A 53242-nucleotide genomic window follows, 5' to 3' on the forward strand; every position below is an offset into this window, starting at 1 on the left:
CGCGTGTAAGCTGGGAGAACCAGACCGCAGTTAATTTCCTCATATTCCAAACGAGAAATTACGGTAACAAATCACCCGGTTCTTTACGACCAGAACTATTAACGGGATACAAACCGGAGGAACCAGGCATGGAGGGAGGTGGCAGAGATAGTGGGTGAAACTGGTAGGTTTTCGCCTGTTTGGGGAGTTTATATATTGCTCGCATAAAATCCCCGGGGTTTTTTGCTTTGTATGTCGGGGGCGGGAGATTCATGTGATTGGTTGTTGGTCACATTGCTCGCAAAAAATCCCCAAGCTGTCAGACACGCCCAGCTCCAAGATTTTCGAAAAGCTGCTGTGTGGACGTAACGTTAGAGTACTCCACGGATTCAGCAATGCACTAATATAACATTGTCAGAATTGTGCTGGATACAGAGATATAATATGTTGTATTCAATGCATTATTCTTGTAAAAACCTGGGCCAACATAATGCAGTTCATAATTCACAGAGTAGATAATTTAGGGGCAGGTATTGTTTTCATTCTATTCTGTTGTTAATCAATTTCTTGCGTTTCAGCTTTATCAGAGCTGGCTGTCGCTCTGGAGATGGGTAAACTTGTTATCACCAACGATATATGTTATCGCCTACACTGTAGAGCTTTACCCAACAGTGCTCAGGAACACAGTGACAGGCGTTTGCATTACTGTTTCCAGAATAGGAAGCTGCCTTGCTCCTTTTTTGTTAAGCTGAGTGAGTCAATTTGTCTTCAATATCAGGTACTACATTACATGTCACTTGTTAGACGCTTTTATCCAAAGCGACTTACATACTCAATACTGTGGGCAATCCCCACAGGAGAGATTTGGGGTGAACCTGTGACCCCCTGATCCGAACACCAGCGCACTATTCCACTGCGCCACATGCCTCCCATTACTCCCATACTATGTAGTTTAACCTGAATTTGTGTAAGCACATCGACACATTTATGTGGATAATCAGCACCTATTTGTTGTTTGGATGCTCTGTACACACTTTTATTTTCCCCTTCTCCTTGTACAGGTAAATATTTTGAATACCTGCCTTATATCACACTGGGGACTCTGGCTGTTGTTTCTACCTTTACTATTATTTTCCTGGCAGAGAGTTTTGGTGGACAACCTCAAACTATTCAACAGATGCAAAAAAGAGAAAGTAGCTTATGGGGTAAAACATACAGTCACCGTAGCAGAAAAAAACAACAAGGTAATGTACCCAAACAACCACAGAACTTCCTGATACTGGATGTTCAGAACAGATAATGCGGCAAACAAACAAAACATCTCATATCATTCTTTAATATAGCCACCAAAACCAACCCCTCCTTATCCTCATCACCTACATGACTCTTAAGAGGATATGATGATGGTGGCATCACTTTTAATAGGTTACATACATGTTTATGAGGTTAAAAATAAAAATAACTTTCAAGCTCCATGGTGCAGTCGAAGTCAAATGCTTTCACAAATCTAGTGACATCAATTGTTATTATTCTCAGGTATTATAAGTGTAAGGAGATAAGATGGTTATCCAGTTTTTGCTTCAGGCAGATAACAGTGAGGCTCCTTGTTCAAGGGAAAACGTCCCTTCTGCAACCTTATCCTTTTCTTCTGTGTTTGTGAGATTATACGGTGTCTTCTTACAACATCTAGGGTTAATAAAGAAAACATTGATTCAGATGCGGTAATGGTTCACAGATACTGAACAGTGCTGTTGAGGCCTGAATGCACTGAGTGAATTACCACACACGTTTAATGTAATGTGTTAAGTCAGTGTGACTGGCTAGAGATGCAATTTAGTTTCTAATTAAACTGTATACGTGCAGTTAAGTCAAGCACTGTTAATCACTGACAGACACTTAATGACTATGTGACACAAAGTTAAAAATATCATTAAAAAAAACACAATCACTGCCAAGATGTTTGTTTATTTAAAGGGATAGTGGAAATCCGCGAATTTTGGGTTTAACTTATGTATTTTTATTAAACATAAGCATAATAAACCATTTTTTTTTATTTCATGAGCCTAGTTTCATTTTATTTTCAATTGTACTGCTCCCGACCACGCCCTCTCAATGAAACGAAATACTTCGGGTGATGACGAAAACAAAGGAAGACGGGCACAAACATTGGACGAGGCACGAGTATTTTATTATGTTTTCTGGCTGATTTAATGCATCATTAGCCTGTACCATTGTGTACAACGCCATTTATTGCCTGTCGATTAGGCGACCGGAGGCCTCGTCATCCGATAATCCGGTACACAGTGTCGAATGTGTACACGACAGTCATCATATAGACATGATAGACTAACAGTACTGTGAGTACAGCCTACACTTGACAGGCAGCCTGGCTAGCCTAGGATTAGGACCATACTACGTCAAAAGACCGATTGACTCTAGCTGTATATCATGCTAGTATACAATTCATTTAAATGTATTCATGTAATTAATGCCCATAAGGCTGTTACATATACAATAATAAATGTGACAAGATAATTTATGTGAACCTGACCCTGGTATGTTATGAAATGTACCCTACATGCAGTCATCCTCGGGCATAGCCATAGGCCTACAGTACATGCATGCCAACTTTTGCAATATATAGCGCCTAGCGTGAGCTATGCTTAGGGACCTACCAGTCAAGATTATTTGTGCGTAGGGGTGCATCACCTGGCTCCTGGTCATCCTCGCCATTGCCCATGCCGTGAACTAACTCCATCACCTCGGGCTCGAACAAATAAGGACGTAATGGTCCATCGTCTGGCTCAATATTCTCACCATCGTCGCTTACTGAACCGGATTCAGATTCAGTTCCTAAAACAAAATTTTTCACAGGAAAGCCGAGAGGATGTTTCCGACTTGCTATCATCACTGGATACCTCGTACAATCCTTCTTCTTTGTCTGGTATATTTGCCCTTCCACGTTCATTCTGCATAGACGCCATGGTTTGTTATTGTTTCGTCTTCCTGAGTTTTCCTCACTTCCGGTTTGGCTGACTCGATCATTTCGTTTCTAAAAAAGTTCGGGGAAGCTGCAATAAAGTGCTTCTAACATGCGTAAGGCAATTATTATATTTTTTTAATCAGGTGTGATTGTTTTGGTACGTAATTATGCTTGTATATAAGTTAAAACGAAACTATTTGGGGTTCAATTTCCACTATCCCTTTAAATCAATCTGAATGTCCATTTTAATAAGACTAATTTGCTAAGTCTGAGCAATATAATTATAACTATAATATCTATATTATTTGGAAATACATTTGCCTTCTGGTATTGATCTTCTCATCAGACTGTCAGAAAATAAAGAAGCGTATTTCATAAAATGATTATTCATGTTAAGCTGGCTTTGCTATAGTGTGTTGTTTGCCTTCATCTGGTTACACATAATTATGGCTGTGGTGAGTATATAATTTTTAGTTTCTGTAATAAATGTCCCTGGTGGGTTGAAGCAGAGTGCAGGAATATAGCAGGGACAATTATAATTTTGCTAGAATACAGACCTAGACTATTCTGCCTTTTTTCTTTTTTATAAAAGCAATTGATAACGTGAAAAGATCATTCTTGAAGGCACTAGAAAAGGAAATTACCAAGTGGAAGTTATATGGTGGCAATATAAGGACATATCCTAGGCCACTTTTTAATAATGTTAGCCATCAACTTTTAATCCGACTTAATATGTTAATATATAATCGTCTTTATTATGAATATGATGAATTTGTATAATATTTGTAGAAAATTGGTTATTTGGACTGTTTTTATTATTTATTTATGGAGGCCATATTTTTTTGTTTTTATTTTCTGTCTTTAATTCACATACAAATATATATTTCAGATTTAAAGCATACAGTTAGCCATGTTCTCATTCATAACACTCCGTTCGATGTCTCACTATGGGATGCGCCTCATCGCGGAGCAAACAGAAGCATCAATCTCATTACGCCAATCCTGATTGGCTGGTGATCTTGACGTCAGAGTCAGGGGAAATCACCCCCTATAAGTAGCTTGCGCCACAACGCATGCGTCATTCAAACACCTCTTCTCGCTTCAGAGCACATCTCTACAGTAGCCGGGCAAGCTTCACTGTCCACAGACTGAACCCAAATACTTTTTCGGTCGACGGGCGCTCGCCGGCTACTCCTTCTGCTTCGCAGGAAGACGGTAGTACTAACGCTGTTAGTACTTGGAAATAAATCGACCTCGCCCTTCTCTACGAGAAAGTAAGGTAGGTCCGATTTTTTCAAGCTAGCAACACACCCGTTGCTAGCTCCCTCTCTACTGCCACCACGGTAGCGAGGACGTTTTTTCTTTTCTCTTCCCCACAGAGGGGAAAAGGATTAAAAGAGGAGCATACTGCCACACCAGTCAGTATTCTCCGGGATTAAAAGACCCACACCGTCCTCTTTCCCAGGATTAAGGACAAGGTGGTAATACCTTTTTTTTTCGTCCCACCTGTCGAGAGCGGGCCCTCTCCACGCCACGAGGCGACAAAGATGGACGCCCCTCTCCCTCACACCAGAGGAGTCAGGGACTCTGTGGCTCGACTCTGTGGCTCGACTCTGTGGCTCGACTCTGCGGCTGCGGGTTGAAGATCTCGGGCACAGACACACACCAGGTCTGTTCGTCCTGCCTCGGGCTGGAACACGCCCGAGGCGCTATCGACAACCCCGGCTCATGCGGACATTGTGTCCGCTTCACCGTCAAGAGCCTCCGCCGACGGCTAGCGAGACAAGCTAGCCTGTCTGAACAGGACCCCCCCATGTCCATGGACCCGCCGGCCGGCAGTCAAGACTAGGGTTGGGTATCGTTTGAATTTCCACGATATCGATTCCGATTCCGATTCTACTTTTCGATTCCGGTTCTTAACGGTTCTCGATTCCGATTCTTTGAGGGGCAGGGTAAAAAAATGATACATGCTTCTTCCACCAAAAAAAATTACATTTATTTGAGAAACTTTTACACAGGTTAGTTTAAAGTAATATTCACATTAATCAGTCTGTTTATATTCACTGCTATGTAACTTTAACCTGAGAACCACTGAAGCTGCAACAGTCCAACTTTTAAAAACAGTTCTTGTTGAGAAAAACAAGCATATCTGCCTCTCAGGCATACCGGGAAGAAATGTTTGAACATTTTGAAGTAAAATGCTTCAATCTGGTGCACACGCAGAATTACTAGAGACTAGATCTAGGGGGTACAACTCTAAACACCCATATGAAAAAGATCAGTTTACATTTTAATAATTAAATAACAAATAGCCTACATGTAATGCATTTTATTTTTGTTGTTCATTCATATCTTATTTTACTATTTTATTTATGCATATCTTTTTATCTCCAGTTTAAAACGATATGTCTGGTTTACTGTCCTATAGTATACATTGGAATGATTTCAAACCTGTTTTATCCCAATAATTATAAAGGAGAGCCTTGGAAATATGTGTTTACATAAATTGTGATCAAAACGTTTGAGACCCACTGAGATAACTTAGACTAAAGTGAACTATCTAAACCCTCAGAGTCCTTTACCTCACTGAGCTGTAGTTATCAGCCTCTCAGTCTGACTGGAGAGGACTCTCCCTCCACATCATTGTAGAAACATCTTCTTCTTCCGTCAGAGCAGCTAGCACCAGATGCTAATAACAACAGCGCCGGTTCCAGTGCACCCTCCCCTTCTCCCTCGCTCACGCGCACTTTGGCTGTGAGCTGCGGTTGCCAGATAAGCCAACATCCCCCATTTTCATCACTTGCAGCGCCCATCGTACAGGGCAAATGAAAAGTGTAGCCGGGGTGAAAAGGATGTTACATTTACTTAATTATGAATGTTGTTACATCAAGGCCGAAAATTAGGATGAGCACCAACGGTCAAAACATTTATTTTTTCTCCCAGAGCTGTCAGCGCAGCGCCTCCACAGATCTGGCGCCCTAGGCGAACATTTATAATGCCAGTGCGACGGGCCGGCCCTGGTCTCAGGTTACACTGTAGGAAATGTAGATACAACGCTACATTTCCCGCCCCGCCGCAGTCATGCAGCAGGCTACGGAGAGCGGCGAGAAACATTTCCTCAGGAATCGAAAAGCGGAACCGAAATTCACATTTCTAAATGATGCCGTTGGAATCGAAATGTTGGAACCGGTTCCGAACCGGAACCGGTTCTCGGTACCCAACCCTAGTCAAGACACGGGGGCGTCTGCCACAGAGAGTGCACCCTCTCCGTGTCGGTCTGGGGCTCATCGTCAGCGATGGCCTCAGAACCGGGATCTCGCGCCCTGACAGGCCGGGACCCGGTGACGACAAGACACAAGCTGGGGCTCCCGGTTGGACCTCACCATGGTCTCACCCGCGGAGGATGTCCTCGAGTTGGACTATGAGGAGGACGAAGAAGAGGACGCCCTGGCGTTCCTCCTGTCCGAGTCGGATGACCAAGAAGAGGACACCTTCATGTCATCGGCCCAGGCTGCAAAGCCTGGAGCGAGGGCTGCTCTCCCGGGCGACAGCACACCAGCTTCACCCGGTCTGAGCATGGACCTGCAGGCCGTGTGCAAACGCGCTGCGGTCAGACTCAACGTTCCGTGGCCTGAAATGGCCAAGGAGACCTCCAGGCAGGCTTGGAATTTCGTCATTTTAGGGGCAAGGCCATTTGGCCTTCCCGTTCACATTTTTTTCAAGGACACAAAGGCCACATGACAGGGCACAAAGGCCGTTTGGTTAAATTACGCTGGTTTTACCTTTCAGATTAATACCGTGACATTCTCATTCACCAAGAAACATTAATGATGTATTAAGCAAGAGTTACAGAATACAGAATACATGCTCTAAAATGTCATTTGTAACATATTCCGTTACATTACTCCATCTAATTACCGTATTCTAAATACTTGGATTACATCAGCGCTGTTTTACATTTGATCAAGTGTGAATCAAGCTGCTATTTCAGAGTTTGAATCACCCACATGATGCCAGCAAAAACCCACAACTTAACTATAGGATAAACTGAAACATTATGCATCATCTCACAGAAATGTCAGAATTTTAGTTCAAAAAGCCCAGAAAATCATATGAGAAGGATTCCAAAAGTAACCCCGACAATTCCTTCAAAGAGAGACGTATCCTCCTAACTAGTGATGATAGCTCACCAGCTATCGCTAGTCAATCAACATGACGGAAAAGTGTAGCACTAACGTCAACGCCAGTCGTTTTACAAATGGCTGAATGAATAGCAATAGTGTTTCTTAAACGTATACGTTAAGTTCAGCCATAAACCACATAAGTCAGTCATGTATTATATCAAAACCGCTTAGCAAGAAAAATACTAGATTCAAAGGTGACAGCTATCTGCTAGCTTGTAGAAGCAACACTAGATGTAGACCCCTTGAAGGGAAGATGTTAGCACTATCCAAACTAGCTAGCTAGCTATCGCTAGTTTTCATGACAAAATGTACTAACGAGTCGACTTTAAATAGGCTAATACAATGGTAATTACCTATCAATAGTACTTTCTATAAACACGTAAATGTTAAGTCCTTTCAAATACTACCACATCATATCAAAACAGCTTGGTCCGCTTGCTTACCTGTGCTTCTCTTGCTCCCGCGGCTGAGGAGGAGGCTGTCGGGCACCGACAGGCATGTCTGACGGAACAATAACAGCGGGACTGCGCGCACTAATATGACTTCACTCGCGTTGTTTACACGGCATGTCTGACGGAACAATCACAGCAGAGCAATCGCTCTGATCCACAGGCACGGGGACTATACTACTGCGCGCACTAGTCTAACTTCACTGGCGTTATTTACACTGGAATTTTTGACAGGGGCACAAAAGGCCACTTTGGCCGTGAATTGCATTTTTTTTCACAGGGCATCACGGCCAAAGGCCACGGCCGTCGTGGCCGTCCCACCCTGCCTCCAGGTCCCGCTACGAGGGGAAGCATCTTCCCCAAACAGCGGGCAAAGGGAGGCAACTCCTCCCGGTCCTGAAAAGTCCTATAAAGCTGCAGCGCTGTTCGCCAGGGCCCTGAACGTGTCCTCGCTGCTAACTGCCTACCAAGCGGAGCTCTGCAAGGACCTGTTGGGTAGCCCGGGAGCAGCCACTCTGGACGAGATGGCAGCGGTCACGGACATTTGCCTCCGTGTCCAGCGCTGCGCCGTCCAGGCCACGGGCAAGGTCATGGGGATCATGGTGGTGCAGGAAAGAGCGAGATGGCTCAACCTCACCAACCTCCCGGACCGAGAAAGGGAAGATGTCCTGGATATGCCCATCGTTCCCGAGGGAATTTTCGGCTCCGCTCTCGCTTCCATGCAAAGGAGGTGCGAGAGGAAGAAGAAGGAGGACGAGGCACTCCACCTCTGCCTCCCTCGAAGGGTCCAGCCGCTGCCCTCGCAGCAGCAGTCCTTCACCCAAGCGAACTCTGCCCGGTTCAAAGCACCGGTCAAGCAGAGGTCGCAGCCCACCCCGAGTCCCCAGCCCAGGCTGGAGACAAGGGCAAGTTGGCCGAGAAAATCTCCGGGTCCGGCTGCAGCTCAGGCTCAGCCAACCCAGAATTTCTGCCAGCAGTCGAGGAAGAAGAAGCGAGCGGCGTGACAGCCCCTCCTTCCCCCCTCCGTGACTGTGTTCCCGCCGCCTCGAGAGATGCCTAAACACCATCCTCAAGTCCGCACAGACACATGTCACATGCTGATTGATTCCTCTGTCATAAAACATTTGCCGCTGACGCATCCAGGCTTCAGGCCGAGGGCGCAGCTCAAAAAAATGAAAAGAAAATCAATAAAACCAATAAACAGCCCGCCAATTCTTCCCCTTTTGAGAGCAGCTACGGCATCTCTCAAAAGGCGGATTATTGACGGGTCTGTGAAGGCACCACCGCCTAGGCTTTAAGGGCACCACCGTCACGCGCATGCGCAGTGCCGGCTGGGGTCGTAAGGGCTCCACCGTCACACGCATGCCAGCTGGAGCTGTAAAGGCACCACCGACACGCGCAGGCGCAGTGCCGGCTGGAGCCGTAAGTGTGACATCTCAGCTGGCTCTAAGGAGCATACAGCAGGAGATACTCACGACATCTACCTGGGCTTCTCAAAACAGTTATACTTTATCTGTTCTCACAAGCCCAGAGAGAGTCAACCCATATTCTGGAGAGAGAGGCTCTCTCTCTCCTAGAAAGAAGGGTTTTATCTATAATGCCCGCCGAGCAGAGTCAGATTACGCAGATAAATGTCCTCGTAAAGCACCCACTCAACATGGGTCTCATAATAAAACTAAATTATTGGTTATTATGTAATGCGTAGTGGCACTACACCCGACTTTTCTAGTGTGGGACGCGCCTACGGGTGCTGTCCTTTCACGGAAGGTGGTCACCATGGACGCAGGTCAGACAGGCTGATAGGGTATTTACGAGGGTCGCCCGGTGAGAGGCCTCTAGAGCAGAGACCTCCAGCGGGCACACGTAAATTACCCAGAGCTTTTAGCGGTGTTCCCCACCCTAAAACGCTTCCTGCCTTCTCTCAGAGGACACCATGTCCTCGTGAGGACAGACAACACGATATCGTGTATGAACCGCCAAGGGAGGTTGCGTTGTCTCCAGTCACACACACTGGCACACAAACTGATCCCTTGGAGCGGCAGACGTCTCCTCTCACTGAGAACGACACAGGTACCGAGAGTGGTGCACCTCTGGACAGAACTACTGTCCAGAGGTGCACCACTCTATGCAGACTGGACTCCACATCCAAGGATCGTGAGTCCGCTGTGGGTGCGTTACGGCGGAGCCGCGTTAAATCTGTTCGCATAAAGAAAAAATGCTCAATGACAGCTGTTCTCTTTAATGCACGATTTAAACGCACTGTTAGGCGGGGACGCACTCGTACACGATTGACCTCCGGGTCCTCTGTACGCGTTCCCACCCCTGGCTCTGTTACCCCCAACTCTGGCCAGAGTGAAGGAGCAACGCCACACACTTACTCTGATGTTTCCGCCCTAGCCCGCAACGTACGGGCTGGCGGAGATATATCAGCTGTTGTGCGGGCAGCCATGGCAGCCCCCACCACGCAGGGACAGATTGTCTCAGGCGGGGGGGGGGGGGGCGATCCTTCACCCACGCCCAGAGCACGGGGCAGTATGGGCCTGACCCGTGAGTGGTACAATCTGAATACAGTGGGACTCCCTTAGAAGGTGATAAACACTATTCAGAGTGCGAGAGCTTCCTCCACCAGGTCTCTTTACGACTGTAAGTGGAGGGTGTTTGAGGAGTGGTGCCTTCAAGAAGGACACATCTCTTTTCAATGTCCTGTCGGGGTGATTTTATCATTTCTACAGGACTTGATCGATAAACACAGAGCTTTCTCCACGATCAAAGTGTACCTGGCTGCTATTGCTGCATGCCATGTGGGCTTTGAGGGTAAGACGGCTAGCCAACATCCTTTGGTTTGCCGTTTTATGAAGGGAACTCGCAGGCTCCTCCCTGTCTCCAGGTCGCTGGTGCCCTTATGGGACCTGGCAGTGGTTTTAAATGGGCTCAAAATGACCCCATTTGAACCCCTGGAGGGAGCTGACATGAAACATCTGTCACTCAAGACAGTGCTGTTACTGGCCCTGGCATCCGCTAAACGGGTCAGTGATATTCATGCACTGTCTGTACATCCCTCATGCACTCAGTTCGCCCCAGGGCAAACGAGAGAGTTGTTGAAGCCCAACCCTGACTTTACACCAAAGGTGGTTGGTTGGTGTACCCCAATTGACATTGAGGCATTTCCTCCGTCGCTGGTTTCCTCCGGGGAGCAGCAGCAGGATCTGTTGTGTCCAGTCCGGGCTTTACACACATATATGGACAGATCAAAGGAGCTTCGTCTTAATGACCAACTCTTCGTGTCCTGGGCTAACCCTCACAAGGGTAAGCCTGTTACTAAGCAACGGCTCTCCCACTGGATTGTGGAGGCAATTGCTGTGGGGCCCGTACAAGTCAGAGCTCGCAGGCACCCTCGGGTTCGTGAGTTTTCTCTTGACTCAGGGTCTGGCGGCATCCTGGGCTCTGTTCAGGATGTCTCCCTTTCAAGACATTGGTGCAAGCGGCGAGCTGTTACTCGCTGCTCACTTGTGTCCGCCTTTTAACAGTCTGGGCGTTCTACTCCCAGGTTGACTCAAGCAGTGCTGGGCACCTGGTTGAGTCGGAGTCCTACCTGTTAAAATTCTGATCGGTTGGCGATTTTTGAGATAAGCTCGTCTGGCAATACGGGAGCTACAATATCCCATAGTGAGACATCGAACGAAGTGTTATGAATGAGAACTATAGGTTACTTACGTAACCCCAGTCTCAGAGTAACATGAAGTGAGATGTCTCACCAGACGGCCCTCCTTGCTATGGTGAAGCGAGAAGAGGTGCTTATTTTGAATGACGCATGCGTTGTTGCGCAAGCTACTTATAGGGGGTGATTTCCCCTGACGCTGACGTCAAGATCACCAGCCAATCAGGATTGGCGTAATGAGATTGATGCTTCTGTTTGCTCCGCGATGGGGCGCATCCCATAGTGAGACATCTCACTTGATGTTACTCTGAGACTGGGGTTACGTAAGTAACCTATAGTTTCTTTCTTTTGATTTACTTGTAATGCCAGTAGACAAATGAGTTTTGAGCCAAGTACATATTTGCTTTTAAAAAAAGAAAATTGGAAAACCAAATCCAGTAAATGTTTATGTTAATTGTAATTAAAATACAAATGATTATGTTTAATAAATAATATCAATGATTTCTGGAAAATTTGGTGACAGGAAGGTGCAGTTTTACCCGGGGAAGTGTTGCATGTGACTGATGGTGTCAGGCAGAGGCATTCCATAGCTCTCGGGCAGCAGGAGGCTCAGCAACCCCGACGCAACTGTAATGCTTCCCATCAGGATGTAAGGCAGTGAAACGGAATAGCTTCCTGTGGCAGCACATCAAAGGAGGAGACAGTGAAAAACAACCATGGCCACAGCAATTAAAAACAACAAAAAGACAAAAGGTATAGAGACTGTAAGATTTGATGTGGCTGCATCAGTACTTTAAATCAAATCCAATACATCTTTAAATAGAAGCCTCTAAATTTGAAGTGAAAGAGTTAGTCTATCCGATGTGGTTGCTAATCAAGCCTGTTTTTAGATTCTTTGTTCTTGTGACTTTTGTTCTGTTTTGTTTCAGTGGAGGCACCAGCTTGTTCTAACAAGAGGTCAGTTGGGTAAGAAACAGCTTTGTGCATCCAAATAATGATATGCTTGGGAGAATGTAAGAAGTGTAAAATAAGGCAGAGGTGAGAGCATCCTTACTTAAGTAAATGAAGTATGGGGCAATGATGCTGCCTATTCTGGAGGCCATGGAGCAGGCCCCCAAGGCCGTATTCCTCAACACTGTTGGGTAGAGTTCAGCTGTGTATGCGTACACAATAGTAAATGCTGTCGTCACCGCACACTTCCCCATCATCTCCAGTGTTATGGAGAGATAAACCAGGTCTAGAGCGGGTAAAGCATTCAGAGGTTACATGTAAGTTGAGTTATATAAAATGCAAATTCAATTATCCGCAATTATGTTTGCTTGCAATTGAGAAATCAGACACATTTTACATCTAAAAATACTATATAATGAGTGATCCTACATAGACAAACAAATGACAAAAGGCACAAAGCTTTATTAATCTACTGTGAAAATGCTTCCTCGAAGGTGCATACTTGCTGGCATGAGCTGTACGAAGAGTAGAAACACTCCTCCCATGAAGAGGGTTGATGAGAGACTCAGTCGTCTGGACCACCAGCGAAACATTACCCAAGACAAAGTGTAGGCTGGTATCTCAACCAAAGCCGATACGAAACAGTTGAAGTAAGCGTTACCATGAAGGTTTGCCGTGTTTAGGGAAAGAGCAAAGTAAGCAATGGTCAAGGTGTTCCTGTGGGGATACATTTTAAACATTAATATCAATTTAGAATAAGTTTTTAGTTAGTAGATCTCAGGCATGACACAACAGCGTAGTCAGAAAACAAATTAAACTCATATTATTGTTATTCCTTTTCTAGAAACTCTCATAGTGTTTCACAAATGTACCACAGCAAATTGGGGCCACTAAATATTACCAACCTATTCCCAGCTTTGATTTATTTTTCAAACGTAATTACAATGGCCCTTATAAGCCACTTGAGGTGTGATACAGTCTATGGTGATGACTGATACAACAACTGAAATGTTAGTGTTTCTTTCAGAAAGAATGTCCATGCAGCTTTTAACTTATCAACCTGCTATGATGAAGGATATGGAGGTGACTACTTATTTCCCGTCAGACTAAGTTAAACTGTTTCTAAATCAAACTGCATCGGTTTTCAGTAAGGAAGTGAGCACAGGATTAATACAGGCATACTGTGCAGTTATGAAACCTGATTTTGATCTGAGTTGCAGGCTTCACAGCACCTGACAGGTCATTATTTGTTGTTAGTTCAGTGGACTGTCATTGGGCCTGAACAGTGTGCGTATGTGCGTTTGGAACAGCGTGTGTTCAGTATATATCTGCGTGTGTATATTTGTGCATGCAGGGTCACTGTACTGAATGTGGGGGTCAGCAGGGACTCACCAGACCAGCCACAGCGTGAGGGAGATCCAGCGGATGTTTGGGGAACGGAGCAGGTCACAGATGTTGAGGGCCTTACTCGTCTCGCATTGAAGTTCTTTCTGTGGGGCAGCAGAGCCCTCAGAATAACAAACACTTAGCAAGCAGAGCCATCACTCTAGAAATAATTTCATTAGAGAGATGCTTGTGTATGAATGGCCACTTGCTGAGTGACCACATGCATGTGCACGTGTTCACACATGTAGTACCCAAATGTCTGGATCAGGATTAAAGGCAAAAGTTCAATGTGCAATGAAGACTGGGGGGGGGGGGAGATTCTTGTAGTAATTAGGAGTAGAGGTAAAGGAAACAGATTTATCCAGTTTATGTTTAAATTGTAACCTGTCTTATTTGTTATCTCCCCTTAGTCATAATTCTCAAAAAATACAAATCAAATAGGTAATGTGATCATATCAATGTGAGTGTTGTAGTTTTGACAGTTTTTTCTTCGGTTGTCCAGTTCCTAAATTGTTGATAATTCACAACCCAACACAACATATTTTGAATACATTTTTACAAAAGTTTTAAGTATTCCAAAAAAGAAAAGTGAAACAATCTTTGGGTTCATACTGGCAAACGTTTTTGCTCCATAATGTTTACCGGAACACTGTAAATGATTACATCACAGGCAGTGAACCATTAACACTAACACTTTTAAGTAAATTCTGCAAGAGTAAGACAAGTAAGAGTAAAAAAATATGATACTGGCTTATCATATTAGGAAAATGCCCTATGCCCAGTTTTTATACATTTACATGAACAGTTTTTTTTCAGTGAGATCTCACCTGCAAAGGACTAAAGATGACCGACGGTGGCTGGATTTTGTTCTTTTTAGCAGCATCTCTCACTATGGCCTCTGCCTCCTCCACTCTGCCCCGAGACAGCAGCCAGCGAGGAGACTCTGGGATGAACCTGCCACAGTACACAACAGAGAGAGAGACAGATGTTCAATCCCCCAGAAGAGAGAAATTATTACTGTACGGTAAAGGTATTTTCTTTTACCTTATTCCGAGTCCTTTGACTGCTCAAATGATCCTCCATAAAAGTAAAACATACCTAACAAAGCCTTGATTAAGATGAAAAAGGCTGATGCTGTTGCAATGATGTTACTGTTATTACATTGTGAATATAGTTACCATATATATGTATGACACTTTTTCTTAAATGTATAGCTAATCCGATAATTATGCATGCATTTTAATATGATAGAGTAGATCAAAAAAATACATTAAAAAGTAACTGTCATAATGTCATAGCCACAAGTTTCATGTCACAACACCACAGCCCTATAACATTTATATTTTACTATCAAAGAAGGACTGTATGTATTATGTTTATCAACTACGTGATTAATTGGGAAATTTTTTCAGCTTTAAAAAACAATCTTTTTAGCTTTTGACAGGAACTATGTTGATTAATTGATTGACCTTCATGAACATAATACTTAAAGCAACGCTGTACACTATACACCACTCAACACTGTAGAAAATAAAACACTTGAAATGAAACACAGCCAGAGATGAAATCAACTAGAAAAATAAGAACCCCACACATTCAATCAAACACACCTATACTGTACCTACCACCAGAGAGGCACATATAGGAAGCCAGGCAGGGTGAGGCCTAGGAGAAGCATTCTCCAGTCTCTCAAGAAGTAAGCTAACAGTGGCAGGAACATGTAGCCTGCAGCAAAGAAAAGACTCACACCTGCGGTGGAATAAATTGTCCGAACTTTTGGGCTCAATATCTCTGATCCTGAAGCACAGGAGAAAAGGGGGGAGATTCAAAGCACAGGCAATGAATGACAAATTATTTTTCATGGACAAGTTAGCAACTAAATACAGCTGAAATCATCGAATAGAGGCAAACAAAAGTACCTAGCACAAACGCAGCTACATAATTAGAGATGTGTCCCATCCCGACAATAAAGAACAGGGCGCAGAACACGGGCCAGGATGGAGCGAAGACCATGATGAATGTGAACACTGTCTGGACTGCCATGGTTACAAACAACACTATTTTTCTCCCATACCTAAAAATGATACAAAGCACAGGTAAATGACCATGTAAGTAGATGCAAAGGTCAATCAATGCAACTCTCAAATGTACTAGTATGATTCACTGAAGTCGACAAAACACTGACAAATCGAGTAAGTACAACACAGTGTAAATTGTTTACCAGAGTTTGCATAGCTGTTGAAGTTAAACATTTAGCCGAGAGTCAGCATTTGTGAGAAGGTCAACACATGACAGTTGGGAAAATGCTTTACTGATGCAGCTTCATTTTTACTGGCACATGCTCTTTTTTTCCATTTAGTGAACTGTCAGACTTTGATCGGCACTGACGGCTAAAAAAAAAGAGAAATAGGTTCATTCATTCATTGACAGTGGGGCACACTTGTTGCTGTTGGAAATTTGACTTGGCAGATCATTTGGTACAATAAGTGCTTACTTAGTGATTAACGTTTTGAAAAACTAAAATTAATCTTTCACCACCTGTCAGAGAGCTGCCCCGAAACGAAGGAGCCAGTGAGAACACCACAGAAGAAGATGGAAGAAGTTAGCGGGTTCTTCCACCTGTCGTCACACACCAGGTCCCACTGAAAACACACACGCACACACAGGCAGTATTTAAGTCTTCACAAAAAGTAGCAATTTCTTAACAAAAAACGGTCTAAAAAAGTACCACAGGAGTGCATTTGTATGTGTATAATCATAACAATTATCATAGTTATATCAAAATAAACTTACTTTGCAGAAATTTGAAATGTTGGCTTTTTTAACAATTATAACCTAATGGCTTATTTATTTGTTATTACTGGAAATAAAAAGTGTTTTATTTATTATGTCAAAAATATGCACCTAACGAGAGTGGAACACATATTAGACACATCTTTGAAAATGTAATACATTATTGTTTTAGTTTCCAACGATTGATAACTTGGTGGCTGAACAATTAATGTTATATGTGAGGCAATTTCTGGTAAAATATCTCTGAATCTATTGCATTTATTTAATACCTTTAGTTACTACCAGGGGCAGCGGGTGCTGTAGGCTAGGGAAGGCTAAGCCTTCCCAAATATTTGTGTCACTGCATCCTGGTAAAATAAAAATATAATGTATAATGTTTGTGTCTTTGACATTAGCACTGCTATGCAGCCGCCTGTGCCCTGCACTACGAAGCCAGTTCAAACCCTGGATATGTTTAGTTTTAGTTATCTAAACTAACCCTAACAAACGAGATCTCGATGCTGGTTAATATCAACTCGGTAAATCAAGCCAGGGCTTCTCTCACCAGCTGAGAGCGCATTCACGTGAAAGGGGTGGGGTTAGCAACATTTGACCAATCACAAACAGGGACAAGTGCACTGACAGCGCAGCGTCATACTTCATTAATGAAAAGTAAACTAATATTAGACAAATATGAACTTTAAAGTTCATATTTGTCAGGCACCGACTGGCCATCGGGAGGACCGGGAGGGTGTGTGTGTGTGTGTGTGTGTGTGTGTGTGTGTGTGTGTGTGTGTGTGTGTGTGTGTGTGTGTGTGTGTGTGTGTGTGTGTGTGTGTGTGTGTGTGTGTGTGTGTGTGTGTGTGTGTGTGTGGCCCGAGCGAGAGAGAGACCTTACGTGCATTGTTGTTGTTGTTAGCATCTGGTGCTAGCTAGCTGCGCTAACGGATAGAAGGAGCTGTTCAAATGAAAACAGAGGAGCGACATTTCGTCACAACTGCGCCGAGCACTTGACTTGATGCAGGAAGCAGACAGCGGGACATTGTAGGAGAAGTCAGCCACGCTCATGATTGCAGCAACATGATTGCAGCGTCCAGGCAGCTCCCGTTCGAGCATATGCCTTGAGTTGCACATAGCTCCAACGATCCAACACACACACACGCACACACCCCATTTGTATTGTATGAGAGGTTCCAGGTTGTTGTGTTTAATATTCATGAGAATATTGCAGGATGTTCAAATGATAATAAACATTAGCATAAAGCATATTTGTCCACTCATATGTTGATAAGAGTATTAAAAACTTGAAAAATATTCCTCTAAGGTACATTTAGAACAGATACAAAATGTGCGATTAATCGCGATTAACTATGGACAATCATGCGATTAATCGCGATTAAATATTTTAATCGACTGACAGCCCTAATATATATTAAAAAAACACACACACCCAAGTACTTTTTCGGCTGTAATTGCATTATTGCATACTTTTTATTGACAGTTTTTCATTTGGAGAGGCAGGGTGAAAACGGAAAGCTTGGTAGCCTATTACTTATTAAGAACAGTGTATGGAAAAAGTGATGTGTGTTAGAACAAAACAAAGTCAAATGAATGAGAATGAGAACAAAGAGGGTTAGGGTTCAACAGAAAAAGATTAATTCAGCCAAAAAACACAATTTTGATTAATCTAAAGTGTAAAACAATCTTCAACACAGACCAAATGAGTGCCCTTGGACAACAAAATATATGGTGGGGCAAAGAAACGATAAATTAAATTGAGAGAGTGGGAGACTGAAAATGATTACTATGATAAATATTCAAACTATTTACAGAAGCTCCTGTTGAACCATGGTTCAACAGAGCAACACAAACAGGTTTGTCAACAATAACAATTAAAATGACGAGGCCACTTTGCCAGGGGGAGGTGATCCAGCGACGAGACAATAAAGCAATTCATATTAAGTTCTGTTGAGACACCACAGGATATAAAAGCTTCCAAGCGATGACCTCTCCTCACCTTTCACCTGTATTTCCTCAGGAGACTCAGGTCCTTCAACGTCTGCAGCACAATAAGCACCCACCCACAATTGTTGTTCGCACAAGCATAATTGTGCGAACAACAATTGTGGGTGGGGGGGGGGCATTTTACAAATATTTACAAACAACTATTTACAAAAAAGCAACTATTTACAAAAAAGCAATACAGAACTCTAGTCTAGGGCATCCAGGGGCCTAATCATTTTGAAAAAAACAAGAAGGTTCCTTTGTGAAAGGGACATCCTCTTCATCTGTTTCCTGGGCCCTAAAAAGCAGAGCAAGAATAGGAACAGTGTGAATAAGGGGAGAGAATACAGTTGGGAGCAGACTGAACAGAGGACATAGCAATATTCATGTTAAAATGTTTGCACAATAAATATTATGGCACTTTCGTTTATATTGCATTTTAATAGATCAGTTGTCATACATAGCATTTGGGTGCTCTAATCGATCCGAGAAGGGGTTCCGGATGTATGGCTTCCCTAAGGACGCAGAGCGAAGGAAGAGATGGATGGCAATGGTCAACAGACAAAACCTGTGTCTGAAAGAGGACAACAACAGCAGAAAACTCTGTCATGTATGTAAGTAATGTTCACAGAGGTGACATGACTTATTAACATTTTAAAGGGCATCATATTTCCAAGTGTAGAGAAATATGACTCTTCAATGACATTTGAAGTGTGCAGGGGAAACTGATCAAACCTACCTACCCACAGGTACACTTTGAAGACGACCAATATATTGGCAACAAATCAGGAGGAAATTTGAGGTTGAGGCCAGATGCTGTTCCAACAGTATGTATACATCCGCCTAAACCGAAAAGGAGACAATTCACGTCAAGGAGTATGCCTCCAGCTGTCAGGAATAATGACCACACCTATTACTGCACATCAAACATTGGTATGATATATGAAGCTAACAATGTTTCCCATGTTATATAATTCAAGGATAGACTACACTCCTAATGCAACCTTCAGATTATACAGCTTCAAAACTACCAGGGTTCAGGGATTCTCTGAAGACTCAAATACCACATTTAGATCATCTACAGATGTCTTCATACTGTAACATTGCCAATAGACGAACTTAGATGAATGTCACTATACTGTAGGAGTATAGTGTACCCTTAAATGACAATAGGTGCACATGTAAAGGCAGCATACACATATAACAGCAATTGCCTTGTTATTGTTACAGAGATTCAGGGAGATATTGAGGTGCAGTTCCAAGGGAATGAAACGGACATCACAGACAGAGAGAGTGAGACAGATGTCAGCAGACTGCCAGGGGCCAGTATGTCAGGGGCCGACAATCAAGAGGCCACCTTACCAGAGATCAGTGTGCCAGGAGCCAGTCAGTCAGGGGTCAGCTATGAAGAGGCCAGTTTGCCAGGGTCAGGTGCTCCAGGGACCAGACTACCAAGGGCCAGTTGTGACCGGGCTCACGTGGAGGATCTAATGAGGCAACTGAGAAGGGAGAGATTACTAAGAAAGAGAGCCGAGAGGGCTCTGGTAAACCAGAAGAGGATTCATTCGGCATTAAAAAACAAAACACAATTTGATTAATCTAAAGTTTAAAAAATCTTCAACACAGACCAAATTAGAGCACTTGGGCAATCAAAAAAAGGTGGGATACGGTGGGGGAAAGACACCGTGAAAAAAGCAATACAACTAAGGTTCTGTTGTGGCACTACAGGATATAAATGAGAGAGCTGGTCTGCTGGTATTAAAATAATTTAAAAGGGGTGCACTTTACCGTCCATCAGATGAGGTTTTCACCCTTGTTCAGAACGTGGAGCAGCTGTTCCGTGTGAGGACGAGCGATTCCCTCATGGAGTCCTCAAATGCAGTGTCACAGCTGGAACAAGAAGCCATGTTGCTGGACAGCAACCTTCCCTCATGCCATGACCTGAAGAAAAAAATCCTCTCAACATACATCAGGCTGAGGTTAAGGATTGCATCAAAGTGCATCAGGGCTGAGAGGAAGGATAAACATAAAGGGTATCTTGGCAGCAAGAGTCAGAGTAAGAAGGCAAAGAAGACCCAACAGACCTCTGCACCGAAGGTCATAACATCTAGGCCACTGCCAAACACCTTACTCGTTGCCATCGATGTACTTGGCATCTCCATTCCCGGTCCTCCGTCAGCAGCCTCCAGCCTCCTCATCATCCAGTAGCAGCAGCACCCTCCTTCAGCAGCAGCAACAGCCATATGAGGCTGACATATGAGGCTGAATAAAAAAAGTGCTAATTATTTTTTTTAAAGTGTTTATTTTGTTTAAAAATAAACATTTTGGATGCATGACCATGTTTTAGGCTCATCCTTCATTCACTGCTGTAGAGTAGCCTAATCAGTAGGCTATTATTTTTTTAAGACTGAATAATACCTTTGAAGAACAATCATTAAATTAGTGTGTATATTACAATACAAATGAATCTATCCTAGCATGCCATCAAGCATTAAAAAGTAGCGCTAGTTGTACAGTACAGATAAGTTAACACGGAACAGTACAAAAAAAAACTAAGTACAGTCAACATGTCACATAATGAAATGTTAGTATATCCCAAAATGCAATGAAATATTTATCACAAACGCCACCTCATTTCTACTAGTGCTAGCAGTTAAGTCATATCATACAGAAAAAGCCGACTAAGGATGGCTGACACGGTCAGGTTCAGCAGATGAAAACCAAAATAACAATAAAAACACATAATCAATCTAAATCCTGCTTGTTAGTTACCCAGCATCATTGATATATAAGCTGTTAGCGATTCATTACTGAAATCTTACCTTCAAATCAAAGCTGACGAAGTCGCGCTAGCTAACTAGCAGGCAATGCTAGCGAAATTGGTTGTAACAACCAAGATAAAATATAGATAATTACGCTGTGCATATACAAATGAAGACCAGTATAAGCATCATAAAGGGCCTCTGATACAATATAGACAGTTGACAATTCAAAAGAGTTCGATATTTCAGCAACTGGAACTAATCGACGCGCCGTAATGTAAGTGAATGAGGTCCAACGCCCAAATGACAATATTTTGAACTATTTCGATGTCCATACCCCGGAAGTAGGCGCCGCCATTTTTTACAACGGAGGTCTATGGGAGTGTCGTAACTCTTAGTATCTCTAGGGCTCTGACTTGTCCCTGTTTGTGATTGGTCAAATGTTGCTAACCCCACCCCTTTCACGTGAACGCGCTCTCAGCTGGTGAGAGAAGCCCTGGCTTGATTTACCGACTTGATATTAACCAGCGTCGAGATCTCGTTTGTTAGGGTTAGTTTAGATAACTCAAACATATCCAGGGTTTGAACTGGCTTCGTAGTACAGGGCACAGGTGGCTGCATAGCAGTGCTAATGTCAAAGACACAAACATTATACATTATATTTTTATTTTACCAGGATGCAGTGACACAAATATTTGGGAAGGCTTAGCCTTCCCTAGTCTACAGCACCCGCCGCCCCTGAGTGTTACTAAGCTTATTTCAAGATGCAGAAGAGCTTGATGAAGAGAATGAAATAATCCAGGATTCAAAGTCAATGCTGAATGAAAAAGGAAACTTAGTTTCTACAGATCCATCTTCAACAGAGAATTAAACTCATCAGAGATCAGCACGCATGTTCCAGTATCTGTCAACTCTTTCAGGTACTGAGCATGTGGTGCTGTACTCTGACACATGTGGTGGACAGAACAGGAATGCTGGTTTTAGTGCCATGTGTCTCCATGCAGTCAACAACTTGCCCATCTCCATTCATGGAGTCTGGACACAGCAAGATGGAATGTGACAGTATTCATGCAGCCATTGAGACCGACAGAAAAAAAGGGCCTGTGTACAGTTCGGAGGGGTACTATACTGTTGTGAGGATGGCAAGGAGGAACATGCCATAGAAGGTGATTGAGCTTGGGCACAGTGACTTTCTGGATTTCAAGTCCTTCTCACAACACGCTGCTTGATTATGGCAAAAATCATAATCACGATTATTTTGGTCAATATTGATATCACGATTATTAAATACGATTATTCATTGATTTTGAAAACATATTGAACTTAAAAAAAAAATAATAATAATTTGAACAGTATCTTTTTAACAGTTGATTACCCTGAACTTTATGTATAACTCAACTGCAAAGTATTCAGCTGAAGCCACATCTTTTTTAAATTCCCCACGGCATTTGTCATATAGGGCAGGCAGTGCAGATCTGGTGAAATGATGCCGAGATGGCATGGCGTAACGCTTGTCCATAGTGTTAGCCACTAGCCAGTTGCTTAAACCCCTGGTTGCTAACCGTGCTAACTGGGCACATGACTTTAGCTATGTAGAATGTGATGGCATGTGTTATATCTTTGTGTCCTTGCGAGCTAGTTGAGTAGGCCGTGGCACTGTAAAGCGCGTCCTTAATTGATGACTGTGATATGGTGGATGAAGTCGAGGGGGCACGCTCGTGAACTGTCAACAGGGGGGCGGGGGGGCCTCGCTGCGGGGAAATTGTGGACCTCGTTGCAAGCCAAAATCGTAATCGAGATTAAAATACGATTAATTGCACAGCCCTACAACACACGGTCCGAAACAGAACCAAAGACACAGAGGGACAAACAGTTAGTTGGCAGAAAATGAAATGGCTGTGCCTGTGCTACACAAAAGAGGATCCGAAAAGGACTCAGTTCAAATATGAGCTGTCCGACCAAGCTGCAAGTTGGAAAGCAGGAGACCAGAGGTGCTCATGCAATTGAACCAAAGAAGATGCACACAGCTCCACCTGGGATCACTGCTGTGAAAAAGAAAGACGTACTCACACAAATGGGAGTATCCCTCACTCCTAACCCCCTAAACGCACCAGGAGCGTCTGCGCCGCGTTACGGCCGCGCCGCGGCGGTCGTAAGGATCGCGGCCACTCTAGTCAATGGGTGCTGTTCCACCACACGCGCCGCGTTACGGCTCAGACGCGTTCCCAGAAGCGGCTCGGCGCAGCGCTTCTCTAAAATTAGGATGAATCCTATTTTTGCCGTGGAGTGGAAGGTAACAACTACATATTAATGTTTTAAAGTTAATTAATACTTGTAGGTACAGTACAGAGCCATTCAGTAGTTTCACATCTTGTGAAAGTCGTTAAAAAACTGTTCAGTAAACTTGCATTTCACAATAAAGTAAGATCTTATTTCCTATATCAAGATTATAATATTATTATTATTTTGTATTTATATTTTTATAAATATTGGTTTTTTAACTATACTTTATCTTGTGAATTTCGCCCAGGGATCAATACAGTTGTGTTTAACTCTTTATAATGATATTATATTTTTGTATTATAGTTTGTTTTTATTCATGTGTTATAACAACTACCCAAAATACTCTCAATAATGTTTAAATACAGTATGCTGTGGTGGAAAATCTTGCATTTATAGTCAGATAAATTGTGAGGACAGACAAGAATAATTTGGCAGTCATTTGTCAGACAAAACCATTTATTATAAATTGTATTACATACACAGTAGCGCATCCTAGGCTATAGCTGAATGCTAGGCTGACCAATGAGTCCCTGGAAGCCAAGTATATGAAGGGTAAAAAAAAGCAAAGAAAAATATGTGAAATCATGTTATTAATCTGAATCTATTCTTTGTTTCAGTCGACATTTGCAAGGCACGATGGAAGTCACTCCGGGATGCTTTTGTTAAAAACAGGAAGAAATCTCTCCCAAGTGGATCTGCAGGCGGCACGCAAAAGGGCTGGAAGTATACAGACATAATGTCCTTCCTTTTGCCCTATGTACAGCAAAGGAGGTATGTATGCACATATTTTAATTTATATAATTTTGTAATTTGTGATGATGTATTGCAAAGGGTATGAAAGACTTTATTTTAAATTACATAAATATGTTCCTATTGCATAAATTAATCTCCAGAAAAAAGGTTTTAATTGTTTTCATGTTGTTTCTTTTCATATAGTTCAAAAAGCAGCTTGAGCAATCCTTCCCCTGTAGAAGACATGGAGAGAGCATCTACACCCCTGTCATTGGAAACAGAGGAACATGCCAGGACAGCATGTGGATCTCCAGCTCCACCACCTACAGCCCCACCACCTCTGGTACCCGCAACCTCTGCAGAGAGGCAAAGGCCCTCTAGTGCCCCTTTCACACCAGCGCCTTTTCAGCTCCGGCTCGGAGCTAGAGCCTGAAAAGCGCCGGGTTTTCCAGTTCACACCGGAGCTGCGCCGGCTCTTAGCTCCGGAATCCGCTTCATTTCCAGCTCCAAAAAATTGTCGGTCCAGAGGCAAGAGCTTTGGAGCTAAGAGGTGACGTCGCTTACGTCTCTCTTACGTCGAGGCGTGCAGGAAACTAAACCCACCTCCCATGGGTCGACTGTTATGCCTGCCTACAAGCAGTAGTGCCTATTGTTGGAGTCTACCGGACCAGGTCCGTCCTCCGCGCAGATCGTTTGGATATGGCCAGAGCGGGGTCGCCGTCCGGATCTGCCGATGACCTTTCTTAGTTCTGAGGGAAAAGGAATTGTGTCCTAGACACTATTCTCTGTTAGCTGTACAAAAACTAGACTTTGCACTCCAATGAATTGTTTCTTCAAATAAGCACTTTATTACACAGTTCAACAAAGATATATCAATCCGTACTATACCACAAAGCGCTTTGGACTCCTTCTTGAGTTCCCACCGTGACAGGCTCGTCAGTGTGAGATCCCAGTTGAAATGAGTGCCGAATTCTGAATATATCTTTTTCTTTATAGTGTTTGCTGTGAAGCCCCCACCTTTGGTGCTCTCTGTGCTGCAGTCTGCCTTTTCTGCCCAGCAACACACAGTTTTAGCCAAGGTCAGGCCAGGGCCATACTCCCTTTTTCTAATTACCTGTTTTAACTGGTTTTCTCACAAGACAGTTGCGTCTGGTGAGGATCAGGGCCCCACATCTCGTCCTTGAAGATAACAGGATGTAGCCGGCCAGCAGTAAACTTTAACAGCAGTAAACTTTAACACGTTATTTTTCCACTCAGACAGCTCAATGTTTCCTATAACAGGATTTACTATATCTTATTCACAGTTACTTTTTCCTTATCCTTCACTATAAACACACTTTATAAAGTCAGGCAACACTAACCAGGCTTCGTGTGATTCTGTTTATTTGTACCTTACTTTGACCATCCGTTCACTGTTATCGATCATTGTGGAGAGAGGCAGACGTGTTGTTTTGTATTATTGCAGCTATCGGATGCAAGTAGTCAGTTTAGCTTCGGTTGCTATGCTAACATCACCCGTTTTATACCAGAGAAACTTTCATAACAGCGTTGTGATACCAAACAGTGTCAATTCAGACTGACACACATTCACTTAGGCTAAGGGGAACTGGGGATATGCATCAGCTGCTTGTGTGAGTCGGACAGTGAATACTTTAGAGCGGCCGCTGCAGTGTGAGCTAACCAGGAACTAACGGGAGAATAAACTCCTGTGGAAGAGCAGCACTGCAGCGGTCGGTAAATGCTGCAGAAACACATTAATAAAAAATGAACCACGGCACTCACAAGTATAAGGTTGGAGAAGTCGTTATTCAATTTATTCTGGCTTCGTGTGATTAAAAGCAACACGATCATCGACCCGACGCAGTTGTTGTTGTTGTTGTGAGCTGCCGTTGGGGGGCAAATCAGCGATGTAAACGGTGACGTCATGACGCAGCAAGGGCAGCTCTGGGGCGCCAGTGGGCGGTGTGCACAGAGCGGGAGCTGAAAAGGGAAACCGGAGCTGAACCAGAAAAGCTCCCGCTCGGAGCTAGAAACTGAAAAGCGCTGGTGTGAAAGCCGCATAGGTCCCGTAGCCCCAGGGATCCCATTTCCACACCAGCAGCGGCCCAGCGTTCCACACGGGACACAAGGAGGAGGCCACAGAGCACAGACCTTGGAGAGCAGCTGATATCTCTACTGCAGGAACCTCCAACTGCACCACACATGCCAGACTCATAATTAGAGGAGTCATACTACTTTGCTCTCAGTCTTGTGCCCATGTTGCAAAGACTGGACAAAGACAGAAAACATCAGGCAAAAGTCTGTATTTTAAACACCTTCCACAACTTGGAAAGAGATACCCAACACCAGCAACATTGGCAGCCCATTGACCATCCCCCCGCCACTCAACATTCCATTCACACCTCCAGGCCAGTAGCCTTTCGGCCAAGTGTACCCCAACCCCCACGCGCCCAATCAACACCTACAAGGCCATCAGACATGCTGTCCTCCAGCAGTAGCTCAGCTTGGCAGGAGTCTTTTTACGAACAATAGTTGAGCAATTGAGTTCATTGTTTTTTTTACTGTAAATAGTTACTTTTTTTGTGTTGATTGTTTATATTTGATGTTTCTGTTTAAAGTGTTGTTTGGGGTGAAATTGTTAAAAAATAAAACGTTTATTAAATTTGTGGTCAGTGATGTATTGTCTGTGAAATGGGCATTTGACCTAAGTGCAACAGCCAGTCTCTGCTTGGGTTCAATGGCAGCTCTGTAATTTGTGGATTGTCTGGTCAGTTCAGAGCCCAGGAGGGACAGCAGTTCATCCATCTGCTCTGCACTCATCCGAAAATATTGGTGATGTCGTTGGCTGTCCAGCCTCAGCTCAGCCACGAGGTGATGAAAATCACCTTGTTGTCTCCTTTGCTGGTTGAGGGGGTGCACCCAAAACCGGCTCCCCCTCCTCCCCCCATCCCCCCGTAGTCTTTCAAGTAGGAGAATACATGCCAGCGTTCTCCTCTGGTTTACAGGCACTGTAAATTATATATATATAGAATAATTATGATGATGAATGCATATTTTTTTACCACTAAAATACAGCAACACATCTTTGATTCATGTCGTTTATAACTGGAATATTACAATTATTATTAACTGTGTCTGTAGTCAGAGATGGGGTCGTTACTAAAAAAAAGTAATATATTACATATTACATATTACTTTAAAAAAAAGTAATATATTACACTACTTCGTTACTATCTACATAAAGTAATTCGTTACTTTACTCGTTACTTTACTCGCAGGGCCGGCCCGCCCCTCCCTACAGGCAGATCACGCAGACTGCTAAAGTTTCAAATGTTCTCTTTAGTTCAGTTTCCATTGTCGCATAAGACTGATCCAGATAGCTCCTGAATGTTTTCCTATCTGACCGTGGCTGTCCTCTGTCTCCTGCTATCTGGCCGTGGCTGTCCTCTGTCTCCTGCTATCTGTATATTTTGCGCAGTCTCTCTGCTCACGCTGTTGCGTCAGCGTGTTCTCCTGCGTGTTGGCCATGTGTTGCACTGGAGCCAGACTTCAGCCGAGCACGTACGAACTGCGCATGCGTGAGTGGCAATAACTCTCCTTACCAGCAGGCAGCGGTAGTGTGTATTCGTCATTCAAAACAAGCAACAACCGGAAAACAGAGAAGAAAACTACGTGTGTGTGATATAAATAAACAACAGCTATGTGCGTTAGCTTCACCTAGCATGTGTTCTTTGCAGGTGTTTGTTGAGGTTTGATTATGACTGATTTTAGAAAGTAACGAAGTAACGCGTGTCGGGGCAATGTTAGTAACTGTAGTGTGATTACTGGATTATAAAAGTAGCGCGTTACACTACCCCGTTACCGACAAAGTAATATTATTACAGTAACGCGTTACACCCAACTCTGTCTGTAGTCTACAACACAACAACATAGGAAATAACAACAATAAACCCGATTTAAACAGACACAAACATAAACCATTTAACTACGTAGCCTACTACTTGTAGAAGTACAAATGTCCAGGAAATATTCCAAAATCAACAACAACTGTGAGGCTAACATCAAAGACATTTATACCAGATACAAAGGGAAGTGGGAACAGGAAGCACTCGGGGAGTAGTAGAAGAGAACAGAGCATCAACAGCAGGATAACATTGGGTCACTCTGGATTAAACTCATCACTGCATCTGATTGGAAAACATCCAAATGGCAATTGTGATGGTTGCCAACAACCAGAGACAATACATCATGTATTTGTTAGCTGCCCGGAATATACAAGGCAAAGACTCATTCTGAAAACTGCACTGGAACAACTCAACATCAAGGACATGGATTTCAAGTCAATATATGTAAATTAAGAAATGAAGCAAACAAGCTGATCTTCAAATTCCTCAAAAGCACTAGTTTGAGGATAAGGATTTAATATGAACATTTAATAACTCAACAGTAGGTGGCGATATATGCTCCAAGTGGAAGCGATTCGCCATTAAAGAGAAGAAGAAGAAGAAGAAGAACTGCAGGCTGCACACACGACGCTCCGCTTCCGCAACGTTTTGAAACGCGCCTGGTGTGATAGGTCGCAGGAGGAGGTCGCAGCGCGGCGCAGACGCTCCTGGTGCGTTTAGGGGGTTAGACTATACCAGCCTGTGCAAGTCATTCAGGCAGCGTAGGCTATATGTCCTTTCAAATCAATCTGAAACGTACATGATCTGCATGAAATATGCTGTTGTCATATATAATTATATTGCTATACAATGTTCTAAAGTAGTTTTTGATTTGCCAAACAGTTATTAGGCCAGGTTTAATGTAATGTATTGTTATTCAGTGAACTAATGTGATATTGATATTTGATATGATCACAATGGACTATGTAGCAGAGATGTTCACAAGTCTTTTTTTGCAAGTCCAAGTCAAGTCTCAAGTCTTTGGTCACGAGTCCAAGTCAAGTCTCAAGTCTTTGTGGGGTGAGACTTGATCAAGTCTCAAGTCTTTGGTCACGAGTCCAAGTCAAGTCTCAAGTCTCTAAAAAAAATACACACAGCTGATGCTGAGCTAAACATGTTTGCTAACCGTCCATGCGTTAATGTGACTGACCTCTCCGGGTGAGTTTTCAAGTGCCTGATGAAATCCGACGTTGTTGCGCCAGCATCCTTGATTTTGATATTGCAGACTTTGCAGTGTGCGCTCCTTTTGTTGGTGCCGCCGGCGTTTTGTTCGAAGTTTTTGTAGTTGAACCTAATTACAAGCGGTACAGCCGCAGGTGTGCAGTAACACAGGCGCGCACGTCTGCGTAATGAGCCCGGCTAAAATAACTGGATGGCCTACCTGCCTGTCAGCCTTCCATCTGGGCACAAACTTATCTCGTGCCCTCATTGGTCATGTGCGCGTTCGTGTGTGTTGGAGGAGGCGGGCTCTATAAGGAAGTAGCAGCCTCGAGCAGATTATCTCCGGTTGTGTATTTTCAAATTCTAGCGATCTCGAGCCGGTTTCTCTCAAATGTACCTACCCCACCTTTAATACGCCAAAAATAGAAAACACAATGATTGTTCACGAGTCCCAACCATAGACTGTATATATAAATGGACGTAGGGTCCGTGACGTCACCCATAGGATTCTGCAGAGTTGCCGTGAAGCCCTTAGTAGGCGGAGTCGGCCACTAACGGCTCGACAGTGACGCCAGAGTCTAACTCCCGCCTTCTCCCGCCTGCTCCAAATAAGGGCAAAGAGGCGGTGCCGAGGCGGAGCCGAGGCGGGACAGGGCGGGACCTGCTGCCAACGAGCGTGACGTTCCAGACCTAGCTCAGGCTAAGAAGCTAAGCTAACATGCTCTCAGTAATAAGCTAACAACCTATGCTAACAACCCAGCTTGCGGTCACTGCTCCTCGTTCCCGGCATATTCTGAAGGTAAGATACCCTGTAACTTTACAAAACTTGTCCTTTTGATTTAAATGTTCTTGAACCTACACAATACAATTGTTTTTTAAGTGCTTCACCGTTTTTCAAATATAAATGTCATTTAACTAAACTTTGTAAACTAGCAGAGATATGGCTAGTGTTACGTGAATTAAATGTGATTAATGAAATATGACTGTAGAAAAAGAAAGGTGCTTTTATATTGATTAAACCATTTGTATTTATTTCAGCATTAAGCAAAAAGAAGATTGCAACCTCCTCCACGCCAAACTGCACAACCTGTAAGTTGATGGTCCTGGCTTACTTTACATGACTTCAGATGGTTGACATTACACACAAACATACTATACATATACATGTGTGCACAATTGTAGATAAACAGCACACAGTATATAAATATATATATATATATAAACTGTTTGCTGTTAATCTGTTTTTTGAGGTTTTGCTCTCTTGTTACTTTTAACCATACAGGTGTGATTTCATAGTTATTTTGCATGTTATTGTCAAAGGAACAAAATGAGCAACCCTTTATACTTAATTTGATATTCCTCATTATCTGAAGCATTTGTTGCTCTCATTTATTTTCCTCCCATAGTGACTGTATGGATAATCGGAGACAGCTATGTCCGGCATGGAGCCCAGAGAGCTACAGAGACCATCGGCAGCAACCTTGGCCTCGACCTGAGGGTGTGCTGGTTCGGTTGGGGTGGACTGCGCTGGAGAGGTGTCCTCCCTTTCTTTTCCTACTCCCTGCGAGGAAGAGCAGTCCCGGATGTCCTCCTCATCCACTGTGGCGGCAATGACTTGGGGGATGTGCCCAGTGTTCAGTTGCTGAACCAGATGAAGGAGGACCTGCACCAGCTTCACCATCGGCACCCTGGCATGAAGATCATGCTCTCCCAGAGGCGCCGGTGGAGGGCTGGTGCAAATCCTGTCAAAATTGACAAGGCCCGGAAGTTTGTTAACAGTGTTATGGCTACTTTTGTTCATAGCCTAAATGGTGCCATTGTTGACCACTCCAACATTAGACATGACAGTCCTGGGCTGTTTTTGCGAGATGGAGTTCATTTCACCCCTAGGGGAAATGATATTTTTTTAAAGTCACTAGCCAATTGCCTGAAAGACCACCTCCAAAGACTGTGAACTGCTAAAATGTCAGTATCACTGTCTTTGGATTTGGCCTTTAGAGTATGTATTATAAGGCCCTTGCTAAGCCCAGACTGTCATGGCTAATGTTGAGTTAGACATTACATCTGTAGCCATAACACTGTTAACATGGCTGCTCTTCCTCTTACATCTTGCATTTTATGAAAAGTAAAGGTTTCGAATCATTTTATGACTTAAGTACACTAGAACATAAATTAAAGATGTGCAACAACTGTATCAGTAATTAAAATGATATAACTTATGTACAGGGTTGGGAGGGCTACTTGCCAAAAACACAACCAGTAACTTCATGTGAGTATCAAGATATAAAAGTAATGTAACCTGATAACTTTATTTTTCTTTTGGATTACCTCAATATCAAATGCAATGCAAATAAACACAGGAGAGAAGAAATATGAATATGATGTGTTTACTGAAATGTATAATATAATACCATAAAGCAGATTCAGGCAGTAGGTGTCGGATTCACAATGAAAGTATTATCCTACAGAACAGTACGGCTTCAGAGAAGAGATACCATTTGATAATTTTACAACAAGCACTATCTGCTCTTTTTAGGTTTTGAATAAGATTGTAATCCTGAGTTTCCCTATTATTAGAAAAGTCAAACTAATGAGATTACATCTTTTCCTATGTATCTAAGGATTACACTTCCCTTTTTTTCTATACGATCTTGATTCGTGTTCGATGTAATCCATTACTGCCTAAGCCAATACAAGTCATCACTTTTGGAAAATGGTCTCAAGTTATAAATGATGCCTTCAATGTCTTTCACGTGGAGAAGACATCCCATTGGCCGAGGCGTTGCAACTTCCCTCAAGCGTCCTACATGAAAGAAAGATCACATGTTAGAAATGTGTGCACAAACTATTCAGTATGACTCGTCTTGGTTTAAAGCCCAAGTGTAAGAGTGAACAGAGGCGGAGTCTGTGTGTTGGCTGCTGCTCCCCAAACCAACATCCTCACAAGCATTGGCTGTTGGAATGTCATTACGCTCCACATGTGGAACAACAAAGGTTTCTTCAGGCGTGCCTTGTATCATAATGATATTGCTCTGATCAGCAGCAAGACTGTTTTCACCACTACCATGGTCGACATCTGCAACCTCCTCCTTGCTGTTAACAGTCGAACTAGGAGTGTCACTGACCTCGTCATTGTTACTCACCTGCTTCTCCTTCCAGACTGTTGTTCTTTGGTGAAATAGAAAATGGTGGGCACTGCAGTGTTTTTCAGGCATCTCCTTCCCTAATAAAAATAATAAACAAAAACACATAAAATAACTTTTTGAGGTCTGTAGATATTCAACTTTCTTTTGAATAATGTTGTTTTAAATGTAAGAGTGCATTATAAAAGACAATAGAGGGCCAACATGTTAACTATTCAGTTAATCTATTCAATAATTACGTGTTTCCAAGATTCAGATTCAAAGGATTGATGTCATAGCACATAGGCTACAGTGTGGGAATGGCAATGCAAATCATCTGTCCCGAGCTCCCCCAACAATGCAACATAGTTATATAAGACATAAAACAATAAAAGAAATTCAAAATTAAATTAAGAATAATAAATTAGTGCAGGCAGAAATCTATATACACGTAAATATAATAAGACATATGCAAGAACAGAATGTAAAGATAAATATTGTATAGTAAAATTAAATCTTTTTTACAGTGAGAGCTGTTAAGATAAATAAGTTATAAGATGACAACAGATGAATGAATGTTGCTATTAAAATAACGTAAAAAAGGTAATATAATTCATCTGTTTTTAACATAGAGTATGTGGGGGAAATGGCAATTCTCTATCTATGATAAAGAGTCTTTGCATAAATTGAAGAGAAATGTCGATTTTTATGTTTCTATACTTAACTGGCAAAATCTTAATTTGGCCTTTAATCAAAAGAACATTACTCATCACTGATGTGCAAGCTGTGCCATAGCAATTATTTAGCATTGTATGATGTATAACATGTATTTAATTAGTAACAACAATTTACACTCACAAATGGAACCAAGTTATTATTATTTTTAAAAAGGTTCTGTACCCATGAGTCCGTGCTGAAGGGATGACTCTCAAAGTGTTCACTGCACAGGCGAGAAGAAACGTTGGGGGTCCATGTATTCCTCCGGATGTTCAGCACCCACTGGTCCAGCCTGTCTGGATCACCTAAAGGAAACCTTTATTCAAAAATACATGAAAACCGACCCAAAGACAACAGGAGGGTTAATGCTATATTCACTTAATAACGCATGAACAACTTTTACAGATATTTCTATATAGTCTGTGTTGGTAAATGTAATCTGGGTTGCACATTTCCTGCTGAAATACATGCCTGCCAAGTTACTGCGTGGCACTTTGGTTTTGATAAAACAGTGTAGTTCCACTATATAAGCGTTACATTCATAATCAAACGAGACAATATGCAAGATAAATAGCTATTTGTTGTTATTCTTAATGCTTGTCATTCACACGTTAAGAAAATAAAATAAGTACCGATACATAGCAGAACAATTGTGGCGATGTTTAGCTTAATAAGCCTTGTTCAACATCATTTCTTTAGCTAATACTATAGCAGGCTGCAGACGAACCAATTCCGCGTTTCGCTGCATTCCTTGATCTCCAGTTATAACGCCGGGCTCCGCCGCTGGCCGAAGCTAACGGAGCCGCAAAGGGCTAGCTACGGCTCCGGTTAGCTTCGGCGGCGGACTCCGGCGGCCACCACTGGGATAATTGGGTCCTCTTTTAACATTTGCTCCCATTTAGCATTATGGGTGTCATAGCCATAGACTATAAAAGTCTTACCCAAGGCTGAATCATAAACTAAACTGTATATATATATACACATGTATAAAGGGGTACGTCCTTAGCTGGCTAATAAGCTGCATAACAAGCTAAGCTAACAAGCACACAAACACCTGCTAACGGGGTTAACATGTATAATATTATCATTTTACTCACCGAAAAAAGCTGAGAGTAGACCTCTTGGAAGTTCTGTTAGTACATTCAAGCGCACAGCACGACATCTTAATTGTCTGGTATATCACCACGAACACGGCTAAAGCTAAAGGGTCAAGTACAGTACTATGACTAACTAACGTTGTAGCCTCTATGGTTGTAGCCTAGCAGAGTGGACAAGTTGCTGTTAGCGGACAGTGAGGCATGTGCGTGTCCATCAACGTGACCACGCCCTAATTAATGCAAAAACTTTAAGACCTAATATAAATAAAAGGGTCGTGTTAGAAAACAATTCACTCACAGATCCATAATCATGAAGGTGGAATCTAACTATATCGATAATAAAAATGTATGGAGCCAGAGACAGAAACATGTTTTTTTCTGCTGTAAAGTTGGGCATTTTAACATGGGGGTCTATGGAAATTGCTCCTTTCTGCAGCCATCGCCTATCGGCCAATATATGAACTGCAGTGTGTGGCACTTCCGTATTGGCTTCCCGGCTGTTCCCCAGAGTTTGCCGCTTGGTCCCAACACACGAGTCCAAGTTGAGTCTGAAGTCTTTTGGTCACGAGTCCAAGTCAAGTCTGAAGTCTCTGTGTGTGCGACTTAAGTGCGACTCGAGTCCGAGTCGCAGACTCGAGTCCCCATCAGGCCCGGTTCCAGAACAAAATGACTAAGGGTGCATCTGAGATTAGAGAGGGTGCAGTGGTAAAGTGCTATTTTTATAAGTGGGGAGTGGACCTAACACCCTCTATGGAGGTCCTCAACTCCTCTGGAGGGGTCCGGGGGTATGCTCCCCCGGGAAGATTTGTTTTTAAATATTGAAGTTAAAAGCATCAATCTGGTGCACTTTGAGAGCAACATGAAGAGATCTATGGATCTATGTGCTCTTTGCTTGATCATGGCTTCCCAGTCCCTTATCACGTAGCCTATAAGAGCATGGCGCCAGTTGTTGTAGCCAGTTGTGTTGAAGGCATCTGACTTACTTGAACCGAAATGTCTACATGCATAGCAGAAGATGGCATCTTTTTTTACATGAATATTCCAGCCAATCTCTGTTTTGAGACCATGAGCTGAAAAATGAGCGCCTTACCCCACTGTACAGGCGAGTTGGGTACTTTTAAATATACCTGGGCAGGCTCGGTTTTGCAGAGGTCCTCTGGCACTTGCGGGCCGCCGAGGGGTGGCAGTGTTTGGGGTAACGAAGACGGCTGTGGCTGCTCCGCCTCTGTGGGCGAGGCGGGCAAAGCCGGTGAGTCGGGCAGGAGGACGTTAGTGTCCACGACAGTAACGTAATGTCCCCATGATCTGAACTGGTATTACCTGCAGTATATGCAGTGTATGCTGGCAATAAGGGCTGGTTGTTTTAACCATTTTCTGATCCATCACTGACTGCTGTGTAAGCACCTTGCAGATGATGAATGTGCAGGCGCACCTGACGTTACTTACCGTTTAAATTGATCAAATAAATGCAGCAGACAATGTTATTCAACCACAATTACAATTTATTTTATTTCAGCTATATTCTTATTCTTATTATTATTATTACTACTACTATTGTCAGTAATAGTAGGCAAAATGTAATATTTTTCACTTTTCATTTTTTTCACTTTTCATTTTTTTTTTTTTTACTTTTCATTTTTCAAATGAGGGTGCATAACGACTCAACTGAGGGTGCAATGCACCCTTATGCACCCCCGTAGAACCGGGCCTGGTCCCCATCTCTGCTATGTAGCATATTTTCAATTGGTTATTTGGGGAAATGGCTAAAAAATTAACTATTTGGCAAAATGGTTATTAATGTTTTTTTTTTATTAAAATAATTACATTCAATGAACTAATATGATAAGGATATTTTCATATAATATTGTTATTATAACAATTGATTACTGAACTCATAAATGTAAAGCCTTTTTCCTATTTTGATCAGATACGCCCTTTTTCTTAGTTTATATGAGATAAAATCTTAGTTCCAAAAAGGCGCATGTGACTTTCTTCCGAATAAAAAAAAGATAGAAGAATATTTTTTTCAATGAAAGTCAAAATATTGTTCATTAAGTATATTGTCATCCACATGTTTATGAGGTTTTCATATTAAAGATTGAATTTAATAAACAAAGTCAAGACAAAGTATGGTAGTTTTTTGTTTTGGCTCTCCTGTAAAGTTGGTCAAATGTCACTTACGCCCCTCTGGTTCTCACCCCTCGCCTTGCAGTATACAGAGTAATTACAACTAGCTGTAACTGTACTACTTTTGATAACACATTAATGTATCAATAATTATAATCAAAACATATGATAAATATTATTCTGGGATGGGCTAATCTGCATAATGAGTATGGTACCACCTTAAGTATATTTTGAAGCTTATTATTTTGTACTTTTACTTCAGTTACAACTTACATTTCAAATGAAGGAATGTTCTTGTAGTTATCCTACACACTCCGGTTCTTTCACTCAAGTACAAGATCTGAGAACCTTTTCCGCCTATGCCATATACATTCCTCATGCGTCATCTCAGTGTCAGCTGCATCCCAGAAGCTACGAAAGACCTGTGCACAAACCTCCGTTATGATGGTAGAAATGTACACGCTTTGGTCATACTCCCACCCATCCAAGCAGCTCTCAGTCGGCACATTAGACATGTTAACGTCGACCACGGGCAGAAAGCCTCTGTCCGATAAACTCAGCACATCTCCCAGCCTGTATCTGGAGCACTTGCTGGGCACCATCGCGCCGCTGTTGCTGTCAAGCTCCAGCGGGATGCTGTGGTTCCTCCACGCCGCCGTCAGGTTCACGTTTGCGGGAATGACGCAGCGGTGGGGCGGCGTGTCGGCGACGAAGACGATGAACATGCCGCTGAAACCGTTAGGGATGACGGTGAGACAGAGTAGGAAAAACACCTGCTGCTGGAAATGTCCCCATTCCCCGAGAAAGGCAGTTGCAACCTCATAGTCAGTCATGTTGTTTGTGTTGGCTTTTTGCTCCTTGCACACTAAGTGGAAGGATTTTGAAGTGGGCTTTTCAGAAGGAGTGGTTTTGTTACTGCTTCTAAACCATCCCACCCACCACTGCTGTATTCAGTGTTGGCTGAGATGTTCCTAATTAACCGATATTGAGAACATTAACAGGCCACATACAGTTCCTGGATAAAAAAAAGAGTTACATAATGAAACTACTGTATAGTGTTATGCTGTGTTCGTTATTCTTAATGGTTATGAACAGGACCTGTAAAATCCCATTTGTTGTTATTTCTTGTAATTGTAAAAAGTAATTTCTTTCTGATTGTTTTGTAAAAAAGAAAAGAAAAAAAGATTAACAAGACAAACATGTCGCTGATGACGATGACCTAATGTTTTATAAGAAAAATATATGTTAGAGGGGGTAGGACCAGAAAAGTTTTTGTAAGCTTCTTCTTGCCCCTGTTGAACATGAACAGAGACTATCTGAAAATTATTATTATTATTATTTTTTTTTTTTGGTTTGTTATTATTTTTTTTGTTGGTACTTTGTTATAATTATTAATCTGAGTGAAAAAAAGATAATATATATAAATATATTATTGTTATATTTTTTTGTTTCTGACATGTTCAATAAATTGACTAAAAAAAAAACTCGCGTACAGGTAAGAAGCTTAAAAAGGAGACTAAATGGAGTCTCTGAGAAGGTTCAAAATTGGTACTTTAATTAATAAAAAGCGCGGTAATGTTACAAACAGGATATTGTTCAGTCAGGAGAGAAAGTCTGCAGCTTCCTCTCCCAGGTGCTGGCCGTGCAGAAGAGAGCTTACAAGCATTCGTCCTTCCCGCTTGCTGGCTGTTCGCTCCTCCTCTCTGGGAGCTGTAGTGACGTAGGGGACTTCCCCCTCGTTCTCCTGTGTCCGATATCGCGTTAAACAGAGGATTTCGACATTTTACATTCATTGCTTACTTCCACATGCCTTTTCTCCTCCTTATATCTTTCATAACTTTATATGTAATACATGTTAACTAGTGATGGGTCGTTCGCGAACGATTCGTTCTTTTTGAACGAATCTTTGAAGTGAACGAGATGAACTGATTCCTCCCACAAAACGATTCGTTTGTTTGAGTCGCCGCTAAAGAGAAGCTGTTCGCGAACGACGAACTTAAAGAACTGGCGGAAACAGTTCAGAACTGTTTTCTACAGTGTACTGTAATCAGAGACCTCTCATCTGAGCTCCGACACACACACACACACACACACACACACACACACACACACACACACACACACACACACCAACCTGCCCGCAATAAAGAGGACGGATACCTGAACCGTAGCGTCCAGCTAGCTTAGCGATAAATACACACATCGTTGTATTCTCCTCCCCCTGTCGGCCCTAAAAGCTTCAGATGGTGGATACCTGAGCTCCATAGCGTCCCGCTAATGTGAAACACACACACACAGCGTTAGCGAGACATTCTCCTCCCCTGTCGGCACTAAAAGCTTCAGAGGGCGGATAGCTGGGCTCCGTAGCGTCGCGCTAATGTGAAACACACACAGCGTTAGCGGGACATTCTCCTCTCCCTGTCGGCCCTAAAAGCTTCAGAGGGCGGATAGCTGGGCTCCGTAGCGTCCCACTAGCTTACCCGCTAACTAAAGGTAAACATACAGTAGATGGGTACATACTATAGAATATGAATAAATCGTCACCGATGTAGAGGATATATTTTTGTATTCACTTTGAACTCGGCCAAATGGAGTTTAATGTTTTGGGATTTAAGCACATAGTACATGCATGGGTTTGCAAGTATAACGTGCTAGCCTGCTGTAATACATTGTATAGTCAGGCACACATTTATGAGAGATTTAACAATGGCCAATTATATTTCTTAAATAATATGTAGCCTATTCCCAGAGCATAATTCATGGGGCAACAAGGTGAGGTGTAACATGTGTTTTAATATCATAAATGTTACGCCAGCAAACTTCTTGTACGGACTTCGGCAGTAGTGAAGACTCACTGAATGAATTAAGTACAAAGACGAATCGTTCGCGAACGTGCAAATCACCAGAAGTCGTTCGCGAACCGGTGAACGAATCAGTGAACGAATCTTTCAAGTGAACTGAATCAAAAGATTCGTGTCCCCGAAGGGAATCGGAATTCCCATCACTAATGTTAACGGCGTCAATAGCCACTTTAATGATACTAATGGGCGGTAGTCCCGGATGTCGTCATGAAGGATTTTCAGAATAAAAGCTTGGTATTGAGAACTTCCGTTTTTTTCCAGAATAAAATAGCATTTAAACTGACGGTATGTTTAAGGTACATTATGCCATAAAACATTGATTTTAATTTCTAACAATAGCCTACTGTCCACTTTGCACCAAATAAACATAAAGTACGATCTACATCTATGTCAACATGTTAGGTTAGATTACGTTTGACAAAATATAGCTTTGTTCAGTTTAAACATAATAGCGTAACTTAGCTCTGTCTCAGAATTTATAACGACGACCTATTGACCTGAGTGTGTGTCTGCACCTTTACAGTCTATGGCCTGCACCAGCGCCATATAGATAGAAGAGTTACGACAACGGAAGTCCAAAAACGGTTATCGTCACGTGGTTCATGTAGACGAGGATCGTTCCCCGGAAGTTCATGGCGGGCAATGTGAATGCATTGATAACAGGAGATAGAACTACGATGTTTGGTAATTATTAGTGAATAAAGGTTTTGATTTGCAATATTTATACAACAAATAGATATGTGTATGTATTTACATCAATGTTTTAAAAAATAAAATGGAATTTGCTAATATTAAGTAATAATATTAGGATTAGTGTGAACAACTAGTTTACATGTTAGGCTAACAGTGCCTTGGTTAAAGAGCCTGTTGCTGTTTATTTATAGCTTTGAATTCTTTAAAACCAATATTATCTTCTTAAACTTGTATGGTAGTCAGGAGCATCACTTTCTAATGTTTATTGATATATTTAGAGGGAGGGTATCTAAAGTAATGCTTTAAAAATCAGATTAGATTAATTTCTACCATTTTCTTAAATTCATGGTAGTTTCAGTAATCCCCTGGTAATTGAGGACACAAGTTATCTAAATGACTAATGTCATCTTTATGGCTTTCAGAAAGGACAGGTGACAGCAGCAGCAGCAGCATGATGATGATGATGATGATGATGATGATGATGATGATGATGTTAAATGTGTTGTTTTAGGAACATCCATTGCAAATACATGGAATTCAATAAACATTGAATAGCATATCATGCAGTTTGTCTGTGCCTTTTCCTCCGTGTTGTCCTGGTTTGCTGTGCTGCCTCCTAGTAGCCACCATGGTTTGCTGTACTGCCTGGGGATGCTCAAATCGCTCCAAGAAAGGAGTACGAATGTACGGCTTCCCCACTGACACAGAGCGGAGGAAAAAATGTCTGGCTCAAGTCAGCAGGAGCAATTTCACGACCAACAGCAAAAAAATATGTGAGGTAATTATATACAAACACTGCATTTGCACTTTTTCACAAACAGTACAGTACAGGTACAGTTTTTGAACACACACACAAGGAGCACACACGGAGAACACACACGGAGAACACACACACACACAGAATACACACACAAGGAGCACACACGGAGAACACACACACACAAACACAGGATTACAAGCAAAGCAAAGGTATTGTGTAAACGGTAATATCGTGTGGTGAATATGGAAAGAAGCAAGTAAATGGAAACCAGTAAAATGGAAATAAATGGACTGTTTCAAACTGGAAACTGTGTTTCTGACCTTTATTCGGCAGCAAACTTGTGTGCGTCAATTACACCCACCAAGCGGATCCTCAGAGGCTTAAAGCGTTGGCTTAGCCCAGGGGTGGGGAACCTTTTTCCTCCCAAGGGCCATTTCAATTTTTTCAACATCCTCCGATGGCCGTACAAATTATTGACCTCTGCTTAAAAAAACTAAAATCATAGCCCATTCATTTGGCCTTTCTTTCATGCTGTGCAAAGAAAAAGCAACCTCTTAATCCAGATATTTTACCATGATGATGCATGCACGTGCACGGTTGTGGCAGGAACACCAAAACAGAAAGATATGGACACAAGATGTGCGCAAATGTATTTAGTTTCCTATCCATGTGGACATGATTTAAGTGGGGGGGGGGGGCCTAACCTCCTCTAGGGGGGTCCGTGGGGTATGCTCCCCCGGGAAGATTTTTTTTTTAAATGTTGAAGTTAAAAGCATCGATCTGGTGCACTTTGAGAGCAAAATTAGGAGCTCTATGGATACATCTCTCAACACCCATATGAAACAGAACTGTAAACAGATTTACTTTTTCTTTATGGACATTTTACAAATCACTCCCCTTTCAAACTGTATTCTTGTTTATTAATAACAACTTTTTTTTACTGATAGTATTTTATATCTGTTTACTTTATTATCTTATTTTTTTATAATAATGATCATATAAAGATGTGCCTTTACCTCACTGGTTGGAGAAAAAGCTTCTTATATTCGTTAGCATAGCTAGCTAACCAGATGCTAATAACAACAAAGTTATTGACTGTATGATCAGTATGACAGATGAACAGATCGCCACTGGGCTTTCAACTAAAGACACAGCCACGCAACAACTGCGGCATGTGTACGGCTCCTTATGGGTAGGCTACTGCAATTTTTGGAAGTGCCGGAGCGTGTTCTGGTGCTCTCTGTCAGCACGACACTCCTGTCAGACGAGACATATACCACGTGATGACACGTTAGGCTTGTGTTGTGTTCAAGGAACCTGACCTTGGCCAGGAAAAACAGGCACTCGCTTGTTTAATTTTTTTGCGGTCTAGATTTCTTTCATTTTTTTCTTTTTTGCGTGTGTTTATAAATTACCTAGAGGGCCGTACCAAATGGTCTCGCGGGCCGTATACGGCCCGGGGGCCGGCGGTTCCCCACCCCTGGCTTAGCCTCTACAACAGCTATAGTGTGAAAGGTGACACAGGTATAATAAGTATGAACTCTTAGTAACAAAAGTAATATTTCTTATTTTTAAGTGGTATAATATTTTAAATGTTCGAAAATGTACAGTGCCATGTCTTCTACTTACATTAGTCTCAAAGATTGAGGGAAAAGGGAAGGGATCACTGCCCTCCACCTGCCAGCACCCAGCCAGAGGAGCGCAAACAATCCAAAACAAGCAAGGTGTCCCGTCATGTACCTGAAAGTTTGGGTTGGCAAAATGGAGTAAGAGAGGGACTTGAAAAACCTTGGTGGCTCTCTACTCATGTTGTTACAGTTGTCGTGGTTACAGCTCGCAAGTTTTTTTTTGTGCCATTTCCAGATCTTTAGAAAATATGAAATAAAAAATGTAAGTGAAATCAACCTCTTCTCTGGAGAACAAACTTTGATTTCTCTGTCTTGTGAGTTTGCAGTCTTGCAGTTTTGCTCCTCCACCTGTAACATCACTGCCCCTCCACCTGCCATACAGTAGGTTACTAACAAGATTACTTATATAATACAGTGATATAATACATGTTTAGTATGCTTACTACAGTAGTATTAAACTTACCTTGTGTTTTCACTCTCACTTAAGTCCCTCTCCCTTTGCCATCAATCCAAAATCAGCTGAGCTGCAACATTATACAGACAGGTAATAATCAACATAATCACAAGGACACAATATGGCTCTGCTAAAAACACTCACTCTTACACGCACCAAAGTTATATTTATCTAATATTTAACTCCCTCCACCCCCGCATACAATCCCGTTTAGAAGCCCCTCTTCTCTAATTCAACAACGTTGGACGAAATGACATTAAGAGAACGGAATTTACAATTAAAAGGCTGTTCAACGTGTGTTGCTAACTTGATCCGGTAGCTTAATCTGTTATCTGTAAACGTTCCCTAAATCTACTAATTTAGGGATAATCCACTGACATCCTTTAATACACATGTTCATTTGAATCAGATGTACTGATAATACCCACAATATAAATCTTTAAACTTCTTCTTACCTTTAAAAGTCCGTCACGAACGGTCTATTATGCTGCAACTCTACAGCTCTGCTAGCCTTGGTGCTAACTTCCGGGGAACGATTGAGAGGCTCCACGATCCGCCATTGCTGTAAAAAAGTGGTCCATTGGAGTGAACGGAGATGACGTAACTCTCAGTCTATATGGCGCTGGCCTGCACCTACTCCATAAAATATTAGAGTGAGCGGTCATCTTATATTTTTCCTGAGGGGTATTTTTATTGCTTATATCAAATCCGCTAAATGTGTCCCTGGAATTATAAATAATAAGATCGTATGTTGCATTGATCTAATTAGAATTTGTATGAGATCATTTGGTCAATCACACTAAATTAGAAGCTCCAGTTGATCCATACAGGTGTATCAAAGAGCAAATATCAAATCTAGTAATTAATGATGATTTCCACTTTGTCCGCACAAGACTCTGCAGGAACCAGACAAAATATCTGCACATATTTAATCTCCCAGCAACTGTAACTGTTCACATTTGATCTATCAGATACCTTTGTCTGGCATTTAAATCTCTGTTGGATTGAAATGTTGCACAGTAAAAATAGCTGGAAGCTTTTAATGAAGTGTGCTGATCTTTAGTTTGATTCCTGATTTTTTTATTTGTTCCTGAAAAGTTTTAAAGATGTCAAGACAACTCTATACCCTATTTTCTCTATAATGGCATATCTATTTGGTTTTTTCCTTGTACGATGTGAGGGTCTAAGGATAGAGGGTGTCGTTTTTCTCATACTGATATTCTGAACAATCTGTGCTGTTGTATTTGCTGTAAAGTGTCTCTACTGTAGGCTATTTTTATTATATGTACAGCACTTTGGCTCGACCAAAAATCGTTTATAAATGTGCTCTATAAATAAAACTTGATTTGATTTGATAAAGTCCAAATATAAAGCACGGTCCAATCCTTTGTTACAACTACTTTAAGGTACAGTATGTCCTCTGCTTTCCAAGAATAGCAGACCCGTTTGTCAAGGATGTGACAATAACCTGAAACATTCTTGATCATGGTTAAACATTATCTCAAAGGCTGATTATATGTTACAATAAATATTCTGAGGAAAATTGTTTTGCCAACAGTAACACAATCCACCCACCAGTGGCTCACTAATTGACATGTTAAATCCTGTTTGTCAATTTTTGACACTGTGTGCTGATGGAACCATATGCTCCTCTAACATGTCATGTGCAGCTTAATTCGACGCCACTGACACTTTTAAATTGGTATATATTTCTATTTTATATAAGACTGTTACAACCTCATGTTGAGAGCAAGCTGTGAAAACACCATGTTAACGATTACACACGCTTGTTTCCCCACTTTGTTACAAAATGGATGTTCTGTCATTGATTGCTTTACTCCTACCATGACAAATGAAGCTCAGCGCAAGTTCAGGCAGGAAGACCTATCACTCCGTATTGCTCGTCATGGCAATACTCGCTCCCTCCACTAGATGACAGGGAGCGCCACTCCTTAGCTAAACCTATCACTTCCCTCCATTCACAAGTGTAATTATCGCACCTGTTAATCCCTCTATATATGCTCTCCCTTTTTCTATCAGCTGTCTTCCAGGTGTCAACGCGCAAGCAGCAGCAGGGCTTCGTCCCAGCTCCAGGCATTATTCATCAGCTCCGCAGTCTTGCGGATTAAGCTACAGATGGCGTTCCCCAGTCGGCTAGCGGGTCCAGCCGGCCGCCCCGCAAACCCGGACGCGGGAGGAAAAGACAAGGAAATCGGGCTCCACGCAAGTTCCTCCGGGCTTAATGGAAATGGGCTACTTCACGCAAACAATTGACGCACGCCTTCAGTCTCTCCCGCGCCTCACCTCTAAAACAGGCGTCAGGGTAGCGCTGGCAAAAGGCAGTTGCAACAAATTCACGAGATGTTTCGTTATTGTTATGACATTTGGGTCATGCAGAACAAGATCACTACCCCTTTAAGAGAGGTGCGTGACGCGTGCATGTGTGTGTGGGTATGGTAGAGCGAGCGAGCGGGATACATGTTTTCTAGAAGTAAACAAGGCAGCAGAAAAAGGAAGGTCTGTGATCTTGCGAATCTATCTCGCGAAACAGAAGAGCTAAATAAATGCAACGACCTCCCAAGAAGAGCTCGCTCTCTCCAGTCTTTCCGATAAATGGGTTATTGAACCCGAAGCGTGTTGCTTCTGCCCTGGGAGACGACAGAGAGTCAACCCCCCCCCCCCGTTTCCACGACTACGGTCTGGGAGCCGACAGGAAATTCAACACTATGCATTTCTACCTTTAGTTCAGGGTTAAGGTGAGTTCCAGGCAGTGTTGGGTGTAATGTGTTACAGTATGGAGTTTCAGTAACGTATTTCTTGCGTACGAAGAACGTAATGCATTACGAATGCAGTTCGGGTAATTACTACCCATTACAATGTTCAGTAACTAACGCAGTTTCAAGCTTCAACACAATATTACCTGAAATGAATGGTGTTTCCTAGCTTCTTCTCCTCAATGACAAGTCGCTGCACATTATCCTGTTTATGACACGACCAGATACTAAATAAATTAGGAATTCACTCCCAATATTAATTTAATGATTATTGACTAAATGATCGTATTTTTCTCTTTTTTCTTCCCCACTAAGAAATGTTCCGTTTCTCGGTGCACCAACGGCTGAATCTGCAACAACAACATCTCCTCGGCAGTAGGGGTGCAACAACTAATCGACTTAATCGTTCAAAATTGATTACCAAATTAGTTGCCAACTTATTCAGTCGTCGATTCATTGGTGATGTCATCACGTGTGTTTTACGCGCCGTTAAGCTCCAACGTATTGGTCTTTTTATCGGTACCGGAGACATCTATAATAGGCTATATGTCATGTATTATTGCTATAAAAAAGAAAAAAACCTTATATCGCAGTCTTAGTGTTGCAACTCGTTTCTAATATACAAAAGACAAACAAATGCGCCTATGATGTATTTTCGATCAGACGAGATCCCTCTCCTGATTTGTACACACACGCAGCTGCTACATGCAGCAGAGCACACTGCGGAGGTGGCGGAGTGAACGCGCTCCGAGGTGTGGGTAAAACTTTACCCGTCTCGATGTGGAGATGCTCGTTGCAAAGTGCAATAAGTGTTTAGCATGTAAGGGCGGTAACACGAGCAATTTGTCTAAACATTTAGCAAAAGCGCTCCACATCCAGACGGAGGATTGCACCGGGTTCGACTGTCTTTCTAGCAGCTCTGTAGCCCCATCCACGAGTAATATTTCCACGTCAGGTGTTATGTATGCTTGCAGCAACACACGGAGTAACTATATTATACAAACATGGGTTAATGATTAGAGGTAACAGAGTTATTTATTTGTTACATTTTCAGCTATTCTGTTTACAGTTCTGTTATCACATTATTTAATACGATTTGTTAAATGCTCAGGGCAATCTCGATGACAAAGGTCAATGTTCCCCCTTTCTACGCACGGAGATAATGTAATCTTAATAGCGTGCAGGCCAAGGCTGGCTCTTCAAAGCAGATATTAACGACGCGCTTTAAAGTTCCCATCATCCGTTTAGCGGAACTCTTTCAGCCTCAAGCGGCAGTCAAGTAAGGAGAAACTACGTGTGCACCGGCTATTCGGGTAAATAATATTAATAGCTGTCTCTCCCCAGTTCAAATCACCCACTGCTCAGGGAGATCTCCTCATGCGTTGCCTTTACGCCATCTAGTGTTCAAATACAACATTACTAACTATAACTCCGCTCAACTGGGAAAGAGAAGAAGAAAAAAGAGGAAAATCCTCCAGGAGCACAGCGTTCCTAATCATGAGGAAATATAGGTCCAGTCACACACCTGAGTTCCTAGGCATCACATCAAGCTCATGGTATTAACTAGGGATGCACGATAATTATCGGCCCGATAATTATCGGCCCGATATTAGGAATTATGACGTCATCCCGATAAACCCGATACCATTATTAATAGCCCCGATAATTTACAATATATTTTTTGGGTAAAAAAATACTGCTGTGTGGGTGGATTGGGATGAGGGGCGCTTGTTTTTCACTCGGCTCCTCCCGTTTTGCCAGTACTGTGGTATTAGTGGTTTAGGAAGAGGGGAGTTCTTCACAAATCCAGCGCTCCCTAATACTTCGAACCTGATCAGTCACCTGAAACATCGCCATCGAAGCGTACGAAGACAATAATACAATACAAAGTGTGTGTGTGTGTGTGTGCGCGTTGGAGCTATGTGCAACTGAAGGCATATGCTCGAACTGGAGCTGCCTGGAAGCTGCAATCATGTTCATGTATCCGAGCTGAGTGTGCTGACTTCTCGTACAATGTCCCACTGTCTGCTTCCTGCATAAAGTCAAGTGCTCGGTGCAGTTGTGGCGAAATGTCGCTCCTCTGTTTTCATTTAAACAGCTCCTTATATCCGTTAGCGCAGCTAGCTAGCACCAGATGCTAACAACAACAATGCACGTAAGGTCTCTCTCTCGCTCGCTCGGGCCACACACACACACACACACACACACACACACACACACACACACACACACACACACACACACACACACACACACACACACACACGCACCCTCCCGGTCCTCCAGATGGCCTGCCGGTGAGCGTGGAAGTGTGGTCTGCTGCAAGCAGGCGGCAGGAGCGGGGCTGTCAGCCTCAGCGTGTAGATGGTATTTTAAACTCGATGCGCTCTGAAACTACGGGGCCGCCGAGGAAAAAAATGTGTTAAAATAATTAGTGGCGTACATTTTTTTTATTATTGGTTATCGGTATCGGTATCGGTCTTGAGAAGCAGGAAGTTATCGGTATCGGTATCGGTTTCAAAAAACCAATATCGTGCATCCCTAGTATTAACGTTCCTCTAACCAACTGCGTGCATCCACATAAACGTCTTCAACGACAGTTGCTCTTCCTCACCGGGCAACCGTACTTTGCATGTGGATATCTTCGGCACGCATCATCTCCCGTTTCCTGGACGTGGCATCCGCCGGCCTCACGGCGACCGCGTTTTCCCCGACTTAAGGACGTGCACTGCACATCCTCCGCTTTGGGGGGGATATTTGCATGAGATCATCCGCATAGCGGCACACTCAGATTTTCACTATTGCTACACATTTATTATCACACTCGCTGGATCTAACACTAGTGTCCCTCCATCATCCTCACTCAGATGATGGAAGACAGTCTTAATCACTCAATCAGTTTATCAGCATATATGACTCATCCTGGCGCACTTAACGGCTAATTAAGCTATACTATATCGTGGGTCATGTCTCAGCATTTAACTAAGTGTACGTCTTTTCTGCGTGCATTCTGCACTTCATTCATATTCTCAGGTTTATGCTCACTTGGCTCGCGTCAATCCAGGTTATGATATTCATGCATCACTGTACTCCAGCTAACAGCTTGTGCTTACTTATTTACATCTCCCTCTTCGCCCGGACATCGGCTCGTGCTGCAATCCAAGAGCTCTTCAGTTTACCGATGGTAAATAATGCATAACTGGTTGTGGCGTCTTAATAGCATATCAGGGCTTTCGTTCAGATAGGCGCAGCCACCTCTGCTGCAATCAGGCATTTCTCCCTCATCCCTGCAACTCGGGCGGTGGTCCTCCTCCGCCTTCACATCCAACACATCCTCACTCCCAGGTCGGCCTATGTTGACGTTATGTCAAGTCCCCTGCCGGCTTTTTCTAACGCGAGGGGGGGGGGGCCTTAGAGTAAATTTTCAACGCAAGGGGAGGGCCCTTAGCGTCCATTTTCAGCTTTCCGGGATGTCCATATGCTCCTATGGACGCTCATGGAAGCACGGCATTCGTTTGTGTCGACATTAAAGGCAATGAGAGCGTCCATTCTCATTGGATAACGGAGAATTGTACACCCGGAAGTAAGTATTCCCCTTACTGTCGATTGATTTTACAGTGATATCTGCACTACTCATCGACTAAAAAACACCAGATTATCCTTGTTAATTACACAACATTGATTGGTTTAAATTGTGTGCAATGCTTTTGTATTTTTCCCCTTCGATTCGGAGAAACACATCTTTTTTCGGAGTAAAGGATGGCAGAAGACACTACACTACCCAGAATACCCAGCTATCGTTTGGACTACACCATGTGCTCTGTTTGACAAACCCCGTGATAGTCCTCAAGCTCTGTGATTGGAGAGTGTGCTGCGAGGGTTACTGAGCCTCGAACAGCACTTGAAATGGGATGGAACCACAGCAGACTGTTCAAAACTGGATTTGAACGGGTCCACCGCGTCCCCCCCTCCCCCACCCCGTCCCGTCCCCAGAACTACACATGCTGGCTATTCTGTTTCGCAACATGTTCTCTATGGCACGTCTCTACTGGGAGTTGTAGTTTTAAAAGACGTTTTCGTATTTCCCATAATAAGAAGTTGCCAGTATTAAACTGTGTACATCCCTGGAGGTTTAGGGGATAGGAAACACTCACATTTAAAACATATAATTAATAAATGGGTGAAAAGTGCTTGTGCCCATAATGGGCAGCATCCATGAGCGTCCATAGAAGCGTCCATAGAAGCATATGGACATCCCGGAAAGCTGAAAATGGACGCTAAGGCCCCCCCCCTTGCGTTGGAAAAAGCCGGCAGGGGACTTGACATAACGTCAACATAGGCCGACCTGGGAGTGAGGATGTGTTGTCACATCCCACATTTGCCAGACATCAGCGCGTGCTGGCTATCCAAGGTCTCTCAAACACTACACAAAATGGTAATTATGCCTAGCTGGTGGTGGTGGTTTCATAGCACGTCAGCATACGTGTCACTGTGTTCATGCAGACAGATTCCGTCATGGCAACTACATACCTTTTTTCTTTTTATTGTTTTATCTTTAATTTTTTAAAGACCTGCACGTCAGGTTGTGACCTCCGGGTCCGTGTTCATGTTTAACCCTGCACGTCAGGTTGTGACCTCCGGGTCCGTGTTCATGTTTAACCCTGCACGTCAGGTTGTGACCTCCGGGTCTGTGTTCATGTTTAACCCTGCACGTCAGGTTGTGACCTCCGGGTCTGTGTTCATGTTTAACCCTGCACGTCAGGTTGTGACCTCCGGGTCTGTGTTCATGTTTAACCCTGCACGTCAGGTCGTGACCTCCGGGTCCGTGTTCATGTTTAACCCTGCACGTCAGGTCGTGACCTCCGGGTCCGTGTTCATGTTTAACCCTGCACGTCAGGTCGTGACCTCCGGGTCCGTGTTCATGTTTAACCCTGCACGTCAGGTCGTGACCTCCGGGTCCGTGTTCATGTTTAACCCTGCACGTCAGGTCGTGACCTCCGGGTCCGTGTTCATGTTTAACCCTGCACGTCAGGTCGTGACCTCCGGGTCTGTGTTCATGTTTAACCCTGCACGTCAGGTTGTGACCTCCGGGTCTGTGTTCATGTTTAACCCTGCACGTCAGGTTGTGACCTCCGGGTCTGTGTTCATGTTTAATATTATTGCCATATCTAACCCTGTATGCCAGGTAGTAAACCTTCGGGTCTGTATATATGTGTCCCTGCTAAGTTCAGGTTGCCCCGCACGTTCTGGGCGCCCCGCACGTCCGGGACGCCCTGTGCGTCCAGGATGCCCTGTATGGCCGGGATGCCCCGTACGGCCGGGATACCCCGTATGGCCGGGATGCCCTGTATGGCCAGGAAGGACGCCTGGGAGGCATCAGTACGTCTAAATTCCCACATGTGTTAACCTCTCATTTTCATCCATAGATTTCCACTGCATCCCACAAGGTAAGATGTCTTCACGTTCAGTACTTCATACTTCACTTCTTTCGGGGGTTCATCGGAAACGGTTCTTTCCCTTCCCGAATGATGTCCTACAAAACCTGGGCCTAATCGCCAAAACACATTTCATCCACCTGTTATAAACTGTCATCATTATGTTTCATTTATATAATGTGACCGATAATAAACATGTATTCCATACATCACGTCTCTCCTGATTGAAATGAAGCTCAGCGCAAGTTCAGGCAGGAAGACCTATCACTCCGTATTGCTCGTCATGGCAATACTCGCTCCCTCCACTGGATGACAGGGAGCGCCACTCCTTAGCTAAATCTATCACTTCCCTCCATTCACAAGCGTAATTATCGCACCTGTTAATCCCTCTATATATGATCTCCCTTTTTCTATCAGCTGTCTTCCAGGTGTCAACGCGCAACCCTCCTCCACCCCTTCGCCTCCTGCTTCCAACTCAGGGCCAAGCTCAACCTTCTCCCTTCCAACCGGACCTAACCACTTATCACCACCACCAGGTCTAGACCCAGGGGGGTTCATCGGAAACGGTTCTTTCCCTTCCCGAATGATGTCCTACAAAACCTGGGCCTAATCGTCAAAACACATTTCATCCACCTGTTATAAACTGTCATCATTATGTTTCATCTATATAATGTGACCGATAACAAACATGTATTCCATACATCACGTCTCTCCTGATTGAATTTTGTTTAAGGTTAGATAACAACAGAGAAACGTATATGTGTTTTAACTATAAAATAGATATATGATTTACAGGTAGAGTGGTTTCTTAGTGTTACAGGGTCGTGCACAGACATTGATCCCGGACACTTTGGACTGACAGTGCTATATAGCGCCTGCCAGACAGAATAATTTGAACAGGTTGTATTCAGGGTGGGATTGACGTGCGTGTTTCTTGCTTGTTTCCTGACTCAGGAGGAAGCCCTGAATGGAGGGCAGGTTGGCGCCATTTCTTTGTGCAGTCCTCACTATAAATTATAGTCTGTTCCCCATGCTGTTAAACGGCTGAACCAAACCAAACACTGATGCACAAGCATGGGAACATAGTGGGGTGTAACGGTATCCGTATTCGTCCCGTACCGTCGCGGTTCGGACGTCACGGTTCGGCACATGCAGTCACACGGCGAATATGCCTTTTTTTGAGTGGGAAAAAAGTCTGTCACTCAGGGCAGTATTACACTATATATAATCCAGGGGGCGGTATTGCGCCTAAAAGCCAGCCGCCCGTGAATAACAAATGAAGAAGAAGAACAAAACACAACAAAACGAACACAATACATGAAGAAGAAAAGTTAGTAGCTACGGCGAGTTCACACAACACACAGGAGCTAGAAGACCTGCTTCTTTTAAATCAGGTGTGTGGGAACATTTCGGGTTCCCTGTGGACTACAACAATGATGGGGTGCGAGTTGTGGATCGGACGAGGACGGTGTGTCGGCGTTGTTCGACAGCGGTGCGGTATGCTCGTGGTAACACGTCAAACATGCTCAATCACATCCGAGTCAGTCTCAGTCCCCAGCGAGAGGGTTTTCTCGACGGCAGGTGAAATAGACCACCAACAGATCTGCCCTCACTGCTGACAACGTAGACAAACTCATCTTTTTGAAGAAAAACTTGAAAATAGATTAAAGCTTGAGTACCTTTATTTAGGCATAATGGCCTCACACACTCACAAGTTAATTACACATGTTAGACATTGCTCCTAAAGGTACAGAGTTTATTTTGTTTTATATTTATCATTGTATTTATTTTATATTTTGACATCAGGAGATGTTATACAGTTCTGTATTGCCTTTTATTGATTGTGATTGAAACTCTTTCTTATTATTTATTTTAATATTTTCAAGACGTTCTTTTTAGTTGTACAGCTTATTTAACCTTTTGGTTTGACATCAGCCATTATAAATAATATGGCCATCTGAGTGTGTGTTACTGTTTGTGGTTTGTTTTTAACTGTGTAATACAGTTAATGATTCCAAATGTTAGAGTTCCTTATTTCCAGACCACAACTTGCACTACTGTTACAAATAAATAACAGCAAAACAAATTATGCATTTGGGACTTTCTTTTGCTTTTCCTTGTTGTACCGAACCCGTACCGAACCGTGACCCCCAAACCGAGGTATGAACCGAACCGTGACTTCTGTGAACCGTTACACCCCTAGAACATACCGCATGATTTTATATTGAATTTGCATCAGTATACAAAAAGCATAATGCTGAAGTCCGGGCACATACACTGACCAAAAATATAAATGCAACACTTTTGTTTTTGCTCCCATTTTTCA

The 53242-nt window shown here is 42.9% G+C and overlaps 1 protein-coding gene and 2 long non-coding RNA genes across 3 annotated transcripts; all 3 read right to left on the bottom strand.

Moving 5' to 3' along the window:
- Positions 1-1306: 1306 nt before the first annotated feature.
- Positions 1307-37144, bottom strand: LOC117459101 (organic cation/carnitine transporter 2-like). The gene is made up of 10 exons (XM_034099957.1): positions 36746-37144; positions 16129-16232; positions 15510-15664; positions 15216-15387; positions 14418-14544; positions 13597-13694; positions 12707-12921; positions 12308-12490; positions 11793-11928; positions 1307-1665 (listed from the first exon to the last, which is right to left on the bottom strand). Exons 1-10 carry the CDS (start codon positions 37142-37144, stop codon positions 1560-1562), a joined length of 1695 nt encoding a protein of 564 aa, XP_033955848.1. The 3' UTR covers positions 1307-1559.
- On the bottom strand, positions 18505-19192 carry LOC117459102 (uncharacterized). The gene is made up of 3 exons (XR_004553484.2): positions 19110-19192; positions 18827-18881; positions 18505-18664 (listed from the first exon to the last, which is right to left on the bottom strand). It is a non-coding gene; the product is annotated as an uncharacterized lncRNA (long non-coding RNA).
- Positions 31860-33441, bottom strand: LOC139435105 (uncharacterized). The gene is made up of 3 exons (XR_011644378.1): positions 33271-33441; positions 32392-32471; positions 31860-32051 (listed from the first exon to the last, which is right to left on the bottom strand). It is a non-coding gene; the product is annotated as an uncharacterized lncRNA (long non-coding RNA).
- Positions 37145-53242: the final 16098 nt, after the last annotated feature.

Source organism: Pseudochaenichthys georgianus, chromosome 14, assembly GCF_902827115.2.
Source record: "Pseudochaenichthys georgianus chromosome 14, fPseGeo1.2, whole genome shotgun sequence".
Taxonomy (NCBI): domain Eukaryota; kingdom Metazoa; phylum Chordata; class Actinopteri; order Perciformes; family Channichthyidae; genus Pseudochaenichthys; species Pseudochaenichthys georgianus.

Bases quoted from the DNA above. Each gene is read 5' to 3' on its own strand.
- LOC117459101 (XM_034099957.1), bottom strand. From the start codon at position 37,144: ATGACTGACTATGAGGTTGCAACTGCCTTTCTCGGGGAATGGGGACAT. The intron at 13,695-14,417 runs GTGAGATCTCAC...GCTGCCCCACAG, and splicing joins TCATCTTTAGTCCTTTGCAG to AAAGAACTTCAATGCGAGAC. The intron at 11,929-12,307 runs GTAAGGATGCTC...GTGCTGCCACAG, and splicing joins CCCATACTTCATTTACTTAA to GAAGCTATTCCGTTTCACTG.